This window comes from Lactuca serriola, chromosome 5 (assembly GCF_051521515.1).
Source record: "Lactuca serriola cultivar US96UC23 chromosome 5, Lser_US96UC23_V15, whole genome shotgun sequence".
NCBI classification, from domain to species: domain Eukaryota; kingdom Viridiplantae; phylum Streptophyta; class Magnoliopsida; order Asterales; family Asteraceae; genus Lactuca; species Lactuca serriola.
This window is the reverse complement of record NC_136412.1, coordinates 172,858,207-172,930,295: the sequence shown is the minus strand read 5'-3', so window position 1 is coordinate 172,930,295 and position 72,089 is coordinate 172,858,207. Positions and strand designations below refer to the sequence as shown.

The window sequence follows — 72,089 nt, the reverse complement described above, 5'->3', positions numbered from 1 at the left end:
ATTTTAAATTATTACTTTTGTTAAATATAAAGTTAAATATAAAATCTAAACAAAAATTGGTTGGTTTTTTGAACTATTAGCATAATATAATTAACATATGGATATAAATATACATATTAAACAAAATACTTAAATAAAAAGATCGAATATACTTAAAAAATGAATTATTGTTTTTAAAAAAGAATTAAAAACAATTTAGATATGTCAAGTGAAAAAGCTAAATTAAAATATCAAATAAACTTAAGTGTATTGAAATTCTTTTTCTTTTTACATAGTTACAAAAAATAAATTCTTTAAATATAAAAAGGATTAATGAACTAGAAAGGTAACGAACTTTGGTCTTTGTTTAGATTAAGGTAACTATGTTTCTTCCGTACACATTTGACCATTAAACTTGTTTGACCTGTTCAAAATATGGTAATATGACTGGTAATTAGCAGTAATATTACCCTATTATGAACAAGTTAAACAAGTTTACTGGTCAAATCTGTACGAAAAAAACATAGTTACCTAAATATGGACAAAAACCAAAGTTCCTTACCCATGTTGATAATATTGGGTTCTTTATGTTAAGTGCAAGTAATCATAATATCCATTGATGTTACATGAAATTGGGTTGTCCGATCTTTGTGTATTAGGAGATGGTCAAGTCTTGGGCCAACCCAGTTTAAGCTCAGGTAGTTAGGGTTAGGTTGTATACGCTTAAGGGGATAGGTTGTATGTGCTTTAAAGACATAGCAAGACATCCTAACCCATGACTAGTTAGGACTATACTGGGTTAGACCAAGCCTAATCTAATTGTTCATTGACTGTAGGAGCCTAATCCTAGGGCACAGTCATTGAGATGGTTCTTGTCCAATATTACCAAAACGGTAAGAAACTTTGGTTTTTGTCAATGTTTAGGTAACCATGATTTTTCGTACACATTTGACCAATAAACTTGTTTGACCTGTTCAGATTGTGTAATATTACTGTAATTATTGGTCATATTACCCTATTTTGAACAGGTCAAACAAGTTCAATAGTCAAATGTGAACAAAAAAGAACACAATTACCTAAATGTGGACAAAGACCAAAGTTCGTTACCTTTCTAGGTCATTAACCCATACAAAAAACCTAAATCGAAATGTCAAATTAACTAAAAATATCAAATAAAAGTATTATTATTTTAATTAAAAATTCTCCAGATAAGTATTGTAGATAAATAACCATTAATAATAGGTAAGGATAACAAAAAGTTATAGATAAATTTATATTATCTTACAAATAATAATTAATATTCTAAGTGGTCATCATAGTCGAATTAAACAAAATGACAAATAAATTTTTTTCTTAAGTGATAAAACTAACAGTAAATTGAGAAATATAAGTAATTTATTCATAGGCAAGTTGCGGGCACATGCGACTAACTAATATGATTCTAATAGATGTTTATCGTTCAAATTAGTTACAATTTAATGTATCAATTTTGTATAAGAATTATCAATTTACTGTGAGTGTCAATAACATAATTATTTTTAGTAGCATATATTTACCAAAAGTGTAACTACATACTTTTATTATATGCAACATGTAGATATCCACCTAGTTTATTGTAAACTTGTATAAAGAATACACACACAAGTTTTGAGTTGGAGGAAATTAATGACTTAGTGGTGGTGCTAATTGATGAATTCTAGAGTGCATTTATGCAAGAGTTATGTGATAAGTATCGATCCATCACAACGATGTTATTGTCCTTGAAACAGAATGAAAGTTCGTATAAGATAAGTATTTCCCACTTCGACTTATCAAGGTAATCAATAAAGAAAATGGTGCAAGAGATCATTTTTTTTTATAAGAATTGTCAAAATTGTACAAGCCTATCATAGAAATAAATTCAACCACAAATAACTTTAAGCTACAAATGTAATTTGGCCTAAACATATTGAATTTCATTGTCGAATATGCTTGGTCAATCACTTCACATATTTTTTGAGATGGGAAATCTAAGCTACTCATAAACTGCTTCTTAAATCCACATATGTCCACGACGGGACTTGAACTGTCAACCTCAAAGAGGGAAGACAACACCGGATACCGTTAGACTACAAGCCCTTTGGTTCTTCACATATTGAAATCAGTTCTAAGTAGTATTGGGTTGATTAATTGGTATTCGATACTGATGCCCATTTTTCTTGTAATGACTATATAGACATTTTAGCAATGATCAGGGGAATAATTTTATGACAAGGCAACTTTTGTTGCTCCCTACCATATGACACAACTTGATTTAAATTTTTTTCAACCATCTCAAAGTGTTGTTTGATATAGAGGTTATACTCATTCATGAAGGTATTCTATACTCCATCTATATATCATACTAAAAATTACTACATAGCATAACTAAAATAAGTATTAACCTTTTAATAAAGTAATGATCTACTGATTTTTATGTTTATGTGTTCTACGAATTAAATTAAATGATTTTATTATTTTCTTGTTTGTTATCATTTTGAGAAATTATCAATCTATGCTTTTTGTTATTGTGTACCATTTCATGAGACATTCCAAATTGAAACTTTATCATTTTCAAGTACATAAAAGCTAGTATCCTAAAGTGGTACACTAGAAGGTAATATCCAGTTAGTATCTAATAAGTTATCCTAATAAGTTATTAGTTACAAACCCATTAGCAAATTTTTATGCTGATATATTTCAATAAAGTAAGTAATGTTCATTGTGATTCCTACTTAAATGTGTATGGACCTAAAATTCATAGCCAATCCACACATAAAACCCACACTACTTATTTTAATATCAAACAAAGTAAATGTGAAAGACATATAACATCACTATGAAATTGGACATAATATGCCTTGATTTGTTACAACAAACAATGCATCAATGAAATGCCTACATACTCTTAAATGTTAACGAAAACTTAAATCTCAAAATATCATACTAAGTATCAGTTATTTGTGTGTATCGTAAAGGTATCTTGTTCACAACATAATAATTAGTATTCCTTATCTCAACTAATCATCTAATTGCTAATCTAGTGGTATTTAACAAAACAATAGAATTAGTAAACCTTTATATATAATCTAAACCTAAGTTATAATGTAATCAAATTTTATACAAATCCCTATTGATCCATCATTCATGTTTTTGTGAGCGCATTATTTTTTTAAATACAAGTTTAACTTCTTGATATTGTTTCCGATCACACTTAATATCAAATTAAAAATAATTAGTGGTAATCAAATTCGTATTGATTGAGAAATTAGAAAATACATATATCTATCTCTATATACATGATTGAGTCGTTACAAACATCAAAGTAAACATGTAATAGATCTTACCAAAATTGACATCTGTAGTCGCACAAATTGATTTTGCTACTCCATCATTGACTTCTCTTTCCCGATGTAAAAGATTTTTCTTATGATTCTCTCAACTTCTTATAAAAAACTCGAACGACTAGGGTTTCTTTTTGTTGTTGTTTATGGTACTTGTGTATCACAAAGAGGGTAATGGGCCGGCCTTTAATTTTAATCATGGACCATGTTCCATATATTATTATTATATTTTATAGTTAACCTAATTAAAGTTGAAAGTATGCATTGGGTCGATGTATTTATGGAACTATTTATAAGTTAATACATTACCCTAGATTTAGATCATTATAAACTCCAACATTACTAATGAATAAACAATTAAATAGAAAGAGTTAAAATATTTCAAAGGGTTAAGGTTGATATTGTAACACTCTAAAAATTTCAACCAATTTAAACTTTTCAAAACAACCCAGTTTCATTAAGTATTTACAAAAAGGTTTTCAATACAATTATTTATCAGAGTCTTCCCAGAACCATATAATAAAACATAATCATGAGGAGCGGTATGATCACGCCTTTGCCTTGCCACAGTCTCCTGAAGTACATGAAACATTTAAACCATAACTGTAAGCCCGAAAGCTTAGTGAAATACCCCCAAAATACCAACCACACAAACCATACACATAACATGCCATATCATAACAGAACACAGAACAACCATGCACTTCGGGTCTACTGTGTGACTGGTCTGCAGTACCGGGCCTTCAGTCCACCTGGTCCACCCTCCGAGTCTAGCCATATCCGTCGAGTCTACAGTGTGATTGGTCCGCCCGCACCGGGCCTTCAATCCACCTGGTCCACTCTCTGAGTCTACAGTATGACTGGTCCGCTCACATCGTGCCTTCAGTCGGCCTGGTCCACTCTACGAGCCTCGGCACGTCTGGTCCGCCCTCTTGGGGCCTACAGCCTATCCGGACCGCTCGTTGGGCCTTCGGGATAACCGGTCCGCCCTGGGTATGTTGGCCTACAACACAAAGCAGGACCTGCCTCAACCCAACCCCAGTCCAACAACCATGCGCACATAAACATTCAATCATATAACAATTCACATCCAATCAAACCGATCTAGCAGATCGCATAACATAATATCATTCTAACCAGGATACCGACCTAACCGGTCACTAACATATCATCATCCTATATACTAGGATACCGACCTTAACCAGGTCTCTAACATATACCATCCTAACTACCAGGATGCAAACAATAACATAACAACGATACCCAGATTACAATCCGATAAAGGGTCGGCCTTGGTGCCGTAGACCCTGTCGATATAGTGAGGATAACTCACCTCGTAACTGCTGACTGAAAAGATAAGATCACGCTGCTCCAACCTCTGACACGAACTCCTCCACTGATCAATACCAAAAGACTGAACTCAATAAATACCAATAATTACCAAAATACCCTTGGAAGTCAACTGGTCAACTCTTGGTCAAAGTGAAAGTCCTCAGTCAAAGTCAACCCTCCTGACTGACTCTACTCGCCGAGTCAACCCGCTGACTCGTCAAGTCCCCATGCTCTAAAACTCCCATAACACGACTCAACTAGCCGAGTCGCCCCAAGACTCGCCGAGTTGTGGGCAAGACGGATGTTACGTATGGTATATGGTATTTTGATGAACTCACTACACTTTGTGCTTACAGTTGTGTGTTTAAAACATTTCAGGTTCTTCTAGTTCCAAAGGGAAGGGTCCGCGTGATCGCACAACATCCCCTTGAGTTGTATTCCTCATTGTTATTTGGATTTACTCTGATGTTGAGAATATTTATATTGTGGTTGGTTTTGGAACATTTGGTTGTATCTTTTTGGGTGTTTTGAAAATGAAATTTTAGCGGTATTTTTGGCTCGTTACAACCAAATTGAAAATGAAATGAAAGTAAGTTTGTATTTATCTGACTTTGTCCTTTCTAGCTGTGGAATTTACGAGCAGATGCTTAGGAGAGAAGTTTATGATTATGATATGTTATGAATAATATATTATATGTTTAATTTTGATTTTGTATTGTGTCTATATCTTTGTTATAATTATTTAATAACTTTAGTCAGCTATTTTATAAAAAATAATACTTAAAAAATAAGGGAATTTTCATTTTTATCATTCTACACAACAATTCAGATGTTTCAACTAAACAACATTTTAAAATTCAGATCTTCAAAATTCAAACTTTTAGAAATTCAGACCTTTTATAAATTCATATCTAAAAAATTTAGAATTCGTCAATGAGCCCTAACTCCGATGTAAGTTATTTTCAAAGATCATTACTAGTTGGTTACTCAAAAACAATGTAACCATTATTAGTTTTAAAAGTCTAATAATCACTACGGAACCAGCTAATTAATTCATTCGATCAACATTAACCAAGAAATTTTAAAAGTCAATCGGTTAAATGGCATAATTAATGAACAAACATTTGTCGGATTTTATTATAAATGCATAGTTTTGTCTATTCTCTTGAAGCATAAGTCAGCTTCACACAAAAGTTCTCGGCAGAACTTCCTATCTTGGTTATTTTCCTCTCTGAATCAACAATAGCCATCCACTGCTTCACCACATCAAGTAGCTTCATTTCCGGGGCAAGAAGTTTCCCATTCAAGAAGATACCAACCTGTTCAGATTATTAAAATATAAGTCATTACAGAAAATATTTTTGTGATACAAAAACATGAAAAAGAAGAACAAATAAATATCTATGAGACTATGACCTCCTTGTTCTATTAGTAAAGTCTATATTTGTTGAATCTCCATGGAAAAAGAACAAATAACGGATAACTGAACTCTAACGAAAACTGAAGTTTTTTAGGCATACAAAAATCAAGTTATTGTATGTAGTTAAGAGTTGCATGGTTCAATGTTTATGCAAAAACACATAAGAAACGCAAAATATACCCTCTAACAGTTTCATGTTTTTTAGTTATTAGATTTACATGGGGACAATTTCCGTCTGCCTATGAAATATTGTTCATTATAGCAATTTGTGCATGATGCATTGAAATGCACTTTGTCCCCTCAGCACTTCAAAAGGAGTTTACATTTACTAAATTATATATGTTTAAAAACCTATAACTAAAATCCACTCGGTGGAGATCATGAGAAGAGAACGATACTTCTTTGATGAATGGAACCAAAGTTATATGCAATTAATTGAATCAGAAAAATTACAAGATACCTCCTGTTGGCGGACATGCTTAAGTTGCAATGCGATATACTTCATGAGAATAGACACATCTGGATTACAGTTCCCCTCGATGCTAGAATAATTTGTTTTTATTCAGTACATGCAAGTTACAATGACCAATGTCAAAAATTTATCTCCTAATGAACTGGTGAATTATATGAACATTAAACAACATTATACTGAAAAGGCCGATGTACTTACATTATCTGTAAGTATGGTTCCACTAGAAGCTGCAGAGTGTTCTTTCTGTTCCTACAAAATCAAAGATAAGAAAATAAAAAAGATAAGATGGTGAAGATACTATTAGCTATATGATTAAATTTAAAAGGGATCTTTATAGCTCACTGATCAAAGGAAGGAGTTAAACTGAACCAAGCAGAATGCTTCTTTTTTGCTGGATTCAGATGCATTCCAGCGTCAACCACATCTTGTGGACAGATCCTGTTCCAAGAAGAAGGTTCAAGTACAACAATATTTTGCTGCTTATTTCTCCTCTTTCGTTTTTTGATTTCTGTCCTCACATCCGTAGATGATTGATCTTTAGATTTGGAAATCATGGCATTTTCATGGACTTGAGCTGCGGGTCTTGGTGGGGAGGCGATAGTAACCCCCTTACTATGGTATCTCAATGGCAACTCCCACATATCGGTCCCTTTAGCTGGTAAATCAATCATTTTCTACTTCCCCTTGTTGCTGGTTACAGCCTGCTTGGACGGCTGAAACTGCCATATACATATTTAAGCCAACATAAAAAGAATTTTGGATTAGGTCTACAGGTCTAGACTTTACCAATCTGAATGCCAAAAATGACTTATGATTATATAATCAGATATATCAATGACAATTTACCTTCTTTCCTTGATTATCCGGTGAGTTTAATTTGATCTTCCAGAAGAATCTCCAACTTATAATTGCTATTTATTTGTTCCTCTTCTTTGGCGCTTGGGTGTAAACATACGGAGAGCCGGCGATAAAAATAGCAATCATCAACGACAGAAGGTAAAACGTTCTATAATCGACAAGACGATGGAGAGCTGCAGAGATGGAACATAGAAATAAAAATCGGATAGCAGCGTTTCAGCAGACAGTCAGGTGCGTGATCTGACGGCGGCAGAAGATATGTTTGGCACGCCTAGGGTAAATGACCAGAAATCTTATATATATCGCTTGTAGTCTTGACTCTTGAGAGAAGCAGCCTGTTATCTTTTGGGCATTCATTTTCTATTGATATTGTCCAAACCGATACCAATCTTGGGGTCGTGGGCATTGCTTAGGAATAGAACGCAGGAAAGAAACATTAATTTGCAGCCCAATAAACCTACAGCCTTTCACACGTCCAGGGACATGTTTTTTTTTTCACCGGATTGACATGCATAACTCCAGGCCCAACCTTTCCTTTCTCCAATATGCAGACGAAGATATCTTCATGGGGCTATGCAGGTCCAAGGATAATCCAGGAAAGTAGAAACAGCATAAGGATTTTAACTTGTTTCCATCTCGAGTGTCATCTTAAGTTTAAATACCTTCAGAAGAATCTGGATGAACATACACAACGAATGATGTATGGTCGTTTATAAAACCACCTATCATGACCAGGTGTTATAAATTATGGATGATTGGAACTTATCGACTTTAAGTAAGTGGTGGCAGTGAAAGCTACATCAAAAACAATAAAAGAAAGTATTACATGTGATTATGATTTTTATCTTGAAAATGGTGTTCAAGTAAGGCTACCCAGTTATCCATGGGTATCTCGTTTGGGTAGAGGCCCGCTCATGATCTGGTGGTACTGATATAAAGTAGATGGGTTACCAACACTACATAGTGATCCAAAAATGCAAGCTAAAACGTGTGATTATCTAGTGACCCAAGGTAAGTTCACCCAAAAGTATGGTGGGGACAAGCCCAAATGTATAGTTATAAATTGTTATTCTACACATGTTTCTTTAACAATATGATGATCGTATTACTGTTACGTATATAATGACTTTATGATGTAGAAAATTTTAGATTGCCGAATAAGCTTATTGCAGCTTATGGTTGCTTGTATATTTCCCTATTACATATGTGTGTACTAGTAGCAAAGGCAAGGACTTTCCTTATACACTATATGACATATGTGGATCTAGAAAGTATTTTCTTTTATGGGTGTTCTATGTATTAATATTGTGGTGTTACATTGTTGTATCACCCAAGGATTCATGATTGAAAGAAACCGCTATCTTTCAATTTCTTAAAATTTGACCATAAATGGGGCAACAATAATTTAATGTGTATATATAAAAAATTATGTCTAGATGAATAGCCGCTACTATAACCATAATACGTATCAAAATTCTGAAACCTACACTGCATTTATGTATGTGATAGATACTTGAGATTGTTTTGTCATGATTTCATGAAAAAATTCCATCTTAGAAATACATACGCTATTTTTAAGACCAAACTTTAAATAATGAAGAACATGATGATAAAGCACAAATGGTTAAATCATCCATAAGTCATGATTTAGAGATTTAAATTTCTTCTAGCAGAACTATCACAACTTAGTTAATGTATGGTTTGCAACCTTTGATCAACGGTGAACTTTTAGTACCAAGCGATCTAACACAATATATTTTCCAAAGCTTATGACAAGAATTTATTTGATATATAATAAGAATTATAACCATAAAAATGGAGTGGAAATTATACTTTCTAAAAAAGAAACGATAGACGAAAGGCGCCATTTGGAAACTACAATCCTTGGATTGTCATGGACTCATACAAAAGAAAATTATTTACCATATTCATTGTAAAGCTAGTCATGGAAGATGGAGGAAACTGGTGAGTGGGATGGAATTATAACCTTGATCTTGATACTAGTCGATAAATTCAAGTGTGTGTTTATGTAAAAGTTTCTTAATAGGTTTCAATTTGTCACACCCCGAAAACCGAAGGCGGAAACATTTACGGGGTTGACTCCACGTTGAGTATCAAATCCAATGTACATAGTAAGTAAGTAGAACAACCATTACATTACATATAAAAAGTTTTACAATTGTTTCAAAAGTAAAGTTGTACAATTGTGATACATAGTATATATATAGAAACAAAATGAAACGGGTCTTCTGAGCACTCCGACTTCGAGTAAAAGGATCTTCGGTACATGTTCTAACGTTGACCTGAGAACACATGCGGTTTGAAAATCAGCATAACGCTGGTGAGTTCATAAGTGGTTTTTGTTTTGGGAAAATGTTCATGTTTCCTTTCTGTTTCTGAAAATGTAACACACGCCAAGAAAATCCCACATTTTCTTAAAAAGGTTGGTTGGTTGTTTCACATTATGTAAAGTAAAGTTGTACATTGAAATCATGTTTACCCTTGTGAAAATGTACATTTAGGTTATTTGTTTTGTTATTCTGTTCCGGTTATGTACCAATGGAATCCCCAGGAAAGTCCCATACTTTCCTGATTGTATATTACCAATTGTAAAAGATGTAAGGTTATCTAGTTTGTTACACTTTTCTAGTTATGTAAATGTTTTCCCCAGGAAAGCCCCATGCTTTCCTGAATGTTGATTACCATTTGTAAAAGATGTAAAAGATGTATTCTGGTTAGACCTGGTTATGTACAAGGTTTCCCAGGAAAGTCTCATACTTTCCTGAATGTGAGTTATCAATGTAAAAGATGTATACCAAAAACCTGGATATCTTGTGAAGTGTATAAAGTTATTCATTATTACTATAAGTAAATCTCTGTTATCCTAATTGCGAGTTCCATAACCATACTATAGTCTGAACCTGTGGCAATAAGTAGTCCACAACTTTATGACTTTCGTCACCCTTGAACCATTTCGGTTCGGCTGTAGCTAGCAGCCAGGTGTGGGGTAGTCAGCCCCGTATAGATCTATACACTCAAGTCACACTCTCTAAATCCCAGAGATTCTGGTTACGGGTGTAGTCCTCCACTCGCGTATCTCTGTGGAGTGTTCGCCGAGGACGTGTCTCCAATCATACAGGAATAACAAATTTACTAGTAATAATATGATAGTCCTCCACTCGCGTATCTCTGTGGAGTGTTACCGAGGACAAACAGTGTACAAGTTTCATGTTCATAAGTTCTAAAGTCATGCTTTTAACTGATAAAATGTGGAAAACCATTTGTGAAATATATAAAACATAACAGCTTATAAAACCCATTTCACAAATAATATATTACGTAATCTGCATGTTCATACGGTTATTAGTTGTGTATATCAGTGTTAAAAGCATATGAAATGTGAAACACACACACTAAAATAAGTTTTGAGTACAAGAAACCCTTTTACTTTGCTTGTGTCCCCCCTGAAAACAGTTAAAAAAAAACAGTGAAAAAGGGTAGGGGTATGAACTCACCAGACTCGAAAATGCGACGGTTTCGGACACTAGACGTTGGTTCGGGGCTTGATTACTCGCGATGTCCCTATGTAAAATGTAATAATGTCCATATATATCCAATTAGATTTACAATCACTAATTATATGAAACATTACACTCCAACGAGATTAAATACCTCAAAACGAGCGTTTGGAGTGACCCGGGTGACATCTTCGGACGTGTAATGACACTAGGGACTTGGGATTTGAGTTTACTCCTCAAGAGTAAACATATTAGGGAGTTTACGGCCATATAACACCCACATACATGAGTTCACGGCCGTGAACTCATGTGGGTGTGATTTTGAGGGTTTAATGGCTTATTTGGACTTGGGGATTTATGGAATGAATTTCTAAAATACCTTGGAATGATTTAATGGGACTTATACTAATTAAAAGGGAGTTCACGGCTGTAAACTTGGAGTTTACGGCCGTAAACTCTCGCATGGTCAAGAATAATTGTTTTGAAGCACTTAGAACAATCACATGTGATTCTAGTAATTTTTCCATGCTTTAGGGTGATTTAAGGGCATCATTTGACACAAATTTAGGAGTTTACGGCCCAAGAATATGTTCCATGGCCGTAAACTCTTGTATGATGCATTTTGTTATGTTTAAGGGCCGCAAATTAATTTTAGATGGTTCTAGGATTTACCACAAGGCTTTTGGTTGAGTTTCAAGGCAAACTAACATGTAAAAATGTGTTTACTCCCCATGTTTGAGGAGTTTATGGCCCAAGCACGTGCCTTGGCCATAAACTCTCTTTTGTCCCATAAAATTCATGTTTGAAGTGTTTCAAGTCCAAGATTGAAAGCCTCAAAGTCGTATCTAAGTCCCAACAATGATTTGGAAGGGTTAATTGGCTTAAAAACCCCATTCTTAAGTGTTTACGGCCCAAGCTTGATCCTTGGCCGTAAACACATGTTCCATGTCCTAAAACTCAAATTAAACATCAATTTGAAGGCTAAAGAGGCTAGATAACAAGTTAAGGATGTTACCTCTTTGATTTGGAGCCTTAAATCTTTGTTTTTGGACCTTTGATTATGGATGATGAGAGTGGTTGGAGAGTGATTAAGGAAATATGGCCAAAAGCTTCAAATGGAAGCTTTGAATCCTTTATATAGTGCTTGGGAATTGGACACGACGGAATTCTACCCGATACCGGCGTTAGGCGGGGCTTTTGGTCGCACCCGACCAAGTTGCCGTAACCCGATATGGTCGATTCTATAATTATTCCGACGACTATTATGGGGTGTTAGAATGATTTCAAATGGCATTAAGACACCCATTAAGTCATTTTAGATCAATACAAGTTAATGACTTAATTAATTGGCGAAATCGGAAATGGATTTGGAAACAGCGTTTGGTTGATCGAATTGGATTACAATTTGAGTTACAAGAAGTGATATGAAATTTTGGGTTGTTACACAATTCTTCATAATGCTTTGTGACATATATTTATACTTCCTAGGAAAATAAAATTCATGTATTATTAGAGTTGTGAAATGATTCTACAGTAAAAGAAAAGATGTTATATGGCTTGAAAAAAATAAATGAATGTTCCAATAAGATAAATCTTTCTAACTTCAATGTATCAAGGTAATCATCAAATGAATAGGTACAATACATCCTTTCTACTACAATGATTGTAACCATATAAGATATTTTAGTTATGAGCAACGTGAATAGTTTTATATTTTTTTGCCCTAAAAGTGGTAAAATATAATGTTATATTTGGTTAGTAATTAAGTAGTTCCTGGTTACAAATGAACTCACATGGCATATTAATAAAAATCCTATACTAATTTTATAAATTTATATATTTTAAAAAGTAATTAAAGATCATGGTGATTCCTAATCAAACGTGGACGGACCTAAAATTCATAGTATAGACTAACACTAAACCAAAACACTTATATTTGCAATTTAAAAAAAAAATTGTAAAGGTTTTGTTGAAAATGGTTATGAATGTACCTCACTATAAAGTTATCTATAAGCTTATTCAACTCATTATACAAAAAATAATGTAATATTGAAAAGCCCACATACTCTTATATATTGAAAAAAAGGTATTAAAATATCATGTTAAGTATTAGTTATTTGTATGGTAAAAAGCAGGTTGTGCATAGCATAATGGTTTGTAAGGTCGATTCATCATCAAAATGATATTCCAAGAGTACTAACAAAATAATACTGTTTGTAAAACTTTCTATATTATCTAAATTTGAATTTATAATTTTCCATTATAATGGAATTGTATTTTCTACAACCCCTTTTAATCCATTTTTCGTATTTTTGTTAGGGCATAATTTATTTCATCACAAGTTTTATTTCATGATATTGTTTCCATTCACACTTAAAATCAAATTCAAAATCATTATGGTAATCAATGTTGTAGCGATCGAGAAATTAGAAGATACGCACATCTATATATATCTTTTATTTTTAATCATTACAAACTTCAAATTAGATATGTAATAAAACTTACCAAATTTGACATTCATAGTTGTGAAAATCGATTACATTACTCCTTCCTGGAATTCTCTTTTCCTATCTAAATGATTTTTCTTCTAATTCTCTCGGTTGCGTACAATGAAATGAGAGTGATTAGGGTTTCTTCTTGTTATTGTTTGTGGAACCTGTACATTGTGAAAAGGCTGATGGGAATACTCTTTAATTTCTAATCATGGTCCATGGTTCATATATTATTGACATTTTATATTTCATCCAAAGTTGAAAGTACACATTTTGGGTATATTAATGATTGACCATTGGACATGGTACTGCTAAAAGGAAAAAAAAAGGCTTCTCATCCTAAAGGTAAGTGAAAGACCTTGGTTGGACACTCCAATCAAGGTCTCAAAAGAAAGGTCGATTTCGGAATAGCTCTTACTAGTTAACCAAGGAGGCGTTTGTTTCTACTGCCAGTCAAATGGACATTGGAAATGTAGTCACCCTAAATACATGGAGGATCTAAAGAAGAACAAAGTCAAGCAGTGTAGCGCCTCAGGTGTATTTATGATTGAATTTCATACTACATCAACTTCTAATTCTTGGGTTCTTGATACATGATGTGGTACTCATTTTGCTATAATATGCAAGGAGTAAAGGAAAGTAGGAAGCTGAAGCATAAGGAGCACAACCCAATCATAAGAAACAAACACACACCCGTTATCAGGACCGGGGATTACGAGCTCGTGATTATTAGTGGTGTTACTTTTAGATTATTAAATTGTTGTTACTCGTCGTATATGGCACGCAACATTATTTCTTTTTATGCATTGTATAACGATGGTTTTCATTTTTCTTTTGATAATGAAAATTGTGATATTTTGGTTTATAACAAAGGTTATTTTTACTTTAAAGCTAGCCTTTGCAATGGTACATATGAAAATGTCATTTTTGTTAGTAAATCTAATAATCTAATCATAAACATTGATTCTTCTGAAAATGTTTTGGATAAATCATGTATGTTGCATCGTCGTCTTGGCCATATAAAAAAGAAACATATCACAAAGCTTCAATCGAATGATATCTTGGAATCATTTGACATGTATGCGAATCATGCTTATTTTGCAGGATGACAAAAGCACCATTCATATGTAACTCTGAAAAAGACAATGATTTTTTGGACCTGATACACACATATATGTGTAGACCGTTAAGATCCACAACAAGGCATGGTGAACGATACTTTGTGACTTTTATTGATTATTTTTTTAGATAAAGCTATATCTATTTAATCAAATATAAGTAAGAAACCTTTGAAGTATTTTTCCTCGCAATCAATCCGAATTAGTTTTTTTTTTTTTTTAAATTGTAACATACATATTTATAGTCAATATAATCATATTTTACTACATTATTTACTGCCTTATTTATAGGTTTTGACTTTAAATAAATAATTTATCTAATTAGCATTTTCATTTACTATCATCTATAAATCAACAAGAAAAGGTACATTCATTTTGAATTTTGAAAACCGAAATTTTAACTTTATTCCAAATTAAAATACCGGTAATCAGTTAATCGATTTTAAATCTCAAAAATTACTTCCTTATTTACATCTTTTTTTATAGGGTTTGACATTAAATAAATAAAATAGCTAATAAACATTTTCATTTAATGTACTCTATAAATCATCAAAAGAAATATATATTCATTTTTAATTTTGAAAACGAGAATTTTAGCTTCATTCAAAATTAAAATACAGATAATCCATGTTTAATCCATATCAACCGATAATTCATAAAAAAAAAATGAAACTTAGCTATTAATTTTGAAATTGAAATCACTTAATTGATATCTTACCATTAATATAGCCTATAATCATTCTATTTAATGATTAGGAACCAATTAATTTGATATCAATTTTTTTCTATATTCAATTTATTCTGTAAATACCATTGTTCTTATTCTTTTGACTCACATGATTTTAGATACTCACGATTTTGATTTCAAGCATTGAAGTTGCTTCTCCTCCCATCTTTCTTCCACAATCCATCTTTATACTCTTATTCTTAAGTTTATAAATATGTATTTGTAAAATTAATTATACATTATATGGAAATAAATAAGTAAAATTTCAACATTATACTTCCATTTTATACGATTTTAGCATTGTACTTTTAAAGCCTAATTTATTAAAGTACAATAACGTTCTACATTGAAAGCCATACTTAATACTTATTCACCATTATAGTTTTATAAACTTTAATATTTTCTATATATCACCATACTTTAGTATTTAATTTTAAAATTTTCTTATTATATCAATGTAGTTTGATTTTTTTAATTTACAAACCCGTGTAATACACAGGTCTCTAACCTAGCTTAATATTATACAAATTTGTAAAATAAGATTTTATATATACATGCATGTTTGTATATACATATATGTATATGAATGTGTATGTTCATACAAACATACATACACACATACATACATACATACACACATACATACATACATACATACATACATACATACATACATACATACATACATATGGATACATAAACATACACACACATAAAACACACACACACACACACATATATATATATATATATATATACACACACATATGAAAAGACATGAAGACAAACATGCAGATCTTTGGATGATGAAACCCTCTAGAGCCCGTAATATTGCAAGTTAAGTGGTTTATTACTTTATAACACCAAGGGTGGCATCCCTAAGCTTAGGAAACGACCTTGAATAATAAAGCGTCATCCTTAGAACCGAAAAGGTCCACAAACTCAACACAAGAGATCTAAGTATTCATAAGGCAAGTTCAAGAGTTTATACATTACAAAATCCTGAAATGAAGAAACCAACTTGGATCTACACCTTCTCCTTTGAAGCACCACCTTGCTTTAACCTTTACTTCCTTGGAAAAGTGGATCAAAACACCAAGAATTCACTCACGGGTCCTTCCAAGCACAAGAACACACAATATACGAATTAGGGTTTCGTAGGACCTGCTTAAAGATGAGGGGGAAGTTGGTCCTTAAGACATAACGTTCTTTATATAGTGCTCTACCCTAAAATTTGGGGTTTTGGGTCTGGACACGTACGCTAGCTGTGCGTACGCTTCAGTATGCAAAGCGTACGTTCATGGCATCCGCACCCATAAACAACTAGTACGCTCAGTGTACATAAGGCGGTACGCCCAACGTACGACACCCCCCTTAAGGCCCAAAATGAAGAAAGTCCATGAACTCTAAGGTCTAAAAAGAAATATTTACAACATAAATCAAATAAATAAACACCTTGAAAATTTGAGCATTATATAAATTCTTATTTTAGAGAAAGGATGAGACTCATTTTAAAAGTTTTACGAGAGGTTGTTAAGAGAATGTCATCCACATAAAGGATAAAGTGAGCATTGTGATTGCCCCTGATGGATTAAAATTTTAGTAGGATCGATATACTCTAAGCCGTAAATAAAATAATAAGAACAGACACAAGAATGGCTCAAACAATGCTTAATGATTAAACTTAAAACACCCCAGAAGAGCTCGATGAAGAACTTCGACTATAGAGGTGTTTTAGGGCTACAAAAGATATTTAGAATAAATAGAATCGACGACGTATCTAATGCAGTCATGAACGCAATCTATATATACTACATAACCCTAATAAAACACGGATGGACAGGTGTAACGCCCCGTTCCTAAGAGTACTTAATTGTGAGTCCTCGGGATTTAAGAGGAAGGGTATTTTGGTCTTCTTGTGGGAAAAGTGGAAAAAGAAGGCCAAATATGAAATTTGGGGACACGCCGAGTACGCCCAACGTAAGGGCATAAGTAGACGCGGGTGCAAGGTTGAGTATGCCCAGCGTACTCTCAGTGTTCTAAAACCCTAAAATTAGGGTCAACCACTATATCAGGAACATGTTGGTTCATACCCTAGCCTCCATAAGCTCTCTCTTAACCTCAGAAACCCTAGATAGCCGTTCCACCTCCATTGTTGGGTGTGTTTGGCCTTGAAAAGCTTAATTTTGCAAAGGGGAGACTAGAAGAAGAAAGTGGAAGTTGTCAAAGAAGGAGTGGAGTGGCCGCAGCTTGTAGATCTGGAAAGATATCATCATTTGGAGCCTATCTGAGGTATAAAGCTTCTTGCTTGTCATTTATATTGCATAGATCTAAGTGTTGTGAAGTTTTGACATCATTCTTGTCCCATTAATAATAGGTAAGGATAACAAAAAGTTATAGATAAATTTATATTATCTTACAAATAATAATTAATATTCTAAGTGGTCATCATAGTCGAATTAAACAAAATGACAAATAACTTTTTTTCTTAAGTGATAAAACTAACAGTAAATTGAGAAATATAAGTAATTTATTCATAGGCAAGTTGCGGGCACATGCGACTAACTAATATGATTCTAATAGATGTTTATCGTTCAAATTAGTTACAATTTAATGTATCAATTTTGTATAAGAATTATCAATTTACTGTGAGTGTCAATAACATAATTATTTTTAGTAGCATATATTTACCAAAAGTGTAACTACATACTTTTATTATATGCAACATGTAGATATCCACCTAGTTTATTGTAAACTTGTATAAAGAATACACACACAAGTTTTGAGTTGGAGGAAATTAATGACTTAGTGGTGGTGCTAATTGATGAATTCTAGAGTGCATTTATGCAAGAGTTATGTGATAAGTATCGATCCATCACAACGATGTTATTGTCCTTGAAACAGAATGAAAGTTCGTATAAGATAAGTATTTCCCACTTCGACTTATCAAGGTAATCAATAAAGAAAATGGTGCAAGAGATCATTTTTTTTATAAGAATTGTCAAAATTGTACAAGCCTATCATAGAAATAAATTCAACCACAAATAACTTTAAGCTACAAATGTAATTTGGCCTAAACATATTGAATTTCATTGTCGAATATGCTTGGTCAATCACTTCACATATTTTTTGAGATGGGAAATCTAAGCTACTCATAAACTGCTTCTTAAATCCACATATGTCCACGACGGGACTTGAACTGTCAACCTCAAAGAGGGAAGACAACACCGGATACCGTTAGACTACAAGCCCTTTGGTTCTTCACATATTGAAATCAGTTCTAAGTAGTATTGGGGTTGATTAATTGGTATTCGATACTGATGCCCATTTTTCTTGTAATGACTATATAGACATTTTAGCAATGATCAGGGGAATAATTTTATGACAAGGCAACTTTTGTTGCTCCCTACCATATGACACAACTTGATTTAAATTTTTTTCAACCATCTCAAAGTGTTGTTTGATATAGAGGTTATACTCATTCATGAAGGTATTCTATACTCCATCTATATATCATACTAAAAATTACTACATAGCATAACTAAAATAAGTATTAACCTTTTAATAAAGTAATGATCTACTGATTTTTATGTTTATGTGTTCTACGAATTAAATTAAATGATTTTATTATTTTCTTGTTTGTTATCATTTTGAGAAATTATCAATCTATGCTTTTTGTTATTGTGTACCATTTCATGAGACATTCCAAATTGAAACTTTATCATTTTCAAGTACATAAAAGCTAGTATCCTAAAGTGGTACACTAGAAGGTAATATCCAGTTAGTATCTAATAAGTTATCCTAATAAGTTATTAGTTACAAACCCATTAGCAAATTTTTATGCTGATATATTTCAATAAAGTAAGTAATGTTCATTGTGATTCCTACTTAAATGTGTATGGACCTAAAATTCATAGCCAATCCACACATAAAACCCACACTACTTATTTTAATATCAAACAAAGTAAATGTGAAAGACATATAACATCACTATGAAATTGGACATAATATGCCTTGATTTGTTACAACAAACAATGCATCAATGAAATGCCTACATACTCTTAAATGTTAACGAAAACTTAAATCTCAAAATATCATACTAAGTATCAGTTATTTGTGTGTATCGTAAAGGTATCTTGTTCACAACATAATAATTAGTATTCCTTATCTCAACTAATCATCTAATTGCTAATCTAGTGGTATTTAACAAAACAATAGAATTAGTAAACCTTTATATATAATCTAAACCTAAGTTATAATGTAATCAAATTTTATACAAATCCCTATTGATCCATCATTCATGTTTTTGTGAGCGCATTATTTTTTTAAATACAAGTTTAACTTCTTGATATTGTTTCCGATCACACTTAATATCAAATTAAAAATAATTAGTGGTAATCAAATTCGTATTGATTGAGAAATTAGAAAATACATATATCTATCTCTATATACATGATTGAGTCGTTACAAACATCAAAGTAAACATGTAATAGATCTTACCAAAATTGACATCTGTAGTCGCACAAATTGATTTTGCTACTCCATCATTGACTTCTCTTTCCCGATGTAAAAGATTTTTCTTATGATTCTCTCAACTTCTTATAAAAAACTCGAACGACTAGGGTTTCTTTTTGTTGTTGTTTATGGTACTTGTGTATCACAAAGAGGGTAATGGGCCGGCCTTTAATTTTAATCATGGACCATGTTCCATATATTATTATTATATTTTATAGTTAACCTAATTAAAGTTGAAAGTATGCATTGGGTCGATGTATTTATGGAACTATTTATAAGTTAATACATTACCCTAGATTTAGATCATTATAAACTCCAACATTACTAATGAATAAACAATTAAATAGAAAGAGTTAAAATATTTCAAAGGGTTAAGGTTGATATTGTAACACTCTAAAAATTTCAACCAATTTAAACTTTTCAAAACAACCCAGTTTCATTAAGTATTTACAAAAAGGTTTTCAATACAATTATTTATCAGAGTCTTCCCAGAACCATATAATAAAACATAATCATGAGGAGCGGTATGATCACGCCTTTGCCTTGCCACAGTCTCCTGAAGTACATGAAACATTTAAACCATAACTGTAAGCCCGAAAGCTTAGTGAAATACCCCCAAAATACCAACCACACAAACCATACACATAACATGCCATATCATAACAGAACACAGAACAACCATGCACTTCGGGTCTACTGTGTGACTGGTCTGCAGTACCGGGCCTTCAGTCCACCTGGTCCACCCTCCGAGTCTAGCCATATCCGTCGAGTCTACAGTGTGATTGGTCCGCCCGCACCGGGCCTTCAATCCACCTGGTCCACTCTCTGAGTCTACAGTATGACTGGTCCGCTCACATCGTGCCTTCAGTCGGCCTGGTCCACTCTCCGAGCCTCGGCACGTCTGGTCCGCCCTCTTGGGGCCTACAGCCTATCCGGACCGCTCGTTGGGCCTTCGGGATAACCGGTCCGCCCTGGGTATGTTGGCCTACAACACAAAGCAGGACCTGCCTCAACCCAACCCCAGTCCAACAACCATGCGCACATAAACATTCAATCATATAACAATTCACATCCAATCAAACCGATCTAGCAGATCGCATAACATAATATCATTCTAACCAGGATACCGACCTAACCGGTCACTAACATATCATCATCCTATATACCAGGATACCGACCTTAACCAGGTCTCTAACATATACCATCCTAACTACCAGGATGCAAACAATAACATAACAACGATACCCAGATTACAATCCGATAAAGGGTCGGCCTTGGTGCCGTAGACCCTGTCGATATAGTGAGGATAACTCACCTCGTAACTGCTGACTGAAAAGATAAGATCACGCTGCTCCAACCTCTGACACGAACTCCTCCACTGATCAATACCAAAAGACTGAACTCAATAAATACCAATAATTACCAAAATACCCTTGGAAGTCAACTGGTCAACTCTTGGTCAAAGTGAAAGTCCTCAGTCAAAGTCAACCCTCCTGACTGACTCTACTCGCCGAGTCAACCCGCTGACTCGTCAAGTCCCCATGCTCTAAAACTCCCATAACACGACTCAACTAGCCGAGTCGCCCCAAGACTCGCCGAGTTGTGGGCAAGACGGATGTTACGTATGGTATATGGTATTTTGATGAACTCACTACACTTTGTGCTTACAGTTGTGTGTTTAAAACATTTCAGGTTCTTCTAGTTCCAAAGGGAAGGGTCCGCGTGATCGCACAACATCCCCTTGAGTTGTATTCCTCATTGTTATTTGGATTTACTCTGATGTTGAGAATATTTATATTGTGGTTGGTTTTGGAACATTTGGTTGTATCTTTTTGGGTGTTTTGAAAATGAAATTTTAGCGGTATTTTTGGCTCGTTACAACCAAATTGAAAATGAAATGAAAGTAAGTTTGTATTTATCTGACTTTGTCCTTTCTAGCTGTGGAATTTACGAGCAGATGCTTAGGAGAGAAGTTTATGATTATGATATGTTATGAATAATATATTATATGTTTAATTTTGATTTTGTATTGTGTCTATATCTTTGTTATAATTATTTAATAACTTTAGTCAGCTATTTTATAAAAAATAATACTTAAAAAATAAGGGAATTTTCATTTTTATCATTCTACACAACAATTCAGATGTTTCAACTAAACAACATTTTAAAATTCAGATCTTCAAAATTCAAACTTTTAGAAATTCAGACCTTTTATAAATTCATATCTAAAAAATTTAGAATTCGTCAATGAGCCCTAACTCCGATGTAAGTTATTTTCAAAGATCATTACTAGTTGGTTACTCAAAAACAATGTAACCATTATTAGTTTTAAAAGTCTAATAATCACTACGGAACCAGCTAATTAATTCATTCGATCAACATTAACCAAGAAATTTTAAAAGTCAATCGGTTAAATGGCATAATTAATGAACAAACATTTGTCGGATTTTATTATAAATGCATAGTTTTGTCTATTCTCTTGAAGCATAAGTCAGCTTCACACAAAAGTTCTCGGCAGAACTTCCTATCTTGGTTATTTTCCTCTCTGAATCAACAATAGCCATCCACTGCTTCACCACATCAAGTAGCTTCATTTCCGGGGCAAGAAGTTTCCCATTCAAGAAGATACCAACCTGTTCAGATTATTAAAATATAAGTCATTACAGAAAATATTTTTGTGATACAAAAACATGAAAAAGAAGAACAAATAAATATCTATGAGACTATGACGTCCTTGTTCTATTAGTAAAGTCTATATTTGTTGAATCTCCATGGAAAAAGAACAAATAACGGATAACTGAACTCTAACGAAAACTGAAGTTTTTTAGGCATACAAAAATCAAGTTATTGTATGTAGTTAAGAGTTGCATGGTTCAATGTTTATGCAAAAACACATAAGAAACGCAAAATATACCCTCTAACAGTTTCATGTTTTTTAGTTATTAGATTTACATGGGGACAATTTCCGTCTGCCTATGAAATATTGTTCATTATAGCAATTTGTGCATGATGCATTGAAATGCACTTTGTCCCCTCAGCACTTCAAAAGGAGTTTACATTTACTAAATTATATATGTTTAAAAACCTATAACTAAAATCCACTCGGTGGAGATCATGAGAAGAGAACGATACTTCTTTGATGAATGGAACCAAAGTTATATGCAATTAATTGAATCAGAAAAATCACAAGATACCTCCTGTTGGCGGACATGCTTAAGTTGCAATGCGATATACTTCATGAGAATAGACACATCTGGATTACAGTTCCCCTCGATGCTAGAATAATTTGTTTTTATTCAGTACATGCAAGTTACAATGACCAATGTCAAAAATTTATCTCCTAATGAACTGGTGAATTATATGAACATTAAACAACATTATACTGAAAAGGCCGATGTACTTACATTATCTGTAAGTATGGTTCCACTAGAAGCTGCAGAGTGTTCTTTCTGTTCCTACAAAATCAAAGATAAGAAAATAAAAAAGATAAGATGGTGAAGATACTATTAGCTATATGATTAAATTTAAAAGGGATCTTTATAGCTCACTGATCAAAGGAAGGAGTTAAACTGAACCAAGCAGAATGCTTCTTTTTTGCTGGATTCAGATGCATTCCAGCGTCAACCACATCTTGTGGACAGATCCTGTTCCAAGAAGAAGGTTCAAGTACAACAATATTTTGCTGCTTATTTCTCCTCTTTCGTTTTTTGATTTCTGTCCTCACATCCGTAGATGATTGATCTTTAGATTTGGAAATCATGGCATTTTCATGGACTTGAGCTGCGGGTCTTGGTGGGGAGGCGATAGTAACCCCCTTACTATGGTATCTCAATGGCAACTCCCACATATCGGTCCCTTTAGCTGGTAAATCAATCATTTTCTACTTCCCCTTGTTGCTGGTTACAGCCTGCTTGGACGGCTGAAACTGCCATATACATATTTAAGCCAACATAAAAAGAATTTTGGATTAGGTCTACAGGTCTAGACTTTACCAATCTGAATGCCAAAAATGACTTATGATTATATAATCAGATATATCAATGACAATTTACCTTCTTTCCTTGATTATCCGGTGAGTTTAATTTGATCTTCCAGAAGAATCTCCAACTTATAATTGCTATTTATTTGTTCCTCTTCTTTGGCGCTTGGGTGTAAACATACGGAGAGCCGGCGATAAAAATAGCAATCATCAACGACAGAAGGTAAAACGTTCTATAATCGACAAGACGATGGAGAGCTGCAGAGATGGAACATAGAAATAAAAATCGGATAGCAGCGTTTCAGCAGACAGTCAGGTGCGTGATCTGACGGCGGCAGAAGATATGTTTGGCACGCCTAGGGTAAATGACCAGAAATCTTATATATATCGCTTGTAGTCTTGACTCTTGAGAGAAGCAGCCTGTTATCTTTTGGGCATTCATTTTCTATTGATATTGTCCAAACCGATACCAATCTTGGGGTCGTGGGCATTGCTTAGGAATAGAACGCAGGAAAGAAACATTAATTTGCAGCCCAATAAACCTACAGCCTTTCACACGTCCAGGGACATGTTTTTTTTTTCACCGGATTGACATGCATAACTCCAGGCCCAACCTTTCCTTTCTCCAATATGCAGACGAAGATATCTTCATGGGGCTATGCAGGTCCAAGGATAATCCAGGAAAGTAGAAACAGCATAAGGATTTTAACTTGTTTCCATCTCGAGTGTCATCTTAAGTTTAAATACCTTCAGAAGAATCTGGATGAACATACACAACGAATGATGTATGGTCGTTTATAAAACCACCTATCATGACCAGGTGTTATAAATTATGGATGATTGGAACTTATCGACTTTAAGTAAGTGGTGGCAGTGAAAGCTACATCAAAAACAATAAAAGAAAGTATTACATGTGATTATGATTTTTATCTTGAAAATGGTGTTCAAGTAAGGCTACCCAGTTATCCATGGGTATCTCGTTTGGGTAGAGGCCCGCTCATGATCTGGTGGTACTGATATAAAGTAGATGGGTTACCAACACTACATAGTGATCCAAAAATGCAAGCTAAAACGTGTGATTATCTAGTGACCCAAGGTAAGTTCACCCAAAAGTATGGTGGGGACAAGCCCAAATGTATAGTTATAAATTGTTATTCTACACATGTTTCTTTAACAATATGATGATCGTATTACTGTTACGTATATAATGACTTTATGATGTAGAAAATTTTAGATTGCCGAATAAGCTTATTGCAGCTTATGGTTGCTTGTATATTTCCCTATTACATATGTGTGTACTAGTAGCAAAGGCAAGGACTTTCCTTATACACTATATGACATATGTGGATCTAGAAAGTATTTTCTTTTATGGGTGTTCTATGTATTAATATTGTGGTGTTACATTGTTGTATCACCCAAGGATTCATGATTGAAAGAAACCGCTATCTTTCAATTTCTTAAAATTTGACCATAAATGGGGCAACAATAATTTAATGTGTATATATAAAAAATTATGTCTAGATGAATAGCCGCTACTATAACCATAATACGTATCAAAATTCTGAAACCTACACTGCATTTATGTATGTGATAGATACTTGAGATTGTTTTGTCATGATTTCATGAAAAAATTCCATCTTAGAAATACATACGCTATTTTTAAGACCAAACTTTAAATAATGAAGAACATGATGATAAAGCACAAATGGTTAAATCATCCATAAGTCATGATTTAGAGATTTAAATTTCTTCTAGCAGAACTATCACAACTTAGTTAATGTATGGTTTGCAACCTTTGATCAACGGTGAACTTTTAGTACCAAGCGATCTAACACAATATATTTTCCAAAGCTTATGACAAGAATTTATTTGATATATAATAAGAATTATAACCATAAAAATGGAGTGGAAATTATACTTTCTAAAAAAGAAACGATAGACGAAAGGCGCCATTTGGAAACTACAATCCTTGGATTGTCATGGACTCATACAAAAGAAAATTATTTACCATATTCATTGTAAAGCTAGTCATGGAAGATGGAGGAAACTGGTGAGTGGGATGGAATTATAACCTTGATCTTGATACTAGTCGATAAATTCAAGTGTGTGTTTATGTAAAAGTTTCTTAATAGGTTTCAATTTGTCACACCCCGAAAACCGAAGGCGGAAACATTTACGGGGTTGACTCCACGTTGAGTATCAAATCCAATGTACATAGTAAGTAAGTAGAACAACCATTACATTACATATAAAAAGTTTTACAATTGTTTCAAAAGTAAAGTTGTACAATTGTGATACATAGTATATATATAGAAACAAAATGAAACGGGTCTTCTGAGCACTCCGACTTCGAGTAAAAGGATCTTCGGTACATGTTCTAACGTTGACCTGAGAACACATGCGGTTTGAAAATCAGCATAACGCTGGTGAGTTCATAAGTGGTTTTTGTTTTGGGAAAATGTTCATGTTTCCTTTCTGTTTCTGAAAATGTAACACACGCCAAGAAAATCCCACATTTTCTTAAAAAGGTTGGTTGGTTGTTTCACATTATGTAAAGTAAAGTTGTACATTGAAATCATGTTTACCCTTGTGAAAATGTACATTTAGGTTATTTGTTTTGTTATTCTGTTCCGGTTATGTACCAATGGAATCCCCAGGAAAGTCCCATACTTTCCTGATTGTATATTACCAATTGTAAAAGATGTAAGGTTATCTAGTTTGTTACACTTTTCTAGTTATGTAAATGTTTTCCCCAGGAAAGCCCCATGCTTTCCTGAATGTTGATTACCATTTGTAAAAGATGTAAAAGATGTATTCTGGTTAGACCTGGTTATGTACAAGGTTTCCCAGGAAAGTCTCATACTTTCCTGAATGTGAGTTATCAATGTAAAAGATGTATACCAAAAACCTGGATATCTTGTGAAGTGTATAAAGTTATTCATTATTACTATAAGTAAATCTCTGTTATCCTAATTGCGAGTTCCATAACCATACTATAGTCTGAACCTGTGGCAATAAGTAGTCCACAACTTTATGACTTTCGTCACCCTTGAACCATTTCGGTTCGGCTGTAGCTAGCAGCCAGGTGTGGGGTAGTCAGCCCCGTATAGATCTATACACTCAAGTCACACTCTCTAAATCCCAGAGATTCTGGTTACGGGTGTAGTCCTCCACTCGCGTATCTCTGTGGAGTGTTCGCCGAGGACGTGTCTCCAATCATACAGGAATAACAAATTTACTAGTAATAATATGATAGTCCTCCACTCGCGTATCTCTGTGGAGTGTTACCGAGGACAAACAGTGTACAAGTTTCATGTTCATAAGTTCTAAAGTCATGCTTTTAACTGATAAAATGTGGAAAACCATTTGTGAAATATATAAAACATAACAGTTTATAAAACCCATTTCACAAATAATATATTACGTAATCTGCATGTTCATACGGTTATTAGTTGTGTATATCAGTGTTAAAAGCATATGAAATGTGAAACACACACACTAAAATAAGTTTTGAGTACAAGAAACCCTTTTACTTTGCTTGTGTCCCCCCCTGAAAACAGTTAAAAAAAAAACAGTGAAAAAGGGTAGGGGTATGAACTCACCAGACTCGAAAATGCGACGGTTTCGGACACTAGACGTTGGTTCGGGGCTTGATTACTCGCGATGTCCCTATGTAAAATGTAATAATGTCCATATATATCCAATTAGATTTACAATCACTAATTATATGAAACATTACACTCCAACGAGATTAAATACCTCAAAACGAGCGTTTGGAGTGACCCGGGTGACATCTTCGGACGTGTAATGACACTAGGGACTTGGGATTTGAGTTTACTCCTCAAGAGTAAACATATTAGGGAGTTTACGGCCATATAACACCCACATACATGAGTTCACGGCCGTGAACTCATGTGGGTGTGATTTTGAGGGTTTAATGGCTTATTTGGACTTGGGGATTTATGGAATGAATTTCTAAAATACCTTGGAATGATTTAATGGGACTTATACTAATTAAAAGGGAGTTCACGGCTGTAAACTTGGAGTTTACGGCCGTAAACTCTCGCATGGTCAAGAATAATTGTTTTGAAGCACTTAGAACAATCACATGTGATTCTAGTAATTTTTCCATGCTTTAGGGTGATTTAAGGGCATCATTTGACACAAATTTAGGAGTTTACGGCCCAAGAATATGTTCCATGGCCGTAAACTCTTGTATGATGCATTTTGTTATGTTTAAGGGCCGCAAATTAATTTTAGATGGTTCTAGGATTTACCACAAGGCTTTTGGTTGAGTTTCAAGGCAAACTAACATGTAAAAATGTGTTTACTCCCCATGTTTGAGGAGTTTATGGCCCAAGCACGTGCCTTGGCCATAAACTCTCTTTTGTCCCATAAAATTCATGTTTGAAGTGTTTCAAGTCCAAGATTGAAAGCCTCAAAGTCGTATCTAAGTCCCAACAATGATTTGGAAGGGTTAATTGGCTTAAAAACCCCATTCTTAAGTGTTTACGGCCCAAGCTTGATCCTTGGCCGTAAACACATGTTCTATGTCCTAAAACTCAAATTAAACATCAATTTGAAGGCTAAAGAGGCTAGATAACAAGTTAAGGATGTTACCTCTTTGATTTGGAGCCTTAAATCTTTGTTTTTGGACCTTTGATTATGGATGATGAGAGTGGTTGGAGAGTGATTAAGGAAATATGGCCAAAAGCTTCAAATGGAAGCTTTGAATCCTTTATATAGTGCTTGGGAATTGGACACGACGGAATTCTACCCGATACCGGCGTTAGGCGGGGCTTTTGGTCGCACCCGACCAAGTTGCCGTAACCCGATATGGTCGATTCTATAATTATTCCGACGACTATTATGGGGTGTTAGAATGATTTCAAATGGCATTAAGACACCCATTAAGTCATTTTAGATCAATACAAGTTAATGACTTAATTAATTGGCGAAATCGGAAATGGATTTGGAAACAGCGTTTGGTTGATCGAATTGGATTACAATTTGAGTTACAAGAAGTGATATGAAATTTTGGGTTGTTACACAATTCTTCATAATGCTTTGTGACATATATTTATACTTCCTAGGAAAATAAAATTCATGTATTATTAGAGTTGTGAAATGATTCTACAGTAAAAGAAAAGATGTTATATGGCTTGAAAAAAATAAATGAATGTTCCAATAAGATAAATCTTTCTAACTTCAATGTATCAAGGTAATCATCAAATGAATAGGTACAACACATCCTTTCTACTACAATGATTGTAACCATATAAGATATTTTAGTTATGAGCAACGTGAATAGTTTTATATTTTTTTGCCCTAAAAGTGGTAAAATATAATGTTATATTTGGTTAGTAATTAAGTAGTTCCTGGTTACAAATGAACTCACATGGCATATTAATAAAAATCCTATACTAATTTTATAAATTTATATATTTTAAAAAGTAATTAAAGATCATGGTGATTCCTAATCAAACGTGGACGGACCTAAAATTCATAGTATAGACTAACACTAAACCAAAACACTTATATTTGCAATTTAAAAAAAAAAATTGTAAAGGTTTTGTTGAAAATGGTTATGAATGTACCTCACTATAAAGTTATCTATAAGCTTATTCAACTCATTATACAAAAAATAATGTAATATTGAAAAGCCCACATACTCTTATATATTGAAAAAAAGGTATTAAAATATCATGTTAAGTATTAGTTATTTGTATGGTAAAAAGCAGGTTGTGCATAGCATAATGGTTTGTAAGGTCGATTCATCATCAAAATGATATTCCAAGAGTACTAACAAAATAATACTGTTTGTAAAACTTTCTATATTATCTAAATTTGAATTTATAATTTTCCATTATAATGGAATTGTATTTTCTACAACCCCTTTTAATCCATTTTTCGTATTTTTGTTAGGGCATAATTTATTTCATCACAAGTTTTATTTCATGATATTGTTTCCATTCACACTTAAAATCAAATTCAAAATCATTATGGTAATCAATGTTGTAGCGATCGAGAAATTAGAAGATACGCACATCTATATATATCTTTTATTTTTAATCATTACAAACTTCAAATTAGATATGTAATAAAACTTACCAAATTTGACATTCATAGTTGTGAAAATCGATTACATTACTCCTTCCTGGAATTCTCTTTTCCTATCTAAATGATTTTTCTTCTAATTCTCTCGGTTGCGTACAATGAAATGAGAGTGATTAGGGTTTCTTCTTGTTATTGTTTGTGGAACCTGTACATTGTGAAAAGGCTGATGGGAATACTCTTTAATTTCTAATCATGGTCCATGGTTCATATATTATTGACATTTTATATTTCATCCAAAGTTGAAAGTACACATTTTGGGTATATTAATGATTGACCATTGGACATGGTACTGCTAAAAGGAAAAAAAAAGGCTTCTCATCCTAAAGGTAAGTGAAAGACCTTGGTTGGACACTCCAATCAAGGTCTCAAAAGAAAGGTCGATTTCGGAATAGCTCTTACTAGTTAACCAAGGAGGCGTTTGTTTCTACTGCCAGTCAAATGGACATTGGAAATGTAGTCACCCTAAATACATGGAGGATCTAAAGAAGAACAAAGTCAAGCAGTGTAGCGCCTCAGGTGTATTTATGATTGAATTTCATACTACATCAACTTCTAATTCTTGGGTTCTTGATACATGATGTGGTACTCATTTTGCTATAATATGCAAGGAGTAAAGGAAAGTAGGAAGCTGAAGCATAAGGAGCACAACCCAATCATAAGAAACAAACACACACCCGTTATCAGGACCGGGGATTACGAGCTCGTGATTATTAGTGGTGTTACTTTTAGATTATTAAATTGTTGTTACTCGTCGTATATGGCACGCAACATTATTTCTTTTTATGCATTGTATAACGATGGTTTTCATTTTTCTTTTGATAATGAAAATTGTGATATTTTGGTTTATAACAAAGGTTATTTTTACTTTAAAGCTAGCCTTTGCAATGGTACATATGAAAATGTCATTTTTGTTAGTAAATCTAATAATCTAATCATAAACATTGATTCTTCTGAAAATGTTTTGGATAAATCATGTATGTTGCATCGTCGTCTTGGCCATATAAAAAAGAAACATATCACAAAGCTTCAATCGAATGATATCTTGGAATCATTTGACATGTATGCGAATCATGCTTATTTTGCAGGATGACAAAAGCACCATTCATATGTAACTCTGAAAAAGACAATGATTTTTTGGACCTGATACACACATATATGTGTAGACCGTTAAGATCCACAACAAGGCATGGTGAACGATACTTTGTGACTTTTATTGATTATTTTTTTAGATAAAGCTATATCTATTTAATCAAATATAAGTAAGAAACCTTTGAAGTATTTTTCCTCGCAATCAATCCGAATTAGTTTTTTTTTTTTTTTAAATTGTAACATACATATTTATAGTCAATATAATCATATTTTACTACATTATTTACTGCCTTATTTATAGGTTTTGACTTTAAATAAATAATTTATCTAATTAGCATTTTCATTTACTATCATCTATAAATCAACAAGAAAAGGTACATTCATTTTGAATTTTGAAAACCGAAATTTTAACTTTATTCCAAATTAAAATACCGGTAATCAGTTAATCGATTTTAAATCTCAAAAATTACTTCCTTATTTACATCTTTTTTTATAGGGTTTGACATTAAATAAATAAAATAGCTAATAAACATTTTCATTTAATGTACTCTATAAATCATCAAAAGAAATATATATTCATTTTTAATTTTGAAAACGAGAATTTTAGCTTCATTCAAAATTAAAATACAGATAATCCATGTTTAATCCATATCAACTGATAATTCATAAAAAAAAAATGAAACTTAGCTATTAATTTTGAAATTGAAATCACTTAATTGATATCTTACCATTAATATAGCCTATAATCATTCTATTTAATGATTAGGAACCAATTAATTTGATATCAATTTTTTTCTATATTCAATTTATTCTGTAAATACCATTGTTCTTATTCTTTTGACTCACATGATTTTAGATACTCACGATTTTGATTTCAAGCATTGAAGTTGCTTCTCCTCCCATCTTTCTTCCACAATCCATCTTTATACTCTTATTCTTAAGTTTATAAATATGTATTTGTAAAATTAATTATACATTATATGGAAATAAATAAGTAAAATTTCAACATTATACTTCCATTTTATACGATTTTAGCATTGTACTTTTAAAGCCTAATTTATTAAAGTACAATAACGTTCTACATTGAAAGCCATACTTAATACTTATTCACCATTATAGTTTTATAAACTTTAATATTTTCTATATATCACCATACTTTAGTATTTAATTTTAAAATTTTCTTATTATATCAATGTAGTTTGATTTTTTTAATTTACAAACCCGTGTAATACACAGGTCTCTAACCTAGCTTAATATTATACAAATTTGTAAAATAAGATTTTATATATACATGCATGTTTGTATATACATATATGTATATGAATGTGTATGTTCATACAAACATACATACACACATACATACATACATACACACATACATACATACATACATACATACATACATACATACATACATACATACATACATATGGATACATAAACATACACACACATAAAACACACACACACACACACACATATATATATATATATATACACACACATATGAAAAGACATGAAGACAAACATGCAGATCTTTGGATGATGAAACCCTCTAGAGCCCGTAATATTGCAAGTTAAGTGGTTTATTACTTTATAACACCAAGGGTGGCATCCCTAAGCTTAGGAAACGACCTTGAATAATAAAGCGTCATCCTTAGAACCGAAAAGGTCCACAAACTCAACACAAGAGATCTAAGTATTCATAAGGCAAGTTCAAGAGTTTATACATTACAAAATCCTGAAATGAAGAAACCAACTTGGATCTACACCTTCTCCTTTGAAGCACCACCTTGCTTTAACCTTTACTTCCTTGGAAAAGTGGATCAAAACACCAAGAATTCACTCACGGGTCCTTCCAAGCACAAGAACACACAATATACGAATTAGGGTTTCGTAGGACCTGCTTAAAGATGAGGGGGAAGTTGGTCCTTAAGACATAACGTTCTTTATATAGTGCTCTACCCTAAAATTTGGGGTTTTGGGTCTGGACACGTACGCTAGCTGTGCGTACGCTTCAGTATGCAAAGCGTACGTTCATGGCATCCGCACCCATAAACAACTAGTACGCTCAGTGTACATAAGGCGGTACGCCCAACGTACGACACCCCCCTTAAGGCCCAAAATGAAGAAAGTCCATGAACTCTAAGGTCTAAAAAGAAATATTTACAACATAAATCAAATAAATAAACACCTTGAAAATTTGAGCATTATATAAATTCTTATTTTAGAGAAAGGATGAGACTCATTTTAAAAGTTTTACGAGAGGTTGTTAAGAGAATGTCATCCACATAAAGGATAAAGTGAGCATTGTGATTGCCCCTGATGGATTAAAATTTTAGTAGGATCGATATACTCTAAGCCGTAAATAAAATAATAAGAACAGACACAAGAATGGCTCAAACAATGCTTAATGATTAAACTTAAAACACCCCAGAAGAGCTCGATGAAGAACTTCGACTATAGAGGTGTTTTAGGGCTACAAAAGATATTTAGAATAAATAGAATCGACGACGTATCTAATGCAGTCATGAACGCAATCTATATATACTACATAACCCTAATAAAACACGGATGGACAGGTGTAACGCCCCGTTCCTAAGAGTACTTAATTGTGAGTCCTCGGGATTTAAGAGGAAGGGTATTTTGGTCTTCTTGTGGGAAAAGTGGAAAAAGAAGGCCAAATATGAAATTTGGGGACACGCCGAGTACGCCCAACGTAAGGGCATAAGTAGACGTGGGTGCAAGGTTGAGTATGCCCAGCGTACTCTCAGTGTTCTAAAACCCTAAAATTAGGGTCAACCACTATATCAGGAACATGTTGGTTCATACCCTAGCCTCCATAAGCTCTCTCTTAACCTCAGAAACCCTAGATAGCCGTTCCACCTCCATTGTTGGGTGTGTTTGGCCTTGAAAAGCTTAATTTTGCAAAGGGGAGACTAGAAGAAGAAAGTGGAAGTTGTCAAAGAAGGAGTGGAGTGGCTGCAGCTTGTAGATCTGGAAAGATATCATCATTTGGAGCCTATCTGAGGTATAAAGCTTCTTGCTTGTCATTTATATTGCATAGATCTAAGTGTTGTGAAGTTTTGACATCATTCTTGTCCCATTAATAATAGGTAAGGATAACAAAAAGTTATAGATAAATTTATATTATCTTACAAATAATAATTAATATTCTAAGTGGTCATCATAGTCGAATTAAACAAAATGACAAATAACTTTTTTTCTTAAGTGATAAAACTAACAGTAAATTGAGAAATATAAGTAATTTATTCATAGGCAAGTTGCGGGCACATGCGACTAACTAATATGATTCTAATAGATGTTTATCGTTCAAATTAGTTACAATTTAATGTATCAATTTTGTATAAGAATTATCAATTTACTGTGAGTGTCAATAACATAATTATTTTTAGTAGCATATATTTACCAAAAGTGTAACTACATACTTTTATTATATGCAACATGTAGATATCCACCTAGTTTATTGTAAACTTGTATAAAGAATACACACACAAGTTTTGAGTTGGAGGAAATTAATGACTTAGTGGTGGTGCTAATTGATGAATTCTAGAGTGCATTTATGCAAGAGTTATGTGATAAGTATCGATCCATCACAACGATGTTATTGTCCTTGAAACAGAATGAAAGTTCGTATAAGATAAGTATTTCCCACTTCGACTTATCAAGGTAATCAATAAAGAAAATGGTGCAAGAGATCATTTTTTTTTATAAGAATTGTCAAAATTGTACAAGCCTATCATAGAAATAAATTCAACCACAAATAACTTTAAGCTACAAATGTAATTTGGCCTAAACATATTGAATTTCATTGTCGAATATGCTTGGTCAATCACTTCACATATTTTTTGAGATGGGAAATCTAAGCTACTCATAAACTGCTTCTTAAATCCACATATGTCCACGACGGGACTTGAACTGTCAACCTCAAAGAGGGAAGACAACACCGGATACCGTTAGACTACAAGCCCTTTGGTTCTTCACATATTGAAATCAGTTCTAAGTAGTATTGGGGTTGATTAATTGGTATTCGATACTGATGCCCATTTTTCTTGTAATGACTATATAGACATTTTAGCAATGATCAGGGGAATAATTTTATGACAAGGCAACTTTTGTTGCTCCCTACCATATGACACAACTTGATTTAAATTTTTTTCAACCATCTCAAAGTGTTGTTTGATATAGAGGTTATACTCATTCATGAAGGTATTCTATACTCCATCTATATATCATACTAAAAATTACTACATAGCATAACTAAAATAAGTATTAACCTTTTAATAAAGTAATGATCTACTGATTTTTATGTTTATGTGTTCTACGAATTAAATTAAATGATTTTATTATTTTCTTGTTTGTTATCATTTTGAGAAATTATCAATCTATGCTTTTTGTTATTGTGTACCATTTCATGAGACATTCCAAATTGAAACTTTATCATTTTCAAGTACATAAAAGCTAGTATCCTAAAGTGGTACACTAGAAGGTAATATCCAGTTAGTATCTAATAAGTTATCCTAATAAGTTATTAGTTACAAACCCATTAGCAAATTTTTATGCTGATATATTTCAATAAAGTAAGTAATGTTCATTGTGATTCCTACTTAAATGTGTATGGACCTAAAATTCATAGCCAATCCACACATAAAACCCACACTACTTATTTTAATATCAAACAAAGTAAATGTGAAAGACATATAACATCACTATGAAATTGGACATAATATGCCTTGATTTGTTACAACAAACAAGGCATCAATGAAATGCCTACATACTCTTAAATGTTAACGAAAACTTAAATCTCAAAATATCATACTAAGTATCAGTTATTTGTGTGTATCGTAAAGGTATCTTGTTCACAACATAATAATTAGTATTCCTTATCTCAACTAATCATCTAATTGCTAATCTAGTGGTATTTAACAAAACAATAGAATTAGTAAACCTTTATATATAATCTAAACCTAAGTTATAATGTAATCAAATTTTATACAAATCCCTATTGATCCATCATTCATGTTTTTGTGAGCGCATTATTTTTTTAAATACAAGTTTAACTTCTTGATATTGTTTCCGATCACACTTAATATCAAATTAAAAATAATTAGTGGTAATCAAATTCGTATTGATTGAGAAATTAGAAAATACATATATCTATCTCTATATACATGATTGAGTCGTTACAAACATCAAAGTAAACATGTAATAGATCTTACCAAAATTGACATCTGTAGTCGCACAAATTGATTTTGCTACTCCATCATTGACTTCTCTTTCCCGATGTAAAAGATTTTTCTTATGATTCTCTCAACTTCTTATAAAAAACTCGAACGACTAGGGTTTCTTTTTGTTGTTGTTTATGGTACTTGTGTATCACAAAGAGGGTAATGGGCCGGCCTTTAATTTTAATCATGGACCATGTTCCATATATTATTATTATATTTTATAGTTAACCTAATTAAAGTTGAAAGTATGCATTGGGTCGATGTATTTATGGAACTATTTATAAGTTAATACATTACCCTAGATTTAGATCATTATAAACTCCAACATTACTAATGAATAAACAATTAAATAGAAAGAGTTAAAATATTTCAAAGGGTTAAGGTTGATATTGTAACACTCTAAAAATTTCAACCAATTTAAACTTTTCAAAACAACCCAGTTTCATTAAGTATTTACAAAAAGGTTTTCAATACAATTATTTATCAGAGTCTTCCCAGAACCATATAATAAAACATAATCATGAGGAGCGGTATGATCACGCCTTTGCCTTGCCACAGTCTCCTGAAGTACATGAAACATTTAAACCATAACTGTAAGCCCGAAAGCTTAGTGAAATACCCCCAAAATACCAACCACACAAACCATACACATAACATGCCATATCATAACAGAACACAGAACAACCATGCACTTCGGGTCTACTGTGTGACTGGTCTGCAGTACCGGGCCTTCAGTCCACCTGGTCCACCCTCCGAGTCTAGCCATATCCGTCGAGTCTACAGTGTGATTGGTCCGCCCGCACCGGGCCTTCAATCCACCTGGTCCACTCTCTGAGTCTACAGTATGACTGGTCCGCTCACATCGTGCCTTCAGTCGGCCTGGTCCACTCTCCGAGCCTCGGCACGTCTGGTCCGCCCTCTTGGGGCCTACAGCCTATCCGGACCGCTCGTTGGGCCTTCGGGATAACCGGTCCGCCCTGGGTATGTTGGCCTACAACACAAAGCAGGACCTGCCTCAACCCAACCCCAGTCCAACAACCATGCGCACATAAACATTCAATCATATAACAATTCACATCCAATCAAACCGATCTAGCAGATCGCATAACATAATATCATTCTAACCAGGATACCGACCTAACCGGTCACTAACATATCATCATCCTATATACCAGGATACCGACCTTAACCAGGTCTCTAACATATACCATCCTAACTACCAGGATGCAAACAATAACATAACAACGATACCCAGATTACAATCCGATAAAGGGTCGGCCTTGGTGCCGTAGACCCTGTCGATATAGTGAGGATAACTCACCTCGTAACTGCTGACTGAAAAGATAAGATCACGCTGCTCCAACCTCTGACACGAACTCCTCCACTGATCAATACCAAAAGACTGAACTCAATAAATACCAATAATTACCAAAATACCCTTGGAAGTCAACTGGTCAACTCTTGGTCAAAGTGAAAGTCCTCAGTCAAAGTCAACCCTCCTGACTGACTCTACTCGCCGAGTCAACCCGCTGACTCGTCAAGTCCCCATGCTCTAAAACTCCCATAACACGACTCAACTAGCCGAGTCGCCCCAAGACTCGCCGAGTTGTGGGCAAGACGGATGTTACGTATGGTATATGGTATTTTGATGAACTCACTACACTTTGTGCTTACAGTTGTGTGTTTAAAACATTTCAGGTTCTTCTAGTTCCAAAGGGAAGGGTCCGCGTGATCGCACAACATCCCCTTGAGTTGTATTCCTCATTGTTATTTGGATTTACTCTGATGTTGAGAATATTTATATTGTGGTTGGTTTTGGAACATTTGGTTGTATCTTTTTGGGTGTTTTGAAAATGAAATTTTAGCGGTATTTTTGGCTCGTTACAACCAAATTGAAAATGAAATGAAAGTAAGTTTGTATTTATCTGACTTTGTCCTTTCTAGCTGTGGAATTTACGAGCAGATGCTTAGGAGAGAAGTTTATGATTATGATATGTTATGAATAATATATTATATGTTTAATTTTGATTTTGTATTGTGTCTATATCTTTGTTATAATTATTTAATAACTTTAGTCAGCTATTTTATAAAAAATAATACTTAAAAAATAAGGGAATTTTCATTTTTATCATTCTACACAACAATTCAGATGTTTCAACTAAACAACATTTTAAAATTCAGATCTTCAAAATTCAAACTTTTAGAAATTCAGACCTTTTATAAATTCATATCTAAAAAATTTAGAATTCGTCAATGAGCCCTAACTCCGATGTAAGTTATTTTCAAAGATCATTACTAGTTGGTTACTCAAAAACAATGTAACCATTATTAGTTTTAAAAGTCTAATAATCACTACGGAACCAGCTAATTAATTCATTCGATCAACATTAACCAAGAAATTTTAAAAGTCAATCGGTTAAATGGCATAATTAATGAACAAACATTTGTCGGATTTTATTATAAATGCATAGTTTTGTCTATTCTCTTGAAGCATAAGTCAGCTTCACACAAAAGTTCTCGGCAGAACTTCCTATCTTGGTTATTTTCCTCTCTGAATCAACAATAGCCATCCACTGCTTCACCACATCAAGTAGCTTCATTTCCGGGGCAAGAAGTTTCCCATTCAAGAAGATACCAACCTGTTCAGATTATTAAAATATAAGTCATTACAGAAAATATTTTTGTGATACAAAAACATGAAAAAGAAGAACAAATAAATATCTATGAGACTATGACGTCCTTGTTCTATTAGTAAAGTCTATATTTGTTGAATCTCCATGGAAAAAGAACAAATAACGGATAACTGAACTCTAACGAAAACTGAAGTTTTTTAGGCATACAAAAATCAAGTTATTGTATGTAGTTAAGAGTTGCATGGTTCAATGTTTATGCAAAAACACATAAGAAACGCAAAATATACCCTCTAACAGTTTCATGTTTTTTAGTTATTAGATTTACATGGGGACAATTTCCGTCTGCCTATGAAATATTGTTCATTATAGCAATTTGTGCATGATGCATTGAAATGCACTTTGTCCCCTCAGCACTTCAAAAGGAGTTTACATTTACTAAATTATATATGTTTAAAAACCTATAACTAAAATCCACTCGGTGGAGATCATGAGAAGAGAACGATACTTCTTTGATGAATGGAACCAAAGTTATATGCAATTAATTGAATCAGAAAAATCACAAGATACCTCCTGTTGGCGGACATGCTTAAGTTGCAATGCGATATACTTCATGAGAATAGACACATCTGGATTACAGTTCCCCTCGATGCTAGAATAATTTGTTTTTATTCAGTACATGCAAGTTACAATGACCAATGTCAAAAATTTATCTCCTAATGAACTGGTGAATTATATGAACATTAAACAACATTATACTGAAAAGGCCGATGTACTTACATTATCTGTAAGTATGGTTCCACTAGAAGCTGCAGAGTGTTCTTTCTGTTCCTACAAAATCAAAGATAAGAAAATAAAAAAGATAAGATGGTGAAGATACTATTAGCTATATGATTAAATTTAAAAGGGATCTTTATAGCTCACTGATCAAAGGAAGGAGTTAAACTGAACCAAGCAGAATGCTTCTTTTTTGCTGGATTCAGATGCATTCCAGCGTCAACCACATCTTGTGGACAGATCCTGTTCCAAGAAGAAGGTTCAAGTACAACAATATTTTGCTGCTTATTTCTCCTCTTTCGTTTTTTGATTTCTGTCCTCACATCCGTAGATGATTGATCTTTAGATTTGGAAATCATGGCATTTTCATGGACTTGAGCTGCGGGTCTTGGTGGGGAGGCGATAGTAACCCCCTTACTATGGTATCTCAATGGCAACTCCCACATATCGGTCCCTTTAGCTGGTAAATCAATCATTTTCTACTTCCCCTTGTTGCTGGTTACAGCCTGCTTGGACGGCTGAAACTGCCATATACATATTTAAGCCAACATAAAAAGAATTTTGGATTAGGTCTACAGGTCTAGACTTTACCAATCTGAATGCCAAAAATGACTTATGATTATATAATCAGATATATCAATGACAATTTACCTTCTTTCCTTGATTATCCGGTGAGTTTAATTTGATCTTCCAGAAGAATCTCCAACTTATAATTGCTATTTATTTGTTCCTCTTCTTTGGCGCTTGGGTGTAAACATACGGAGAGCCGGCGATAAAAATAGCAATCATCAACGACAGAAGGTAAAACGTTCTATAATCGACAAGACGATGGAGAGCTGCAGAGATGGAACATAGAAATAAAAATCGGATAGCAGCGTTTCAGCAGACAGTCAGGTGCGTGATCTGACGGCGGCAGAAGATATGTTTGGCACGCCTAGGGTAAATGACCAGAAATCTTATATATATCGCTTGTAGTCTTGACTCTTGAGAGAAGCAGCCTGTTATCTTTTGGGCATTCATTTTCTATTGATATTGTCCAAACCGATACCAATCTTGGGGTCGTGGGCATTGCTTAGGAATAGAACGCAGGAAAGAAACATTAATTTGCAGCCCAATAAACCTACAGCCTTTCACACGTCCAGGGACATGTTTTTTTTTTCACCGGATTGACATGCATAACTCCAGGCCCAACCTTTCCTTTCTCCAATATGCAGACGAAGATATCTTCATGGGGCTATGCAGGTCCAAGGATAATCCAGGAAAGTAGAAACAGCATAAGGATTTTAACTTGTTTCCATCTCGAGTGTCATCTTAAGTTTAAATACCTTCAGAAGAATCTGGATGAACATACACAACGAATGATGTATGGTCGTTTATAAAACCACCTATCATGACCAGGTGTTATAAATTATGGATGATTGGAACTTATCGACTTTAAGTAAGTGGTGGCAGTGAAAGCTACATCAAAAACAATAAAAGAAAGTATTACATGTGATTATGATTTTTATCTTGAAAATGGTGTTCAAGTAAGGCTACCCAGTTATCCATGGGTATCTCGTTTGGGTAGAGGCCCGCTCATGATCTGGTGGTACTGATATAAAGTAGATGGGTTACCAACACTACATAGTGATCCAAAAATGCAAGCTAAAACGTGTGATTATCTAGTGACCCAAGGTAAGTTCACCCAAAAGTATGGTGGGGACAAGCCCAAATGTATAGTTATAAATTGTTATTCTACACATGTTTCTTTAACAATATGATGATCGTATTACTGTTACGTATATAATGACTTTATGATGTAGAAAATTTTAGATTGCCGAATAAGCTTATTGCAGCTTATGGTTGCTTGTATATTTCCCTATTACATATGTGTGTACTAGTAGCAAAGGCAAGGACTTTCCTTATACACTATATGACATATGTGGATCTAGAAAGTATTTTCTTTTATGGGTGTTCTATGTATTAATATTGTGGTGTTACATTGTTGTATCACCCAAGGATTCATGATTGAAAGAAACCGCTATCTTTCAATTTCTTAAAATTTGACCATAAATGGGGCAACAATAATTTAATGTGTATATATAAAAAATTATGTCTAGATGAATAGCCGCTACTATAACCATAATACGTATCAAAATTCTGAAACCTACACTGCATTTATGTATGTGATAGATACTTGAGATTGTTTTGTCATGATTTCATGAAAAAATTCCATCTTAGAAATACATACGCTATTTTTAAGACCAAACTTTAAATAATGAAGAACATGATGATAAAGCACAAATGGTTAAATCATCCATAAGTCATGATTTAGAGATTTAAATTTCTTCTAGCAGAACTATCACAACTTAGTTAATGTATGGTTTGCAACCTTTGATCAACGGTGAACTTTTAGTACCAAGCGATCTAACACAATATATTTTCCAAAGCTTATGACAAGAATTTATTTGATATATAATAAGAATTATAACCATAAAAATGGAGTGGAAATTATACTTTCTAAAAAAGAAACGATAGACGAAAGGCGCCATTTGGAAACTACAATCCTTGGATTGTCATGGACTCATACAAAAGAAAATTATTTACCATATTCATTGTAAAGCTAGTCATGGAAGATGGAGGAAACTGGTGAGTGGGATGGAATTATAACCTTGATCTTGATACTAGTCGATAAATTCAAGTGTGTGTTTATGTAAAAGTTTCTTAATAGGTTTCAATTTGTCACACCCCGAAAACCGAAGGCGGAAACATTTACGGGGTTGACTCCACGTTGAGTATCAAATCCAATGTACATAGTAAGTAAGTAGAACAACCATTACATTACATATAAAAAGTTTTACAATTGTTTCAAAAGTAAAGTTGTACAATTGTGATACATAGTATATATATAGAAACAAAATGAAACGGGTCTTCTGAGCACTCCGACTTCGAGTAAAAGGATCTTCGGTACATGTTCTAACGTTGACCTGAGAACACATGCGGTTTGAAAATCAGCATAACGCTGGTGAGTTCATAAGTGGTTTTTGTTTTGGGAAAATGTTCATGTTTCCTTTCTGTTTCTGAAAATGTAACACACGCCAAGAAAATCCCACATTTTCTTAAAAAGGTTGGTTGGTTGTTTCACATTATGTAAAGTAAAGTTGTACATTGAAATCATGTTTACCCTTGTGAAAATGTACATTTAGGTTATTTGTTTTGTTATTCTGTTCCGGTTATGTACCAATGGAATCCCCAGGAAAGTCCCATACTTTCCTGATTGTATATTACCAATTGTAAAAGATGTAAGGTTATCTAGTTTGTTACACTTTTCTAGTTATGTAAATGTTTTCCCCAGGAAAGCCCCATGCTTTCCTGAATGTTGATTACCATTTGTAAAAGATGTAAAAGATGTATTCTGGTTAGACCTGGTTATGTACAAGGTTTCCCAGGAAAGTCTCATACTTTCCTGAATGTGAGTTATCAATGTAAAAGATGTATACCAAAAACCTGGATATCTTGTGAAGTGTATAAAGTTATTCATTATTACTATAAGTAAATCTCTGTTATCCTAATTGCGAGTTCCATAACCATACTATAGTCTGAACCTGTGGCAATAAGTAGTCCACAACTTTATGACTTTCGTCACCCTTGAACCATTTCGGTTCGGCTGTAGCTAGCAGCCAGGTGTGGGGTAGTCAGCCCCGTATAGATCTATACACTCAAGTCACACTCTCTAAATCCCAGAGATTCTGGTTACGGGTGTAGTCCTCCACTCGCGTATCTCTGTGGAGTGTTCGCCGAGGACGTGTCTCCAATCATACAGGAATAACAAATTTACTAGTAATAATATGATAGTCCTCCACTCGCGTATCTCTGTGGAGTGTTACCGAGGACAAACAGTGTACAAGTTTCATGTTCATAAGTTCTAAAGTCATGCTTTTAACTGATAAAATGTGGAAAACCATTTGTGAAATATATAAAACATAACAGTTTATAAAACCCATTTCACAAATAATATATTACGTAATCTGCATGTTCATACGGTTATTAGTTGTGTATATCAGTGTTAAAAGCATATGAAATGTGAAACACACACACTAAAATAAGTTTTGAGTACAAGAAACCCTTTTACTTTGCTTGTGTCCCCCCCTGAAAACAGTTAAAAAAAAAACAGTGAAAAAGGGTAGGGGTATGAACTCACCAGACTCGAAAATGCGACGGTTTCGGACACTAGACGTTGGTTCGGGGCTTGATTACTCGCGATGTCCCTATGTAAAATGTAATAATGTCCATATATATCCAATTAGATTTACAATCACTAATTATATGAAACATTACACTCCAACGAGATTAAATACCTCAAAACGAGCGTTTGGAGTGACCCGGGTGACATCTTCGGACGTGTAATGACACTAGGGACTTGGGATTTGAGTTTACTCCTCAAGAGTAAACATATTAGGGAGTTTACGGCCATATAACACCCACATACATGAGTTCACGGCCGTGAACTCATGTGGGTGTGATTTTGAGGGTTTAATGGCTTATTTGGACTTGGGGATTTATGGAATGAATTTCTAAAATACCTTGGAATGATTTAATGGGACTTATACTAATTAAAAGGGAGTTCACGGCTGTAAACTTGGAGTTTACGGCCGTAAACTCTCGCATGGTCAAGAATAATTGTTTTGAAGCACTTAGAACAATCACATGTGATTCTAGTAATTTTTCCATGCTTTAGGGTGATTTAAGGGCATCATTTGACACAAATTTAGGAGTTTACGGCCCAAGAATATGTTCCATGGCCGTAAACTCTTGTATGATGCATTTTGTTATGTTTAAGGGCCGCAAATTAATTTTAGATGGTTCTAGGATTTACCACAAGGCTTTTGGTTGAGTTTCAAGGCAAACTAACATGTAAAAATGTGTTTACTCCCCATGTTTGAGGAGTTTATGGCCCAAGCACGTGCCTTGGCCATAAACTCTCTTTTGTCCCATAAAATTCATGTTTGAAGTGTTTCAAGTCCAAGATTGAAAGCCTCAAAGTCGTATCTAAGTCCCAACAATGATTTGGAAGGGTTAATTGGCTTAAAAACCCCATTCTTAAGTGTTTACGGCCCAAGCTTGATCCTTGGCCGTAAACACATGTTCTATGTCCTAAAACTCAAATTAAACATCAATTTGAAGGCTAAAGAGGCTAGATAACAAGTTAAGGATGTTACCTCTTTGATTTGGAGCCTTAAATCTTTGTTTTTGGACCTTTGATTATGGATGATGAGAGTGGTTGGAGAGTGATTAAGGAAATATGGCCAAAAGCTTCAAATGGAAGCTTTGAATCCTTTATATAGTGCTTGGGAATTGGACACGACGGAATTCTACCCGATACCGGCGTTAGGCGGGGCTTTTGGTCGCACCCGACCAAGTTGCCGTAACCCGATATGGTCGATTCTATAATTATTCCGACGACTATTATGGGGTGTTAGAATGATTTCAAATGGCATTAAGACACCCATTAAGTCATTTTAGATCAATACAAGTTAATGACTTAATTAATTGGCGAAATCGGAAATGGATTTGGAAACAGCGTTTGGTTGATCGAATTGGATTACAATTTGAGTTACAAGAAGTGATATGAAATTTTGGGTTGTTACACAATTCTTCATAATGCTTTGTGACATATATTTATACTTCCTAGGAAAATAAAATTCATGTATTATTAGAGTTGTGAAATGATTCTACAGTAAAAGAAAAGATGTTATATGGCTTGAAAAAAATAAATGAATGTTCCAATAAGATAAATCTTTCTAACTTCAATGTATCAAGGTAATCATCAAATGAATAGGTACAACACATCCTTTCTACTACAATGATTGTAACCATATAAGATATTTTAGTTATGAGCAACGTGAATAGTTTTATATTTTTTTGCCCTAAAAGTGGTAAAATATAATGTTATATTTGGTTAGTAATTAAGTAGTTCCTGGTTACAAATGAACTCACATGGCATATTAATAAAAATCCTATACTAATTTTATAAATTTATATATTTTAAAAAGTAATTAAAGATCATGGTGATTCCTAATCAAACGTGGACGGACCTAAAATTCATAGTATAGACTAACACTAAACCAAAACACTTATATTTGCAATTTAAAAAAAAAAATTGTAAAGGTTTTGTTGAAAATGGTTATGAATGTACCTCACTATAAAGTTATCTATAAGCTTATTCAACTCATTATACAAAAAATAATGTAATATTGAAAAGCCCACATACTCTTATATATTGAAAAAAAGGTATTAAAATATCATGTTAAGTATTAGTTATTTGTATGGTAAAAAGCAGGTTGTGCATAGCATAATGGTTTGTAAGGTCGATTCATCATCAAAATGATATTCCAAGAGTACTAACAAAATAATACTGTTTGTAAAACTTTCTATATTATCTAAATTTGAATTTATAATTTTCCATTATAATGGAATTGTATTTTCTACAACCCCTTTTAATCCATTTTTCGTATTTTTGTTAGGGCATAATTTATTTCATCACAAGTTTTATTTCATGATATTGTTTCCATTCACACTTAAAATCAAATTCAAAATCATTATGGTAATCAATGTTGTAGCGATCGAGAAATTAGAAGATACGCACATCTATATATATCTTTTATTTTTAATCATTACAAACTTCAAATTAGATATGTAATAAAACTTACCAAATTTGACATTCATAGTTGTGAAAATCGATTACATTACTCCTTCCTGGAATTCTCTTTTCCTATCTAAATGATTTTTCTTCTAATTCTCTCGGTTGCGTACAATGAAATGAGAGTGATTAGGGTTTCTTCTTGTTATTGTTTGTGGAACCTGTACATTGTGAAAAGGCTGATGGGAATACTCTTTAATTTCTAATCATGGTCCATGGTTCATATATTATTGACATTTTATATTTCATCCAAAGTTGAAAGTACACATTTTGGGTATATTAATGATTGACCATTGGACATGGTACTGCTAAAAGGAAAAAAAAAGGCTTCTCATCCTAAAGGTAAGTGAAAGACCTTGGTTGGACACTCCAATCAAGGTCTCAAAAGAAAGGTCGATTTCGGAATAGCTCTTACTAGTTAACCAAGGAGGCGTTTGTTTCTACTGCCAGTCAAATGGACATTGGAAATGTAGTCACCCTAAATACATGGAGGATCTAAAGAAGAACAAAGTCAAGCAGTGTAGCGCCTCAGGTGTATTTATGATTGAATTTCATACTACATCAACTTCTAATTCTTGGGTTCTTGATACATGATAAAGGAAAGAGAGCATACAACCCAATCATAAGAAACAAACACACACCCGTTATCAGGACCGGGGATTACGAGCTCGTGATTATTAGTGGTGTTACTTTTAGATTATTAAATTGTTATTAGTGGTGTTACTTTTAGATTATTAAATTGTTGTTGCTAAGTCGTATATGGCCTGTGACGTTATTTAACATGCGTTGTATAACGATGGTTTCATTTTTCTTTTGATAATGAAAATTGTGATATTTTGGTTTATAACAAAGGTTATTTTTACTTTAAAGTAGCCAGCACAATGGTACATATGAAAATGTCATTTTGTTAGTAAATCTAATAATCTAATCATAAACATTGATTCTTTGAAAATGTTTTGGATAAATCATATGTTGCATCGTCGTCTTGGCCATATAAAAGAAACATATGCAAAACTGTCAGATGATATCTTGGAATCATTTGACATGTATGCGAATCATGCTTATTTTGCGAGGATGACAAAAGCACCATTCATATGTAACTGCGAAAAAGACGTGATTTTTGGACGATACATATATGTGTGGGCAGGGTTAAGATCCACAACAAGGCATATGGTGAACGATACTTTGTGACTTTTATTTAATTATTTTTTAGATAAAGCTATATCTATTTAATCAAATATAAGTAAGAAACCTTTGAGTATTTTTCTAGCAATCAATCCGAATTAGTTTTTTAAATTGTAACATACATATTTATAATTGATATAATCATATTTTACTACATTATTTCTTTGCCTTATTTATAGGTTTTGACTTTAAATAAATAATTTATCTAATTAGCATTTTCATTTACTATCATCTATAAATCAACAAGAAAAGGTACATTCATTTTGAATTTTGAAAGCAGAAATTTTAACTTTATTCCAAATTAAAAATCTGGGTAATCGGATTAATCGATTTTAAATCTCAAGTACTTCCCTTATTTACATCTTTTTTTATAGGGTTTGACATTACGTAAATAAAATAGCTAATAAACATTTTCATTTAATGTATATAAATCATCAAAAAATATATATTCATTTTTAATTTTGAAAACGAGAATTTTAGCTGTTTCAAAGAAATTAAAGTCTGATTAATCCATGTTTAATCCATATCAGCAGATAATTCATAAAAAAAAAATGAAACTTAGCTATTAATTTTGAAGTGAAATCCCACTTAGTGATATCATTAATATGCTTTATAATCATTCTATTGTGATTAGGAACGATTAATTTAGTATCAATTTTTTTCTATATTCAATTTTATTACCTTAAATACCATTGTTCTTATTCTTTTGACTCACATGATTTTAGATACTCACGATTTTGATTTCAAGCATTGAAGTTGCTTCTCCTCATCTTTCTTCTGATCATCTTTATACTCTTATTCTTAAGTTTATAAATATGTGTTGTAAATTAATTATACATTATATGGAAATAAATAAGTAAAATTTCAACATTATACTTCCATTTTATACGATTTTAGCATTGTACTTTTAAAGCCTAATTTATTAAGGTAATAGTTATTTTGTTAATGCATACTTAATACTTATTCACCATTATAGTTTTATAAACTTTAATACCTATATATCACCATACTTTAGTATTTAATTTTAAAATTTTCTTATTATATCGTGTAGTTTTTGATTTTTTAATTTACAAACCGTGTAATACACGGTCTCTAACCTAGCTTAATATTGTAAATTTGTAAATAAGATTTTATATATACATACGTGTTTGTATATACATATATATGTATATGAATGTGTATGTTCATACAAACATACGTACACGCATACATACATACATACATACATACATACATACATACATACATACATACATACATACATACATACATACATACATACATACATATGGATACATAAACATACACACACATAAAACACACACACACACACACATATATATATATATATATATATATATATATATACACACATATGAAAAGACATGAAGACAAACATACGGATCTTTGGACAGTGAAACCTACAGAAACTAGTAATATTGCAAGTTAAGTAGTTTATTACTTTATAACACCAAGGGTGGCATCCACTAGCTTAAGGAAAACGACCTTGAATAATAAGCGTCATCCTTAGAGGCAAGAAAAGGTCCTAAAACTCAGCAAAGAGATCTAAGTATTCGTGATTAGAGTTTATACATGCAAAATCCACAAATGAAGAAACCAACTTGGATGCCACCTTCTCATGAAGCACCACCTTGCTTTAACCTTTACTTCCTTGGAAAAGTGGATCAAAACACCAAGAATTCACTCACGGGTCCTTCCCGAGCACAGAACACCAATATACGATTAGGGTTTCGTAGGACACAGCAAAGATGAGGGGGAAGTTGGTCACTTGAACGTAACGTTCTTTATATAGTGCTCTACCCTAAAATTTGGGGGTTCAAATTTTGGACTTGTCTGTGCCGTATGCGTACGCTTGATATGCAAAGCGTACGTTCATGGCATCTGCACCATGCAAACAACTAGTACGCTCGGTGTACATAAGGCGGTACGTGACGTACGACACCCCCATAGGCCCAAAATGAAGAAGTCCATGAACTCTAAGGTCTAAAAAAATATTACAACATAAATCAAATAGTAGCACTTAGTAGGCATTATATAAATTCTTATTTTAGAGAAAGGATGGGGCTCGTTTTAAAAGTTTTACGAGAGGTTGTTGAAGAATGTCATCCATAAAGGATAAAGTGAGCATTGTGATTGCCTGATGGATTAAAATTTTAGTAGGATAGAGTATACTCTAAACATAAATAAAATAATAAGAACGAGACACAAGAATAGGCTCAAAACGATGCTTAATGATTAAACTTAAACCCCAGAAGAGCTCGATGAAGAACTTCGACTGTAGAGGTGTTTTAGGGCTACAAAAGATATTTAGAATAAATAGAATCGACGACGTATCTAATGCAGTCATGAACGCAATCTATATATACTACATAACCCTAATAAAACACGGATGGACAGGTGTAACGCCCCGTTCCTAAGAGTACTTAATTGTGAGTCCTCGGGATTTAAGAGGAAGGGTATTTTGGTCTTCTTGTGGGAAAAGTGGAAAAAGAAGGCCAAATATGAAATTTGGGGACACGCCGAGTACGCCCAACGTAAGGGCATAAGTAGACGCGGGTGCAAGGTTGAGTATGCCCAGCGTACTCTCAGTGTTCTAAAACCCTAAAATTAGGGTCAACCACTATATCAGGAACATGTTGGTTCATACCCTAGCCTCCATAAGCTCTCTCTTAACCTCAGAAACCCTAGATAGCCGTTCCACCTCCATTGTTGGGTGTGTTTGGCCTTGAAAAGCTTAATTTTGCAAAGGGGAGACTAGAAGAAGAAAGTGGAAGTTGTCAAAGAAGGAGTGGAGTGGCTGCAGCTTGTAGATCTGGAAAGATATCATCATTTGGAGCCTATCTGAGGTATAAAGCTTCTTGCTTGTCATTTATATTGCATAGATCTAAGTGTTGTGAAGTTTTGACATCATTCTTGTCCCATTAATAATAGGTAAGGATAACAAAAAGTTATAGATAAATTTATATTATCTTACAAATAATAATTAATATTCTAAGTGGTCATCATAGTCGAATTAAACAAAATGACAAATAACTTTTTTTCTTAAGTGATAAAACTAACAGTAAATTGAGAAATATAAGTAATTTATTCATAGGCAAGTTGCGGGCACATGCGACTAACTAATATGATTCTAATAGATGTTTATCGTTCAAATTAGTTACAATTTAATGTATCAATTTTGTATAAGAATTATCAATTTACTGTGAGTGTCAATAACATAATTATTTTTAGTAGCATATATTTACCAAAAGTGTAACTACATACTTTTATTATATGCAACATGTAGATATCCACCTAGTTTATTGTAAACTTGTATAAAGAATACATACACAAGTTTTGAGTTGGAGGAAATTAATGACTTAGTGGTGGTGCTAATTGATGAATTCTAGAGTGCATTTATGCAAGAGTTATGTGATAAGTATCGATCCATCACAACGATGTTATTGACCTTGAAACAGAATGAAAGTTCGTATAAGATAAGTATTTCCCACTTCGACTTATCAAGGTAATCAATAAAGAAAATGGTGCAAGAGATCATTTTTTTTTATAAGAATTGTCAAAATTGTACAAGCCTATCATAGAAATAAATTCAACCACAAATAACTTTAAGCTACAAATGTAATTTGGCCTAAACATATTGAATTTCATTGTCGAATATGCTTGGTCAATCACTTCACATATTTTTTGAGATGGGAAATCTAAGCTACTCATAAACTGCTTCTTAAATCCACATATGTCCACGACGGGACTTGAACTGTCAACCTCAAAGAGGGAAGACAACACCGGATACCGTTAGACTACAAGCCCTTTGGTTCTTCACATATTGAAATCAGTTCTAAGTAGTATTGGGGTTGATTAATTGGTATTCGATACTGATGCCCATTTTTCTTGTAATGACTATATAGACATTTTAGCAATGATCAGGGGAATAATTTTATGACAAGGCAACTTTTGTTGCTCCCTACCATATGACACAACTTGATTTAAATTTTTTTCAACCATCTCAAAGTGTTGTTTGATATAGAGGTTATACTCATTCATGAAGGTATTCTATACTCCATCTATATATCATACTAAAAATTACTACATAGCATAACTAAAATAAGTATTAACCTTTTAATAAAGTAATGATCTACTGATTTTTATGTTTATGTGTTCTACGAATTAAATTAAATGATTTTATTATTTTCTTGTTTGTTATCATTTTGAGAAATTATCAATCTATGCTTTTTGTTATTGTGTACCATTTCATGAGACATTCCAAATTGAAACTTTATCATTTTCAAGTACATAAAAGCTAGTATCCTAAAGTGGTACACTAGAAGGTAATATCCAGTTAGTATCTAATAAGTTATCCTAATAAGTTATTAGTTACAAACCCATTAGCAAATTTTTATGCTGATATATTTCAATAAAGTAAGTAATGTTCATTGTGATTCCTACTTAAATGTGTATGGACCTAAAATTCATAGCCAATCCACACATAAAACCCACACTACTTATTTTAATATCAAACAAAGTAAATGTGAAAGACATATAACATCACTATGAAATTGGACATAATATGCCTTGACTTGTTACAACAAACAATGCATCAATGAAATGCCTACATACTCTTAAATGTTAACGAAAACTTAAATCTCAAAATATCATACTAAGTATCAGTTATTTGTGTGTATCGTAAAGGTATCTTGTTCACAACATAATAATTAGTATTCCTTATCTCAACTAATCATCTAATTGCTAATCTAGTGGTATTTAACAAAACAATAGAATTAGTAAACCTTTATATATAATCTAAACCTAAGTTATAATGTAATCAAATTTTATACAAATCCCTATTGATCCATCATTCATGTTTTTGTGAGCGCATTATTTTTTTAAATACAAGTTTAACTTCTTGATATTGTTTCCGATCACACTTAATATCAAATTAAAAATAATTAGTGGTAATCAAATTCGTATTGATTGAGAAATTAGAAAATACATATATCTATCTCTATATACATGATTGAGTCGTTACAAACATCAAAGTAAACATGTAATAGATCTTACCAAAATTGACATCTGTAGTCGCACAAATTGATTTTGCTACTCCATCATTGACTTCTCTTTCCCGATGTAAAAGATTTTTCTTATGATTCTCTCAACTTCTTATAAAAAACTCGAACGACTAGGGTTTCTTTTTGTTGTTGTTTATGGTACTTGTGTATCACAAAGAGGGTAATGGGCCGGCCTTTAATTTTAATCATGGACCATGTTCCATATATTATTATTATATTTTATAGTTAACCTAATTAAAGTTGAAAGTATGCATTGGGTCGATGTATTTATGGAACTATTTATAAGTTAATACATTACCCTAGATTTAGATCATTATAAACTCCAACATTACTAATGAATAAACAATTAAATAGAAAGAGTTAAAATATTTCAAAGGGTTAAGGTTGATATTGTAACACTCTAAAAATTTCAACCAATTTAAACTTTTCAAAACAACCCAGTTTCATTAAGTATTTACAAAAAGGTTTTCAATACAATTATTTATCAGAGTCTTCCCAGAACCATATAATAAAACATAATCATGAGGAGCGGTATGATCACGCCTTTGCCTTGCCACAGTCTCCTGAAGTACATGAAACATTTAAACCATAACTGTAAGCCCGAAAGCTTAGTGAAATACCCCCAAAATACCAACCACACAAACCATACACATAACATGCCATATCATAACAGAACACAGAACAACCATGCACTTCGGGTCTACTGTGTGACTGGTCTGCAGTACCGGGCCTTCAGTCCACCTGGTCCACCCTCCGAGTCTAGCCATATCCGTCGAGTCTACAGTGTGATTGGTCCGCCCGCACCGGGCCTTCAATCCACCTGGTCCACTCTCTGAGTCTACAGTATGACTGGTCCGCTCACATCGTGCCTTCAGTCGGCCTGGTCCACTCTCCGAGCCTCGGCACGTCTGGTCCGCCCTCTTGGGGCCTACAGCCTATCCGGACCGCTCGTTGGGCCTTCGGGATAACCGGTCCGCCCTGGGTATGTTGGCCTACAACACAAAGCAGGACCTGCCTCAACCCAACCCCAGTCCAACAACCATGCGCACATAAACATTCAATCATATAACAATTCACATCCAATCAAACCGATCTAGCAGATCGCATAACATAATATCATTCTAACCAGGATACCGACCTAACCGGTCACTAACATATCATCATCCTATATACCAGGATACCGACCTTAACCAGGTCTCTAACATATACCATCCTAACTACCAGGATGCAAACAATAACATAACAACGATACCCAGATTACAATCCGATAAAGGGTCGGCCTTGGTGCCGTAGACCCTGTCGATATAGTGAGGATAACTCACCTCGTAACTGCTGACTGAAAAGATAAGATCACGCTGCTCCAACCTCTGACACGAACTCCTCCACTGATCAATACCAAAAGACTGAACTCAATAAATACCAATAATTACCAAAATACCCTTGGAAGTCAACTGGTCAACTCTTGGTCAAAGTGAAAGTCCTCAGTCAAAGTCAACCCTCCTGACTGACTCTACTCGCCGAGTCAACCCGCTGACTCGTCAAGTCCCCATGCTCTAAAACTCCCATAACACGACTCAACTAGCCGAGTCGCCCCAAGACTCGCCGAGTTGTGGGCAAGACGGATGTTACGTATGGTATATGGTATTTTGATGAACTCACTACACTTTGTGCTTACAGTTGTGTGTTTAAAACATTTCAGGTTCTTCTAGTTCCAAAGGGAAGGGTCCGCGTGATCGCACAACATCCCCTTGAGTTGTATTCCTCATTGTTATTTGGATTTACTCTGATGTTGAGAATATTTATATTGTGGTTGGTTTTGGAACATTTGGTTGTATCTTTTTGGGTGTTTTGAAAATGAAATTTTAGCGGTATTTTTGGCTCGTTACAACCAAATTGAAAATGAAATGAAAGTAAGTTTGTATTTATCTGACTTTGTCCTTTCTAGCTGTGGAATTTACGAGCAGATGCTTAGGAGAGAAGTTTATGATTATGATATGTTATGAATAATATATTATATGTTTAATTTTGATTTTGTATTGTGTCTATATCTTTGTTATAATTATTTAATAACTTTAGTCAGCTATTTTATAAAAAATAATACTTAAAAAATAAGGGAATTTTCATTTTTATCATTCTACACAACAATTCAGATGTTTCAACTAAACAACATTTTAAAATTCAGATCTTCAAAATTCAAACTTTTAGAAATTCAGACCTTTTATAAATTCATATCTAAAAAATTTAGAATTCGTCAATGAGCCCTAACTCCGATGTAAGTTATTTTCAAAGATCATTACTAGTTGGTTACTCAAAAACAATGTAACCATTATTAGTTTTAAAAGTCTAATAATCACTACGGAACCAGCTAATTAATTCATTCGATCAACATTAACCAAGAAATTTTAAAAGTCAATCGGTTAAATGGCATAATTAATGAACAAACATTTGTCGGATTTTATTATAAATGCATAGTTTTGTCTATTCTCTTGAAGCATAAGTCAGCTTCACACAAAAGTTCTCGGCAGAACTTCCTATCTTGGTTATTTTCCTCTCTGAATCAACAATAGCCATCCACTGCTTCACCACATCAAGTAGCTTCATTTCCGGGGCAAGAAGTTTCCCATTCAAGAAGATACCAACCTGTTCAGATTATTAAAATATAAGTCATTACAGAAAATATTTTTGTGATACAAAAACATGAAAAAGAAGAACAAATAAATATCTATGAGACTATGACGTCCTTGTTCTATTAGTAAAGTCTATATTTGTTGAATCTCCATGGAAAAAGAACAAATAACGGATAACTGAACTCTAACGAAAACTGAAGTTTTTTAGGCATACAAAAATCAAGTTATTGTATGTAGTTAAGAGTTGCATGGTTCAATGTTTATGCAAAAACACATAAGAAACGCAAAATATACCCTCTAACAGTTTCATGTTTTTTAGTTATTAGATTTACATGGGGACAATTTCCGTCTGCCTATGAAATATTGTTCATTATAGCAATTTGTGCATGATGCATTGAAATGCACTTTGTCCCCTCAGCACTTCAAAAGGAGTTTACATTTACTAAATTATATATGTTTAAAAACCTATAACTAAAATCCACTCGGTGGAGATCATGAGAAGAGAACGATACTTCTTTGATGAATGGAACCAAAGTTATATGCAATTAATTGAATCAGAAAAATCACAAGATACCTCCTGTTGGCGGACATGCTTAAGTTGCAATGCGATATACTTCATGAGAATAGACACATCTGGATTACAGTTCCCCTCGATGCTAGAATAATTTGTTTTTATTCAGTACATGCAAGTTACAATGACCAATGTCAAAAATTTATCTCCTAATGAACTGGTGAATTATATGAACATTAAACAACATTATACTGAAAAGGCCGATGTACTTACATTATCTGTAAGTATGGTTCCACTAGAAGCTGCAGAGTGTTCTTTCTGTTCCTACAAAATCAAAGATAAGAAAATAAAAAAGATAAGATGGTGAAGATACTATTAGCTATATGATTAAATTTAAAAGGGATCTTTATAGCTCACTGATCAAAGGAAGGAGTTAAACTGAACCAAGCAGAATGCTTCTTTTTTGCTGGATTCAGATGCATTCCAGCGTCAACCACATCTTGTGGACAGATCCTGTTCCAAGAAGAAGGTTCAAGTACAACAATATTTTGCTGCTTATTTCTCCTCTTTCGTTTTTTGATTTCTGTCCTCACATCCGTAGATGATTGATCTTTAGATTTGGAAATCATGGCATTTTCATGGACTTGAGCTGCGGGTCTTGGTGGGGAGGCGATAGTAACCCCCTTACTATGGTATCTCAATGGCAACTCCCACATATCGGTCCCTTTAGCTGGTAAATCAATCATTTTCTACTTCCCCTTGTTGCTGGTTACAGCCTGCTTGGACGGCTGAAACTGCCATATACATATTTAAGCCAACATAAAAAGAATTTTGGATTAGGTCTACAGGTCTAGACTTTACCAATCTGAATGCCAAAAATGACTTATGATTATATAATCAGATATATCAATGACAATTTACCTTCTTTCCTTGATTATCCGGTGAGTTTAATTTGATCTTCCAGAAGAATCTCCAACTTATAATTGCTATTTATTTGTTCCTCTTCTTTGGCGCTTGGGTGTAAACATACGGAGAGCCGGCGATAAAAATAGCAATCATCAACGACAGAAGGTAAAACGTTCTATAATCGACAAGACGATGGAGAGCTGCAGAGATGGAACATAGAAATAAAAATCGGATAGCAGCGTTTCAGCAGACAGTCAGGTGCGTGATCTGACGGCGGCAGAAGATATGTTTGGCACGCCTAGGGTAAATGACCAGAAATCTTATATATATCGCTTGTAGTCTTGACTCTTGAGAGAAGCAGCCTGTTATCTTTTGGGCATTCATTTTCTATTGATATTGTCCAAACCGATACCAATCTTGGGGTCGTGGGCATTGCTTAGGAATAGAACGCAGGAAAGAAACATTAATTTGCAGCCCAATAAACCTACAGCCTTTCACACGTCCAGGGACATGTTTTTTTTTTCACCGGATTGACATGCATAACTCCAGGCCCAACCTTTCCTTTCTCCAATATGCAGACGAAGATATCTTCATGGGGCTATGCAGGTCCAAGGATAATCCAGGAAAGTAGAAACAGCATAAGGATTTTAACTTGTTTCCATCTCGAGTGTCATCTTAAGTTTAAATACCTTCAGAAGAATCTGGATGAACATACACAACGAATGATGTATGGTCGTTTATAAAACCACCTATCATGACCAGGTGTTATAAATTATGGATGATTGGAACTTATCGACTTTAAGTAAGTGGTGGCAGTGAAAGCTACATCAAAAACAATAAAAGAAAGTATTACATGTGATTATGATTTTTATCTTGAAAATGGTGTTCAAGTAAGGCTACCCAGTTATCCATGGGTATCTCGTTTGGGTAGAGGCCCGCTCATGATCTGGTGGTACTGATATAAAGTAGATGGGTTACCAACACTACATAGTGATCCAAAAATGCAAGCTAAAACGTGTGATTATCTAGTGACCCAAGGTAAGTTCACCCAAAAGTATGGTGGGGACAAGCCCAAATGTATAGTTATAAATTGTTATTCTACACATGTTTCTTTAACAATATGATGATCGTATTACTGTTACGTATATAATGACTTTATGATGTAGAAAATTTTAGATTGCCGAATAAGCTTATTGCAGCTTATGGTTGCTTGTATATTTCCCTATTACATATGTGTGTACTAGTAGCAAAGGCAAGGACTTTCCTTATACACTATATGACATATGTGGATCTAGAAAGTATTTTCTTTTATGGGTGTTCTATGTATTAATATTGTGGTGTTACATTGTTGTATCACCCAAGGATTCATGATTGAAAGAAACCGCTATCTTTCAATTTCTTAAAATTTGACCATAAATGGGGCAACAATAATTTAATGTGTATATATAAAAAATTATGTCTAGATGAATAGCCGCTACTATAACCATAATACGTATCAAAATTCTGAAACCTACACTGCATTTATGTATGTGATAGATACTTGAGATTGTTTTGTCATGATTTCATGAAAAAATTCCATCTTAGAAATACATACGCTATTTTTAAGACCAAACTTTAAATAATGAAGAACATGATGATAAAGCACAAATGGTTAAATCATCCATAAGTCATGATTTAGAGATTTAAATTTCTTCTAGCAGAACTATCACAACTTAGTTAATGTATGGTTTGCAACCTTTGATCAACGGTGAACTTTTAGTACCAAGCGATCTAACACAATATATTTTCCAAAGCTTATGACAAGAATTTATTTGATATATAATAAGAATTATAACCATAAAAATGGAGTGGAAATTATACTTTCTAAAAAAGAAACGATAGACGAAAGGCGCCATTTGGAAACTACAATCCTTGGATTGTCATGGACTCATACAAAAGAAAATTATTTACCATATTCATTGTAAAGCTAGTCATGGAAGATGGAGGAAACTGGTGAGTGGGATGGAATTATAACCTTGATCTTGATACTAGTCGATAAATTCAAGTGTGTGTTTATGTAAAAGTTTCTTAATAGGTTTCAATTTGTCACACCCCGAAAACCGAAGGCGGAAACATTTACGGGGTTGACTCCACGTTGAGTATCAAATCCAATGTACATAGTAAGTAAGTAGAACAACCATTACATTACATATAAAAAGTTTTACAATTGTTTCAAAAGTAAAGTTGTACAATTGTGATACATAGTATATATATAGAAACAAAATGAAACGGGTCTTCTGAGCACTCCGACTTCGAGTAAAAGGATCTTCGGTACATGTTCTAACGTTGACCTGAGAACACATGCGGTTTGAAAATCAGCATAACGCTGGTGAGTTCATAAGTGGTTTTTGTTTTGGGAAAATGTTCATGTTTCCTTTCTGTTTCTGAAAATGTAACACACGCCAAGAAAATCCCACATTTTCTTAAAAAGGTTGGTTGGTTGTTTCACATTATGTAAAGTAAAGTTGTACATTGAAATCATGTTTACCCTTGTGAAAATGTACATTTAGGTTATTTGTTTTGTTATTCTGTTCCGGTTATGTACCAATGGAATCCCCAGGAAAGTCCCATACTTTCCTGATTGTATATTACCAATTGTAAAAGATGTAAGGTTATCTAGTTTGTTACACTTTTCTAGTTATGTAAATGTTTTCCCCAGGAAAGCCCCATGCTTTCCTGAATGTTGATTACCATTTGTAAAAGATGTAAAAGATGTATTCTGGTTAGACCTGGTTATGTACAAGGTTTCCCAGGAAAGTCTCATACTTTCCTGAATGTGAGTTATCAATGTAAAAGATGTATACCAAAAACCTGGATATCTTGTGAAGTGTATAAAGTTATTCATTATTACTATAAGTAAATCTCTGTTATCCTAATTGCGAGTTCCATAACCATACTATAGTCTGAACCTGTGGCAATAAGTAGTCCACAACTTTATGACTTTCGTCACCCTTGAACCATTTCGGTTCGGCTGTAGCTAGCAGCCAGGTGTGGGGTAGTCAGCCCCGTATAGATCTATACACTCAAGTCACACTCTCTAAATCCCAGAGATTCTGGTTACGGGTGTAGTCCTCCACTCGCGTATCTCTGTGGAGTGTTCGCCGAGGACGTGTCTCCAATCATACAGGAATAACAAATTTACTAGTAATAATATGATAGTCCTCCACTCGCGTATCTCTGTGGAGTGTTACCGAGGACAAACAGTGTACAAGTTTCATGTTCATAAGTTCTAAAGTCATGCTTTTAACTGATAAAATGTGGAAAACCATTTGTGAAATATATAAAACATAACAGTTTATAAAACCCATTTCACAAATAATATATTACGTAATCTGCATGTTCATACGGTTATTAGTTGTGTATATCAGTGTTAAAAGCATATGAAATGTGAAACACACACACTAAAATAAGTTTTGAGTACAAGAAACCCTTTTACTTTGCTTGTGTCCCCCCCCTGAAAACAGTTAAAAAAAAACAGTGAAAAAGGGTAGGGGTATGAACTCACCAGACTCGAAAATGCGACGGTTTCGGACACTAGACGTTGGTTCGGGGCTTGATTACTCGCGATGTCCCTATGTAAAATGTAATAATGTCCATATATATCCAATTAGATTTACAATCACTAATTATATGAAACATTACACTCCAACGAGATTAAATACCTCAAAACGAGCGTTTGGAGTGACCCGGGTGACATCTTCGGACGTGTAATGACACTAGGGACTTGGGATTTGAGTTTACTCCTCAAGAGTAAACATATTAGGGAGTTTACGGCCATATAACACCCACATACATGAGTTCACGGCCGTGAACTCATGTGGGTGTGATTTTGAGGGTTTAATGGCTTATTTGGACTTGGGGATTTATGGAATGAATTTCTAAAATACCTTGGAATGATTTAATGGGACTTATACTAATTAAAAGGGAGTTCACGGCTGTAAACTTGGAGTTTACGGCCGTAAACTCTCGCATGGTCAAGAATAATTGTTTTGAAGCACTTAGAACAATCACATGTGATTCTAGTAATTTTTCCATGCTTTAGGGTGATTTAAGGGCATCATTTGACACAAATTTAGGAGTTTACGGCCCAAGAATATGTTCCATGGCCGTAAACTCTTGTATGATGCATTTTGTTATGTTTAAGGGCCGCAAATTAATTTTAGATGGTTCTAGGATTTACCACAAGGCTTTTGGTTGAGTTTCAAGGCAAACTAACATGTAAAAATGTGTTTACTCCCCATGTTTGAGGAGTTTATGGCCCAAGCATGTGCCTTGGCCATAAACTCTCTTTTGTCCCATAAAATTCATGTTTGAAGTGTTTCAAGTCCAAGATTGAAAGCCTCAAAGTCGTATCTAAGTCCCAACAATGATTTGGAAGGGTTAATTGGCTTAAAAACCCCATTCTTAAGTGTTTACGGCCCAAGCTTGATCCTTGGCCGTAAACACATGTTCCATGTCCTAAAACTCAAATTAAACATCAATTTGAAGGCTAAAGAGGCTAGATAACAAGTTAAGGATGTTACCTCTTTGATTTGGAGCCTTAAATCTTTGTTTTTGGACCTTTGATTATGGATGATGAGAGTGGTTGGAGAGTGATTAAGGAAATATGGCCAAAAGCTTCAAATGGAAGCTTTGAATCCTTTATATAGTGCTTGGGAATTGGACACGACGGAATTCTACCCGATACCGGCGTTAGGCGGGGCTTTTGGTCGCACCCGACCAAGTTGCCGTAACCCGATATGGTCGATTCTATAATTATTCCGACGACTATTATGGGGTGTTAGAATGATTTCAAATGGCATTAAGACACCCATTAAGTCATTTTAGATCAATACAAGTTAATGACTTAATTAATTGGCGAAATCGGAAATGGATTTGGAAACAGCGTTTGGTTGATCGAATTGGATTACAATTTGAGTTACAAGAAGTGATATGAAATTTTGGGTTGTTACACAATTCTTCATAATGCTTTGTGACATATATTTATACTTCCTAGGAAAATAAAATTCATGTATTATTAGAGTTGTGAAATGATTCTACAGTAAAAGAAAAGATGTTATATGGCTTGAAAAAAATAAATGAATGTTCCAATAAGATAAATCTTTCTAACTTCAATGTATCAAGGTAATCATCAAATGAATAGGTACAATACATCCTTTCTACTACAATGATTGTAACCATATAAGATATTTTAGTTATGAGCAACGTGAATAGTTTTATATTTTTTTGCCCTAAAAGTGGTAAAATATAATGTTATATTTGGTTAGTAATTAAGTAGTTCCTGGTTACAAATGAACTCACATGGCATATTAATAAAAATCCTATACTAATTTTATAAATTTATATATTTTAAAAAGTAATTAAAGATCATGGTGATTCCTAATCAAACGTGGACGGACCTAAAATTCATAGTATAGACTAACACTAAACCAAAACACTTATATTTGCAATTTAAAAAAAAAAATTGTAAAGGTTTTGTTGAAAATGGTTATGAATGTACCTCACTATAAAGTTATCTATAAGCTTATTCAACTCATTATACAAAAAATAATGTAATATTGAAAAGCCCACATACTCTTATATATTGAAAAAAAGGTATTAAAATATCATGTTAAGTATTAGTTATTTGTATGGTAAAAAGCAGGTTGTGCATAGCATAATGGTTTGTAAGGTCGATTCATCATCAAAATGATATTCCAAGAGTACTAACAAAATAATACTGTTTGTAAAACTTTCTATATTATCTAAATTTGAATTTATAATTTTCCATTATAATGGAATTGTATTTTCTACAACCCCTTTTAATCCATTTTTCGTATTTTTGTTAGGGCATAATTTATTTCATCACAAGTTTTATTTCATGATATTGTTTCCATTCACACTTAAAATCAAATTCAAAATCATTATGGTAATCAATGTTGTAGCGATCGAGAAATTAGAAGATACGCACATCTATATATATCTTTTATTTTTAATCATTACAAACTTCAAATTAGATATGTAATAAAACTTACCAAATTTGACATTCATAGTTGTGAAAATCGATTACATTACTCCTTCCTGGAATTCTCTTTTCCTATCTAAATGATTTTTCTTCTAATTCTCTCGGTTGCGTACAATGAAATGAGAGTGATTAGGGTTTCTTCTTGTTATTGTTTGTGGAACCTGTACATTGTGAAAAGGCTGATGGGAATACTCTTTAATTTCTAATCATGGTCCATGGTTCATATATTATTGACATTTTATATTTCATCCAAAGTTGAAAGTACACATTTTGGGTATATTAATGATTGACCATTGGACATGGTACTGCTAAAAGGAAAAAAAAAGGCTTCTCATCCTAAAGGTAAGTGAAAGACCTTGGTTGGACACTCCAATCAAGGTCTCAAAAGAAAGGTCGATTTCGGAATAGCTCTTACTAGTTAACCAAGGAGGCGTTTGTTTCTACTGCCAGTCAAATGGACATTGGAAATGTAGTCACCCTAAATACATGGAGGATCTAAACAAGAACAAAGTCAAGCAGTGTAGCGCCTCAGGTGTATTTATGATTGAATTTCATACTACATCAACTTCTAATTCTTGGGTTCTTGATACATGATGTGGTACTCATTTTGCTATAATATGCAAGGAGTAAAGGAAAGTAGGAAGCTGAAGCATAAGGAGCACAACCCAATCATAAGAAACAAACACACACCCGTTATCAGGACCGGGGATTACGAGCTCGTGATTATTAGTGGTGTTACTTTTAGATTATTAAATTGTTGTTACTCGTCGTATATGGCACGCAACATTATTTCTTTTTATGCATTGTATAACGATGGTTTTCATTTTTCTTTTGATAATGAAAATTGTGATATTTTGGTTTATAACAAAGGTTATTTTTACTTTAAAGCTAGCCTTTGCAATGGTACATATGAAAATGTCATTTTTGTTAGTAAATCTAATAATCTAATCATAAACATTGATTCTTCTGAAAATGTTTTGGATAAATCATGTATGTTGCATCGTCGTCTTGGCCATATAAAAAAGAAACATATCACAAAGCTTCAATCGAATGATATCTTGGAATCATTTGACATGTATGCGAATCATGCTTATTTTGCAGGATGACAAAAGCACCATTCATATGTAACTCTGAAAAAGACAATGATTTTTTGGACCTGATACACACATATATGTGTAGACCGTTAAGATCCACAACAAGGCATGGTGAACGATACTTTGTGACTTTTATTGATTATTTTTTTAGATAAAGCTATATCTATTTAATCAAATATAAGTAAGAAACCTTTGAAGTATTTTTCCTCGCAATCAATCCGAATTAGTTTTTTTTTTTTTTAAATTGTAACATACATATTTATAGTCAATATAATCATATTTTACTACATTATTTACTGCCTTATTTATAGGTTTTGACTTTAAATAAATAATTTATCTAATTAGCATTTTCATTTACTATCATCTATAAATCAACAAGAAAAGGTACATTCATTTTGAATTTTGAAAACCGAAATTTTAACTTTATTCCAAATTAAAATACCGGTAATCAGTTAATCGATTTTAAATCTCAAAAATTACTTCCTTATTTACATCTTTTTTTATAGGGTTTGACATTAAATAAATAAAATAGCTAATAAACATTTTCATTTAATGTACTCTATAAATCATCAAAAGAAATATATATTCATTTTTAATTTTGAAAACGAGAATTTTAGCTTCATTCAAAATTAAAATACAGATAATCCATGTTTAATCCATATCAACCGATAATTCATAAAAAAAAATGAAACTTAGCTATTAATTTTGAAATTGAAATCACTTAATTGATATCTTACCATTAATATAGCCTATAATCATTCTATTTAATGATTAGGAACCAATTAATTTGATATCAATTTTTTTCTATATTCAATTTATTCTGTAAATACCATTGTTCTTATTCTTTTGACTCACATGATTTTAGATACTCACGATTTTGATTTCAAGCATTGAAGTTGCTTCTCCTCCCATCTTTCTTCCACAATCCATCTTTATACTCTTATTCTTAAGTTTATAAATATGTATTTGTAAAATTAATTATACATTATATGGAAATAAATAAGTAAAATTTCAACATTATACTTCCATTTTATACGATTTTAGCATTGTACTTTTAAAGCCTAATTTATTAAAGTACAATAACGTTCTACATTGAAAGCCATACTTAATACTTATTCACCATTATAGTTTTATAAACTTTAATATTTTCTATATATCACCATACTTTAGTATTTAATTTTAAAATTTTCTTATTATATCAATGTAGTTTGATTTTTTTAATTTACAAACCCGTGTAATACACAGGTCTCTAACCTAGCTTAATATTATACAAATTTGTAAAATAAGATTTTATATATACATGCATGTTTGTATATACATATATGTATATGAATGTGTATGTTCATACAAACATACATACACACATACATACATACATACACACATACATACATACATACATACATACATACATACATACATACATACATACATACATATGGATACATAAACATACACACACATAAAACACACACACACACACACACATATATATATATATATATATATACACACACATATGAAAAGACATGAAGACAAACATGCAGATCTTTGGATGATGAAACCCTCTAGAGCCCGTAATATTGCAAGTTAAGTGGTTTATTACTTTATAACACCAAGGGTGGCATCCCTAAGCTTAGGAAACGACCTTGAATAATAAAGCGTCATCCTTAGAACCGAAAAGGTCCACAAACTCAACACAAGAGATCTAAGTATTCATAAGGCAAGTTCAAGAGTTTATACATTACAAAATCCTGAAATGAAGAAACCAACTTGGATCTACACCTTCTCCTTTGAAGCACCACCTTGCTTTAACCTTTACTTCCTTGGAAAAGTGGATCAAAACACCAAGAATTCACTCACGGGTCCTTCCAAGCACAAGAACACACAATATACGAATTAGGGTTTCGTAGGACCTGCTTAAAGATGAGGGGGAAGTTGGTCCTTAAGACATAACGTTCTTTATATAGTGCTCTACCCTAAAATTTGGGGTTTTGGGTCTGGACACGTACGCTAGCTGTGCGTACGCTTCAGTATGCAAAGCGTACGTTCATGGCATCCGCACCCATAAACAACTAGTACGCTCAGTGTACATAAGGCGGTACGCCCAACGTACGACACCCCCCTTAAGGCCCAAAATGAAGAAAGTCCATGAACTCTAAGGTCTAAAAAGAAATATTTACAACATAAATCAAATAAATAAACACCTTGAAAATTTGAGCATTATATAAATTCTTATTTTAGAGAAAGGATGAGACTCATTTTAAAAGTTTTACGAGAGGTTGTTAAGAGAATGTCATCCACATAAAGGATAAAGTGAGCATTGTGATTGCCCCTGATGGATTAAAATTTTAGTAGGATCGATATACTCTAAGCCGTAAATAAAATAATAAGAACAGACACAAGAATGGCTCAAACAATGCTTAATGATTAAACTTAAAACACCCCAGAAGAGCTCAATGAAGAACTTCGACTGTAGAGGTGTTTTAGGGCTACAAAAGATATTTAGAATAAATAGAATCGACGACGTATCTAATGCAGTCATGAACGCAATCTATATATACTACATAACCCTAATAAAACACGGATGGACAGGTGTAACGCCCCGTTCCTAAGAGTACTTAATTGTGAGTCCTCGGGATTTAAGAGGAAGGGTATTTTGGTCTTCTTGTGGGAAAAGTGGAAAAAGAAGGCCAAATATGAAATTTGGGGACACGCCGAGTACGCCCAACGTAAGGGCATAAGTAGACGCGGGTGCAAGGTTGAGTATGCCCAGCGTACTCTCAGTGTTCTAAAACCCTAAAATTAGGGTCAACCACTATATCAGGAACATGTTGGTTCATACCCTAGCCTCCATAAGCTCTCTCTTAACCTCAGAAACCCTAGATAGCCGTTCCACCTCCATTGTTGGGTGTGTTTGGCCTTGAAAAGCTTAATTTTGCAAAGGGGAGACTAGAAGAAGAAAGTGGAAGTTGTCAAAGAAGGAGTGGAGTGGCTGCAGCTTGTAGATCTGGAAAGATATCATCATTTGGAGCCTATCTGAGGTATAAAGCTTCTTGCTTGTCATTTATATTGCATAGATCTAAGTGTTGTGAAGTTTTGACATCATTCTTGTCCCAAAAGTCCTCATCTTGATGCATGCTTTGAGTTGGCCGAGATTATCTGTCCTTTCAGACCTTTGGAGAGGTCTTGAGTGAGAAAAATGAGGTCCCAAGGGTTGTGGTTGTTCCATGTGTGAGATAAGTACGTCTTAATAGATTAAGACCTTGGATTAAGAGCTTTATGGACGTCCCAAGTGATAAAGTTTGAGACTTTATGAATCTTAGGCATATTTGGCCTAAGGATCTGAAGTTTGGGCTTAAGAGCTTAAGCCATTAAGAAGTTATGAGGACTAAATGAGCAGCAAAGTTACGCCCCGCGTAACTTAGGAGTATGCCCCGCGTAGTGGGTCAGTGCCGCGATCCCCAGTTGCGAATCAGTGTGTACGCCCAGCGTACCAAGGAGGGTACGCCCAGCGTACTCCCTCTGTTGGGTTTTTCATTTTGGGCCTTAGGGATTGGGTTGTTATTGGGCTGATGGATTTTGGGCCGTGACTGGACATTATGGATGGAGTATTGTGGACCCATTTATTATTATGGACCATGGGTCTAGGCCCATTTGGTGTGGTGGGCCCAATTTAGTAAATTGGGCCAATAATGGGCTTTGCTTCGGACTTTTGGACTTTGGGCCATTAGTGGGCTTGACTGGTTATCCAGTGTTGGGCCGAAATGAGTTAAGGGTAAATTGGTCAATTTACCCTTGGAAAGGTATTGTGCTTAGCCTAATGATTATTTGTGCCATGATGGCTAGTTCGGGATTTTCGGTGAGGCGGTGATTCGGGAATCTGCTTCTTCAGTTCTGAGTTTCGGCAGTGCGAGGTGAGTTATCCTCACTATATCAACAGGGTCTAAGGCACCAAGGCCGGCCCTTTATCGGATTGAGATCCGGGTATTGGTTGTTATGTTATTGCTTTGATATGTTTGCATCCCGGTAGCTAGGATGGTATATGTTAGAGACCTGGTTAAGGTCGGAATCCTGTTATGTAGGATGATGCTATGCTAGTGACCGATTAGGTCGGTATCCTGGTTAGGATGATGATATGTTATGTGATCTGCTAGATCGGCTTGTTGACTGTGAATTGTTATATGATTGTATGTTTATGTGCACATGGTTGTTGGACTGGAGTTGGGTTGAGGCGGGTTTTGCTTTGTGCTGTAGGCCAAGATACCCAGGGCAGACCGGTTGTCCCGAAAGCCCAACGAGCGGTCCGGATAGGCTGTAGGCCCTAAGAGGGCGGACCAGACGTTCCGAGGCTCGGAGAGTGGACCTGGCCGACTGAAGGCCCGGTGCAGGCAGACCAGTCATACTGTAGACTCAGAGAGTGGACCAGGTGGATTGAAGGCCCGGTGCGGGCGGACCAATCACACTGCAGACTCGATGTATATGGCTAGACTCGGAGGGTGGACCAGGTGGACTGTTGGCCGGTGCGGCGGACCAGTCACACAGTAGACCCGAAGTGCATGGCTGTTCTGTGATCGGATATGATATGGCATGTTATGCGTGTATGGTATATGTGGTTGGTATTTTGGGGATATCTCACTAAGCTTTCGGGCTTACAGTTGTGGTTTAATGTTTTTCAGGTTCTTCAGGAGACCGTGGCAAGGCAAAGGCATGATCGTACCGCTCCTCATGTTTATGTCGTGATGTGATTATGGGAACACTCTAAATTAATTGTATTGAAAACCTTTTTGTAATAATTTAATGAAATCAGGTTGTTTTTGAAAAGTTTAAATTGGTTGGAATTTTATGGTCATTACAAGTTGGTATCAGAGCCTTGGTTTGAGTGAATTGGAGGAACACTCGTGTGAATCCAGTCTCAAATCAGGGAGAGTTTTCAAAAGAGAATTTAAAATCGCTTTCAAAATGAGTAAAAGGAGGACGCAGAGGTACGATCAACCGGAGCCAGTAAGTAACCGCAAAATACCATACATGATATTTGTTTTTGAGCTTTGATAGAATAGCATGCTAGTACTAGGCTAGAGATCTTCAGGGTTTCATGATAGTGTTGCCTGATTTATGATCCCTGTTAACCTAGGGTCCTCTGTGGGAGATTTTCGGTGTTTCTCTAGGAGTGAGGATTGAGCACTTGTTATGTATGTTTTTTCACTAGGGTGTTATGGTAGTACTTCATACAAATATGGGTAGGTGTGGAAGGTAGTATGGGCCCGTACTACTGAAAGCACAGGACCCATATGCGTATCAGGGAAACCATGACCTCTAGGGTTGGGTTGAGAGTTGGTTCCCGGGATAGTGGGAAGTGTCTGAGATTTTGTGGTGGTTTTCAGTATGGAGATTCCGAGGCATGCTGGGAGCGCATCTGGGTCAGGATCAGGAGCCGAAGAGGGCGGTCAGGGTGGGTCGGTACCGCCCGAGGTTGTGGTTCAGATGAGCACATGCGAGTTGGATGCTAGGATTCGTGAGATCCTGCATGATGAGGTTGCCGCGTTGTTCTGGGCCGAGCTGCCGGAACTATTTGGGTCGATCAAGACCGCCATGGTTGAGTATTTTGATGAGCGCTATGCGGCTCTCACTGAGACGGCTGCCGCGGTGGCTACAGCGGCTGTAGCAGCGGCAGGGGGAGTTCAGGACCCGATTGTTGCTATGAGATGGTTGTTGGGCGTGGAGGGGTGTTTCTTCACGTGTTCATGCCCTGCTGATCAGAAGGTGAGGTGTGCTCTGAACCTGTTGAGGCTCGGGGCGAAGGATTGGTGGAGATTGACCACGGGATCATATTCGGATGCACAGAGGGTTGAGGTTTCTTGGGATCAGTTCAGAGAGATGTTCAGCACTCGTTATGTTCCGTGGGTTGAGAGGGAGAGATTGGGTCAGGAGTTCCTTGAGCTGAAGCAGGATTCGGAGTCAGTGACGGAGATCACCAGGATGTTCACTGAGAGGGCGATGTTTTGCCCTGAGTTCGCTTCGGAGCAAGCTCAGATGTCCCGATATCTGAGTATGCTCAGGAGGGATATCAGACAGTTTGTGTCTACGCAGAGGTGCGAGACTTTGTTGGAGTTGCAGGAGGCCGCCAGGCGGCGTGAGTTGGAGATTGAGTTGCAGTTGCGAGAGCTGAGGCAGGCTCCGGTGCAGTCGCAGCCGGCACCGAAACGGTCCAAGACCGTTGATTTTAGGGTAGGAGATCAGAGCAGCCACACTTGTGGAAAGTGTGGGAAGGTTCACACCAGAGTTTGTAGGTCCGGTGGTGCATGCCGTAAGTGTGGAAAGGAGGGGCACTATGCGAGGGATTGTCGGCGGTCAGCGCCGGGATTTGAGGATTTGTTATCATTGTCATCAGGTTGGGCACTTGAGGGTCAACTGTCCACAGCTTGCTGCAGGACCGGTGCAGGCTCCAGCACCGGCCACTTTGAGGATCACGAGTGGAGGTCAGGGTGGAGCGGAGCCCTCAAGGGCTCAGGGTCACGCTTTTCAGCTTACAGCAGAGGAGGTCAGAGCAGTGCCGGATGCAGCTGCTGGTATGTTTCTTTCTTGATGTCTTGTTATCTTGTGATTATTGTGGAGTATTGTTTATCTGCCAGTCTCATTGTGTGGTTTTCGGTGTGGTATTCATTGTTCTTTGAGGGTTATGGTATGGTTATGGGTTAGTGTTGGGGATTTCGTTGGTTATCATTCATGAGGGTTATTAGTGGAAATCTGGTGTTTGGTCTGAATGTCGGGTAGCATCTGCAGTCTGAGGAGGGGTTAGCTAAAGATCGAGTTTCTTTCGAGCTCGGGATGATCAGTGTTGATATGTGATTTTGTGAAGGTTGCTAGTGCTAGTGGGAATCAGTTCGCGTGTTCGTGTTTGTGTTGTGTAGGGTTGTTGAGGGAGGTCGGTGATGGCGACCGGTGGTTGATAGTCAGTGTTATAAGTGGGGGAGAATTGGAAAATTCTCTGGAATATCGATGAGCATTGGAGATTGTTTAGCTGCTTGGGATTCAGCAGTGTTTCTGTCAGCCAAGAGCGTAGGCCGGTATGAATAAGTGGCAGGCATGCGGGGCGGGATACAGACCAAGGGTATTTGATTGTAGAGGGCCTGGGATCAGGCCGGGATTGAGTATGTATGATGGAGATAGACTTCGGAACCCCTAGAGGGCTAGAACAGTATGCATGGGAGGATTTCCCGGAGAGATAACTCGGAAGAATGAATACTAGTTGAGCGGTCCAGGTAGACTGAAGGTTGTTAGGCGTACCAGTCAGGCCGAAGGCTCGGAGAACGGTCCAGCCAAGCTGAAGGCCCTAGAGGGCGGTCCAGATTGGCTGAAGGTTCTGAGAGTGATCCAGATTGGCTGAAGGCCTGGCAAGGCAGTCCAGTCATGCTGAAGACTCTGCAGGTATTGTTAGATCGGTTCGAGGAAATGGATTGAGTATGTCACGATGTGTTAGCATTAGAAGGTCTGGCCCCGGGTATTGATCTCGATTAGAGGATATAGTGCATGGACTCGAGAGTCCTTGCGAGCGGATTCAGAGTATGTGTGTTGCATGGATAGTGGTTATGTATAGGCGAGTGGTGTAGCGTTGGGCGAACACCGTGGCACTTGTCACAGTGACAAGGCGGCCAAGTGGATTTCCTTGGTAAGGAAAGAGAGAGGAATGTAGCTCCGAGAAGGAGTGTAAATTCATGGAAGCGAAAGCGGCAGTGCATAGTTATGATTGGAGTGATCCAATTATGGTCTTTGAGCAGCATGATTGCAGCAGTGGTATGGAATCACATCCGGATGGGATGTCTGCTGAGGTTGTGGAAGGATTTTCGCGGGGGTAGAGCTAAGATGCTCGAAAAGGATGCAGGGATGGAGTCTTGGATTCCCAAATTGACTCTGATCAAGGAATTGTGTATGTAGTGGTGATTCATCCTGGGGGATGTTTGGAGGTGTCGTCAGTGTGACGGGTTTTCCCCATCCCGAGGGTGCTAGAGCTAGTTCAGCATGTGAATGCGATTGTAAGAGGAGAACTCGTGGGAGTGCTCTGAGGCTGAAGAATGTGTGATTCTGTCAGCATGGAATGGATAGAGTTGGACTCGGATCGGGAACCCGGTGGTTCAGGGTTATATCTAGCTCGTAAGAGTCAAGTGATTTTTGTAATCAGGATCGAGAAAAGTGCCATGGAGTGGTACTCGGTTGATAAGTGTAGAATCTGATAAGTGTGGTTATCAAAGGGTGAAGCCGGTGGCCGGCTTGAGGCGGTGGTCAGAACACCGCAAGAAAAGGGAAAGTTGAGTTTCAGACTTCGAAG

At 34.6% G+C, this 72,089-nt stretch overlaps 4 protein-coding genes across 4 annotated transcripts; all 4 read right to left on the bottom strand.

Moving 5' to 3' along the window:
- Positions 1-5,710: 5,710 nt before the first annotated feature.
- On the bottom strand, positions 5,711-7,721 carry LOC145051322 (uncharacterized). Its single transcript, XM_078999366.1, has 5 exons — positions 7,412-7,721; positions 6,908-7,284; positions 6,764-6,814; positions 6,554-6,635; positions 5,711-5,992 (listed from the first exon to the last, which is right to left on the bottom strand). Exons 2-5 carry the CDS (start codon positions 7,234-7,236, stop codon positions 5,831-5,833), a joined length of 624 nt encoding a protein of 207 aa, XP_078855492.1. The 5' UTR covers positions 7,237-7,284; positions 7,412-7,721; the 3' UTR covers positions 5,711-5,830.
- Positions 7,722-22,144: 14,423 nt separating this feature from the next.
- Positions 22,145-24,155, bottom strand: LOC145051321 (uncharacterized). The gene is made up of 5 exons (XM_078999365.1): positions 23,846-24,155; positions 23,342-23,718; positions 23,198-23,248; positions 22,988-23,069; positions 22,145-22,426 (listed from the first exon to the last, which is right to left on the bottom strand). The coding sequence occupies exons 2-5, from the start codon at positions 23,668-23,670 to the stop codon at positions 22,265-22,267; spliced, it is 624 nt and encodes a 207-aa protein (XP_078855491.1). The 5' UTR covers positions 23,671-23,718; positions 23,846-24,155; the 3' UTR covers positions 22,145-22,264.
- Positions 24,156-38,584: 14,429 nt separating this feature from the next.
- Positions 38,585-40,597, bottom strand: LOC145051320 (uncharacterized). Its single transcript, XM_078999364.1, has 5 exons — positions 40,286-40,597; positions 39,782-40,158; positions 39,638-39,688; positions 39,428-39,509; positions 38,585-38,866 (listed from the first exon to the last, which is right to left on the bottom strand). Exons 2-5 carry the CDS (start codon positions 40,108-40,110, stop codon positions 38,705-38,707), a joined length of 624 nt encoding a protein of 207 aa, XP_078855490.1. The 5' UTR covers positions 40,111-40,158; positions 40,286-40,597; the 3' UTR covers positions 38,585-38,704.
- A 14,343-nt stretch (positions 40,598-54,940) lies between these two features.
- On the bottom strand, positions 54,941-56,951 carry LOC145051319 (uncharacterized). Its single transcript, XM_078999362.1, has 5 exons — positions 56,642-56,951; positions 56,138-56,514; positions 55,994-56,044; positions 55,784-55,865; positions 54,941-55,222 (listed from the first exon to the last, which is right to left on the bottom strand). The coding sequence occupies exons 2-5, from the start codon at positions 56,464-56,466 to the stop codon at positions 55,061-55,063; spliced, it is 624 nt and encodes a 207-aa protein (XP_078855488.1). The 5' UTR covers positions 56,467-56,514; positions 56,642-56,951; the 3' UTR covers positions 54,941-55,060.
- Positions 56,952-72,089: the final 15,138 nt, after the last annotated feature.

Excerpts from the sequence above, each read along its gene's own strand:
- LOC145051320 (XM_078999364.1), bottom strand. The coding sequence starts at position 40,110 with ATGATTGATTTACCAGCTAAAGGGACCGATATGTGGGAGTTGCCATTG. Across the intron at positions 39,510-39,637 it reads GAACCATACTTACAGATAAT|CATCGAGGGGAACTGTAATC; the intron begins GTAAGTACATCG and ends AAATTATTCTAG. Across the intron at positions 38,867-39,427 it reads AGCATGTCCGCCAACAGGAG|GTTGGTATCTTCTTGAATGG; the intron begins GTATCTTGTGAT and ends TAATCTGAACAG.
- LOC145051321 (XM_078999365.1), bottom strand. The coding sequence starts at position 23,670 with ATGATTGATTTACCAGCTAAAGGGACCGATATGTGGGAGTTGCCATTG. Across the intron at positions 23,249-23,341 it reads TTAACTCCTTCCTTTGATCA|GAACAGAAAGAACACTCTGC; the intron begins GTGAGCTATAAA and ends TTGATTTTGTAG. Across the intron at positions 23,070-23,197 it reads GAACCATACTTACAGATAAT|CATCGAGGGGAACTGTAATC; the intron begins GTAAGTACATCG and ends AAATTATTCTAG.
- LOC145051319 (XM_078999362.1), bottom strand. The coding sequence starts at position 56,466 with ATGATTGATTTACCAGCTAAAGGGACCGATATGTGGGAGTTGCCATTG. Across the intron at positions 56,045-56,137 it reads TTAACTCCTTCCTTTGATCA|GAACAGAAAGAACACTCTGC; the intron begins GTGAGCTATAAA and ends TTGATTTTGTAG. Across the intron at positions 55,866-55,993 it reads GAACCATACTTACAGATAAT|CATCGAGGGGAACTGTAATC; the intron begins GTAAGTACATCG and ends AAATTATTCTAG.
- LOC145051322 (XM_078999366.1), bottom strand. The coding sequence starts at position 7,236 with ATGATTGATTTACCAGCTAAAGGGACCGATATGTGGGAGTTGCCATTG. Across the intron at positions 6,815-6,907 it reads TTAACTCCTTCCTTTGATCA|GAACAGAAAGAACACTCTGC; the intron begins GTGAGCTATAAA and ends TTGATTTTGTAG. Across the intron at positions 6,636-6,763 it reads GAACCATACTTACAGATAAT|CATCGAGGGGAACTGTAATC; the intron begins GTAAGTACATCG and ends AAATTATTCTAG.